This window comes from Helianthus annuus, chromosome 15 (assembly GCF_002127325.2).
Source record: "Helianthus annuus cultivar XRQ/B chromosome 15, HanXRQr2.0-SUNRISE, whole genome shotgun sequence".
In the NCBI taxonomy this organism is placed as follows: domain Eukaryota; kingdom Viridiplantae; phylum Streptophyta; class Magnoliopsida; order Asterales; family Asteraceae; genus Helianthus; species Helianthus annuus.
In genome coordinates this window covers 31,986,452-32,038,635 of record NC_035447.2, presented here as the reverse complement: position 1 = coordinate 32,038,635, position 52,184 = coordinate 31,986,452, and the positions used below count along the sequence as shown (strand labels likewise).

At 35.4% G+C, this 52,184-nt stretch overlaps 3 protein-coding genes and 2 long non-coding RNA genes across 5 annotated transcripts; 3 read left to right on the top strand and 2 right to left on the bottom strand.

Annotated features, from left to right (window-relative positions):
- Positions 1-14,302: 14,302 nt before the first annotated feature.
- Positions 14,303-16,886, top strand: LOC110911241. The gene is made up of 3 exons (XR_004881311.1): positions 14,303-15,084; positions 15,757-15,847; positions 16,552-16,886. It is a non-coding gene; the product is annotated as an uncharacterized LOC110911241 (long non-coding RNA).
- A 1,388-nt stretch (positions 16,887-18,274) lies between these two features.
- Positions 18,275-21,788, top strand: LOC110911243 (prohibitin-3, mitochondrial). Its single transcript, XM_022155843.2, has 2 exons — positions 18,275-19,197; positions 21,541-21,788. Exon 1 carries the CDS (start codon positions 18,353-18,355, stop codon positions 19,193-19,195), a length of 843 nt encoding a protein of 280 aa, XP_022011535.1. The 5' UTR covers positions 18,275-18,352; the 3' UTR covers positions 19,196-19,197; positions 21,541-21,788.
- A 286-nt stretch (positions 21,789-22,074) lies between these two features.
- Positions 22,075-24,846, bottom strand: LOC110911242 (glyceraldehyde-3-phosphate dehydrogenase, cytosolic). The gene is made up of 10 exons (XM_022155842.2): positions 24,790-24,846; positions 24,614-24,714; positions 24,400-24,515; positions 23,607-23,706; positions 23,384-23,530; positions 23,092-23,152; positions 22,914-23,011; positions 22,692-22,834; positions 22,426-22,599; positions 22,075-22,341 (listed from the first exon to the last, which is right to left on the bottom strand). Exons 1-10 carry the CDS (start codon positions 24,815-24,817, stop codon positions 22,299-22,301), a joined length of 1,011 nt encoding a protein of 336 aa, XP_022011534.1. The 5' UTR covers positions 24,818-24,846; the 3' UTR covers positions 22,075-22,298.
- Positions 24,847-26,022: 1,176 nt separating this feature from the next.
- LOC110911244 (glucose-6-phosphate 1-dehydrogenase, cytoplasmic isoform) lies at positions 26,023-31,274 on the bottom strand. The gene is made up of 15 exons (XM_022155844.2): positions 30,981-31,274; positions 30,301-30,602; positions 30,126-30,192; positions 29,859-30,045; positions 29,037-29,194; positions 28,878-28,946; positions 28,699-28,757; positions 28,568-28,604; positions 28,400-28,471; positions 28,125-28,272; positions 27,947-28,042; positions 27,790-27,860; positions 27,580-27,695; positions 27,452-27,497; positions 26,023-26,420 (listed from the first exon to the last, which is right to left on the bottom strand). The coding sequence occupies exons 2-15, from the start codon at positions 30,549-30,551 to the stop codon at positions 26,253-26,255; spliced, it is 1,545 nt and encodes a 514-aa protein (XP_022011536.1). The 5' UTR covers positions 30,552-30,602; positions 30,981-31,274; the 3' UTR covers positions 26,023-26,252.
- Positions 31,275-39,068: 7,794 nt separating this feature from the next.
- Positions 39,069-39,903, top strand: LOC110911245. Its single transcript, XR_002576908.2, has 2 exons — positions 39,069-39,196; positions 39,304-39,903. It is a non-coding gene; the product is annotated as an uncharacterized LOC110911245 (long non-coding RNA).
- The last annotated feature ends 12,281 nt before the right edge of the window (positions 39,904-52,184 follow it).

Below are 52,184 nucleotides of genomic sequence, written 5' to 3'. Positions count from 1 at the left end.
GTTGGCCGCCGTCTTCTTCTCACCTCGTTCACCGCGTCTCTCTCTCTCGTATGTGTAACCGCCGCCGTGCACCATCATCGCCGCCGCTGCAAACGATGGTGGTGGTGGCCGTTCATCGAGGATTAACAGGGGAAATAGATGGCTGAGTGATGGTTGATCTAAGGCTTTTGGTGTGTGTATGCTGTAGTATAGTTCGAGAGGGAGGGGAGAGTGAAGGAGGGTCTGATGAGGTTTGATTTGTGAAGAAGATGGAGGTGTTGTTAAGATGTAGAAGAAGAAGTGAAATAGGTGGGAACTCAAGTGTGGGTGTTGGTATGTGCGGCTGATTCAAGATAAGAAGGATGTTTAGGGTTTGCAACTTATAACAAAAGGTATTAATAGTTAGGTTTTTAAATCGGGCTTGGGCCCAGGCCCACAAACCCGCTTCGCGCGACCCGATACAGTTCTGAAGCCCGATTTCACAACTGAACGTCGTGAAATATCGTAGGATATTATTTTTAGGTTCAAAAATACGCCAATGATGTCGAAGATGAGTGCGTGACGCGTTCGTTGTCGTTTGCGTTAAAAGCGCGTAAAAATGCGTCGTTTGACGTTTTTATTCCGTTTTTCAGTCTGATTTTCTAAAAATAGAAAACGAACTTGAATTTTCTAAAAATATAAAAGTACGAAAATACGAGGCGTTACAGTCTCCCCTACTTTAGGAAATTTCGTCCCGAAATTTATTCAAGAAGAAGACCTTGTGGAAAGATGGCAGTTTCGAAGTGTGTTTTGGGTATAACCGAGAAATACGTGGTGTGTGATTAAAGTTTGTATTCAATGAGGCATGGGGAAACATCGCATTTCTCATGGCACGTTCTTACGAAAGTTTGGTAATATGGTTGGAACACTTATATATAGGAAGTACCAGCGGTGTATCCACCATGTTCATACAATATTACGTCGGTCGCGTATTCGGTGTCATGTTACGTTCTGTATCCTATCATACACAGTAGTACACTCCATGATTCTCATGCGCCTATCACTATAATCCCGTGTGCACCCGCGTTTATACTGATCGTCGTATGATCCACATAGCTTGTACTAGTTGCATATGAATTAGGGTATACATAAATTTTGAAAATAAGAACGAGTACGTATAGGAATGTCGTATGTAAGCATGGTTGGTATTTAAGTATGAGAGAGGTTATAAGTATGAGTATGATTAAATCATTGAATAGTCTACATGAGATATTTAGTTAACTAGATTAACGCATTACTGGCATGTGATCTCACTGGTCAAACCATTGTGTCCGCAAGTATGTATGAATGTCTTAACATGACCGCAAGTCCATGCGGCGGGCGTTACTCCTATAGCGCTACACAAGCGCTATATATGTTAAGGTGAGGCTTCATCCGAAGTTAATGACAAAATGTCAACCCAACGTTTAACGCAAGCGTCATCTAATCATAGCACATGTCATCATTTCGTTGCTATGAAAAGATCCGTAAATGTTTAACTTAACATGACCCCAAGTCCATGAGGCGGTGCGCTACTCCTATAGTGCTTCACAACACTATATATGTTAAGGTGAGGCTCGAACAAATCGAACCAACGTGTCCGCTAGTTTCATCTCTATAGCACATGTCATCATTTCGTTGCTATAAAGACCGTAAAAGTTTAACTTAACGTAACCACAAGTCTACGGGCGGTGCGCTACTCCTATAGTGCCTCACAAGCACTATATACGTTAAGGTGTGGCTTCTTACGAAGCTAATGACCAGTTCATCACATAAAGAATGTCCAGTAATCCTGAATCAAGTGTAACGTATCAGTATGTGTGTATTAATTTAATGTGTAAAACGATGATTAGGTAACAAGTATTAAATCGCATAAAAGTTAAGTTAATATAAAAGAGAGGCTTGATAAGTATTGGAGTGCTTCGGGTTTAGAAACTTCGACTAATCCAAAGTGAATCGCAAGTCCTTCCGAATTAGGGAGACATGCTTTGGCCTAATAGGTATAATACTCTCGTCGCCAGGCGATGAATGGTATTTTACCATTCCAGTTAGTACATGTCCCTAATTTGATCGAAAATACGAAACTTTGGCGAGATTGAAAATCGTAGAGCGGGACCAGTCACCAAGGTGTGGATATCAATCCTAGCTTGACAATTTCGTCCCCAAAATGTGGTTTATTGAACGAAACAAGATAAAATCTCGACTCGTCAATAAGGAACCACTAGAGTATGAAATGGAAATTCCCACCAAGATACGGATATCATTCCCGACTTGATGGTGAAATTTCGTGCAAAATAACATGTAAGGTGGATTGAAATTCGTCACCAAAGGCAGGAATCACCTCTATTTTAGTGAGTCGTTTCGATTGTGGAATATGAGTATCTTCAAGTATGTATTGTGTTAAATGTTTTAGAAAAAAAACATATTGTATATTTAGACAAAAGAAAAGGTAGAAGCAAAGAATCACATACTAAGAAAGAATAAAGAATGGTCAAGTTTTGGTACTTAGACTATAGACCAGGTCGAACACAGCAATTCTACCTAATTCTCTATAGTTATGGCTCTGATACCAATCTGTCACACCCCAACCGATGGCGGAAACATCGGAGTGAGACGAAATAGATTGCAAGAGTCTTCATAACACTAATTGTGATGAGTATTTAATAATTACTTTTTACGTCGTTTGAACTAGAAATACCATAAGTTTGAAATAAATAAAATACAACAAGTATTCAAGTAATTAAGTTTCATTTCATTGATTAATGGTCTCATACAAAGATTGGAAACAAAATACATTTTTGAAAATAAAATACATTACAACTGGTATTAGAATTTAAATGCGTTTCTAGGCAATCCTACTAGATTCCTTGTATCATCCAAATCCTGCAATACATGTTAAAGCATAGATCAATACAAATAGTATTGGCGAGCATACAAGTTTGATTATAAGTATAAAAATGTTTTAAACAGATTTTTCATGGCAATAACTAAGTATAAGCATATAAATTTAAACACGTATGATTGCAAGTATAACACGTAGGAGCATATATAGAGATTATTTGTATAATATTTTAGCATGTATGTGTATTTGATTCAAAGTACATGTATTGCATCCCAAAAGTAATAAAGTGTAAAAAGGGACCGAGTATGCTCACATTGGTTGCGTATATGAATTCCTTGTGATTAAGCACACGAGTAAGGATTGAGAATCCAAAGGAAACGAACAGATATCCTAGATAGGAAGATACCACACACATGAAAGATCTAAATAACATTTAAGTTAAATAATATTCCCATTATTTATGGTTTGCAATTAACTATTTAGATGTAATAATTTAATGATTTATTTATGTTAATATGAATTATTAATTAAAAGGTATTAAAACGAATTAACAATTTAAATGGTAAAAAAAAATTAAAAGAAAGAAGTGTTAAGAAAAATAATAAAGACTGTATATATATGTGACTTTTAAAGGTCTTTAAAAAAATGAATTGTAAAATACTAAGCAAAAGAAATCGGCCAAAACAACCCTCAATTAGTATTTTACTATAGTCTCTGGTTAAAAGTTATATTTATTTAATGATAAGTCATCTTCTCCATACTAGCTAATCCAATCGAACCCACTGTGTTCATTAATTTGTTCCCCCCCCCCTTTTTTTAGAAACAGACCCAAACCAAACACATCATATATGTGGCGTAGATGCATAGCAACATCCCACAAAATGAATTCCATTAAAATGGTAAGTTGTTCATGTTTTTTTTTTAATCAAATATTATGCCATATTGTTGTTTCATCTTCTTTGTTATAAATCAAACCAAAACTAAACTCACTGTTAACATGTTCTAAAATTTATGGTAATTATCAATTGCTCGACATTCTATTAGATTCGTGTGTAGCGATTTAAAACGGAAAGAAACAAGAAAAATTATATCGAAACGAAAAGGATTTACGAAAGAAGTATACCGAACGAGTTGAAAAGCAATCCCCGTCGCGGTGTCCGTAGGCCTTCGATTGGTTTCCGACGAGAGCTCCAAACTCAGACGAACCTGAACCGGAACCGGGATTCGAACTAAACCGACGTCGACCGGAACTTGAACCCGAGACCGGAAACTGAACCGATCCGAGACCAGACCCTTGCTGCTAAACCAACCCGGACCTGCCCCGAAACAAACCGAGTCTCCGCCACTGAAACGTGGCTATCGCCGCCGTCGGACCCACTGCCGTTGGCCGCCGTCTTCTTCTCACCTCGTTCACCGCGTCTCTCTCTCTCTCGTATGTGTAACCGCCGCCGTGCACCATCATCGCCGCCGCTGCAAACGATGGTGGTGGTGGCCGTTCATCGAGGATTAACAGGGGAAATAGATGGCTGAGTGATGGTTGATCTAAGGCTTTTGGTGTGTGTATGCTGTAGTATAGTTCGAGAGGGAGGGGAGAGTGAAGGAGGGTCTGATGAGGTTTGATTTGTGAAGAAGATGGAGGTGTTGTTAAGATGTAGAAGAAGAAGTGAAATAGGTGGGAACTCAAGTGTGGGTGTTGGTATGTGCGGCTGATTCAAGATAAGAAGGATGTTTAGGGTTTGCAACTTATAACAAAAGGTATTAATAGTTAGGTTTTTAAATCGGGCTTGGGCCCAGGCCCACAAACCCGCTTCGCGCGACCCGATACAGTTCTGAAGCCCGATTTCACAACTGAACGTCGTGAAATATCGTAGGATATTATTTTTAGGTTCAAAAATACGCCAATGATGTCGAAGATGAGTACGTGACGCGTTCGTTGTCGTTTGCGTTAAAAGCGCGTAAAAATGCGTCGTTTGACGTTTTTATTCCGTTTTTCAGTCTGATTTTCTAAAAATAGAAAACGAACTTGAATTTTCTAAAAATATAAAAGTACGAAAATACGAGGCGTTACAGTATCATTCTATTAAGAAAAATTTAAATAGTTTTACATTCTTTAGTTTTTGTGTAAGTAATCGATTTTCACTTAACACTTGGATAACTGAGTTCAGTCGGCCAGATAAACAGTCCGATAAATCTTTCCATTAATGGAAAAGAACAGAAAATTGACAAAGATAGTGGTATGTCAACCTATTGTCGATACACTTAACACTTCTTCTTCAAGTAATCTACTTTGACTATGTTCTAAGTCAAATTACATGACAATGATATTTGACCATGATATGATTGTGAAGTTTCAGTTCAGGCACAACACACTGTTCAGAACAATGTTGAAATTCATCTTGAAGAGCCTCTGACGGTCAACAAGGATGTCTTAACAGACGGTCAACGGGTTAATCTTCTCGGAGATGTGAACAACATTGAAAGGGTTATATTTGTTTAGTGTCTCTTATTTCGCTGCATGAACAGGACACCTTTTTGCTCTCTATGTGTTTGTTAGTTGTTCACTGTTTCTCATGTCATTGCTTTTGAATTTTCAGGGATGATAACGCAGGTCATCGCCGGTGTTCAAGTGAGTTTGTGTTGCTTTTCATTTCCTCTTTGTGACATCATGTATAAAGATGACAGGGACAAATTGCTTGCTGTTTAGTTAGTGTATTACTAAATATTGGATTCGCAGGTTTATCAGGTTTACACTACACACTGGTTTAGTGGTTATGCATATGCCTTCATTTTAGGAGATGGTGGTTTGACTCTTACTTACGGTTCTTTTATTCAAAAGTTTTTTCAGTTTTGCTTTTTATGTATGCCAATGTTGCTTCTTTTTATATGTGTTCTCTCAACATGTGTCTGGTTTTAAAGTATATGATTTACGTATGACCTCATAAAGCATCTTGAACGAACTTGAGTTAGCTTTTATTTTTAAAGTATTTGATTTATGTATGACCTCATATAGCATCCTGAATGTACTTAAATTTTGTTGAATAATAGTTGGGAATCAATCGTTTTTCTGTCTACTTCTACATAATACAGATTAGATAATTGGTGACGACACGTGTCTGACGTGTGTTGAGCCTATTCATGACCCGGACCAGCTACAATCTAGAACCCTAGGCCACGCGGGCCGCGTAAGCCATTGCTTACATTTACGCGGGCCGCGAGAGGATCAGAATCAGGCACTATATAAGGAGGCCTCGGGATTTCATTTCCGATCGTTCATTTCTTTCTAATCACAATTTCTGAATAGTGGGCATTATACCCGAGTCTAATACCCCCTAAATAGCGAGGTTCTGCTACGATGTAAGTATTATAACCCCTGGATACGTATTAGATACTCTGCCCGATTGATCTAGGGTTCCGTAACGGCTGTCGTGGTTCTGCCCAACGTAGTCGTTGGAATGCCGTCTCGGGGAGGGTATTACTAATGTTAAAATGGGTTATTATACTAACACACGTGCCTTTGTGTAATTTATAGATTATTCCCAGGAAATCCTTACTGAAAACCCTAAAACAGCAATGTGAGTGATCCTTCTTTTTATATACTCATTTTTGTGAGTAATCTCCTTTTTGCAAACTATTTTTACAAAACCTCACTTAATTAAATATATACAAAGCAGTTATTGAGTATTTGTAAGAATACAATTATAGTGGGTATGTTGGGGTTTTGTATACAAAATTTGTTACTGGCGTAGTAACATTCCACAAGTTGAGTATGACAGTACCACTAATGTTAATTGTTATTTCTTGGAAACAAATGTAATTGCGGATGTGCCCTCAATACTGTAAAATGATTGGTATTTCAACTTGATTAAATTGGGATTCACTCACCAGTATTTCCCACTGACAAAATGTTTTTAAAACGCGTTTCAGGTAACAAAATGTGAAAGCCAAATAGAAGCCAGCTGGACAGCACTGAAGGCTTGGAAAAGTGGCAATAAAGTTACCTAAAAAGAAATAGATTTTTTTCTTAAATAAAATAGGGTGTATCCCTATGAAATTACGTGTACTGAAAACTTGGGCTTTACCCATGTGTTTAATATTATAAAATGTGGTGGTTTACTCTGATAAAATATTTCCTAACTACGGTCCTGATGAAAATTTCCGCTGCCAAATTGAATAAATAACACGATACCACCGAAACTGGCTCGCGGCCGCCCGTTCCCAGGGATTTGGGATCGGGGGCTGTGACAGAAGGTGGTATCAGAGCTATGCCACTGATTCAGCCACAGAAGTGTTCTGCTGACATCAAAATTCGAAGTGTTAGGAAATAAATAATGAAAATACGTGCATAATTGTATTTTCTTGTTATGTGTTATCTGACTATCTGTTAGTTTACAGTATGAGCGACCAAGGACCATCTGACGCGTATCGTCAATTGTCTGGTTCGCCTAGGAGCGAAGGCACCTCCTCTTCTCAGCCTGCCCTCTCAGGGTACTCTGCTGATACGGAAGAAGGAATCTTTGTGTTTAAGGCTCAATCTGAAGAGCCATTTCCTCAGAAAAGAGGGGATGGTTCAGTAGGGGAGCACATGAGCGTAGAAAGCGCATGAAAGTTGCAGGAACAGCGAGTGTTAGCCGCAGCTAAAAGAGAAACTGATGCATATGCCCAGGATATGCTTAATAGGGGTATAGCCAACATCCACATTTTAGCAACCACTGCAGCTGACCCAAACCTGGAGCAAATGCTAGCACCCCAATCACAACCACCAATTCCTGATTATCCCATGGAAATAGAAAACCTTGGAAATCAAGTAGAAATGCATGATTTCAACCCGGAGGAGATACCTAGGGTACCTGCACCAAATCCCCTAGACCCAAACAATTACGACCCCTGGTGGGACGATGTTAGGGACTATGTGCAACGTTACCCGATTCAGGAAAATGTGCCAATACCCAACTAAGGAGCCTACCCAGGGTTAGATCCTCAAGATCCCTATAACATTAGTGATGCATACATTAGGGAGATCTTAGAAAATCCCTACCCATATCAGGCCCCTATACCTTCATATCAGGAACCCGCACCCCAGATTCCAAACCTAGTCCTAGAACCTGCACCCCCAATGAGTGCATAAAATGTACAAGAACTTAGGACTTTCGGTGAGGAAATTTTAGAAAGCAGTGAGAGAATGCGACAGGTGGGAGAGCGTCTCGTATGGAAATACGACGAACGCATTATAGATTTTTGGATGAATCCATATCCATGAATGTGATGGTGGAAACGGTAGTAATAATAATAATAATATAATATAATAATATATGTGTGTATGTGTTAAAAAAAACTATGGATGCATATTACTAGTATTGTAGCTTTACATTTCAGTCGGTATTGTAATTTTAATTTCAGTACTGGTGTGTAATAGATGCATAATATACCAATAGAGTAAAAGTCGCAATGCTCGACACTTTTGACCAAAAGTGCGTGTCATGTGATTGGCTATATTCAAATATTATTTGTGATATTAATATTTGGTAAATGTTTAAAATTCAGATGGACAACGAAGTGAATCAAGAAAACCAGAATGATAATATTCAGAACAACAACCACTTGAATAATGATAATCTGAATAACGAGAATCCGAATAACAATGGAAATCAAATGGATAATAGTGTCGTTCAACACATAGTGGCACAAGGAATTATAGATGCAATGCCATTTATTATTCAAACAGTTCAAGAAGCGAATAATAAAAGTAAGCATAGCAGTAAGCGACCAACTGAACCAGAACACAGCGTGAACAATGGACCCGTACTTCAGGTGCCCATTCCCAAAAGAAGAAGAACCATGCCATATGGTTGTTCTTACAAAGAATTCTGGTCCTGTAAACCAATAGAATTCTCGGGCAATGAAGGACCCATTGCAGCTCTACGCTGGATAGAAAAGACTGGGGCTGTTCTGAAAATAAGCAAATGTGCTGAAAAGGATAAAATAATGTTTGCTTCGAATCTGTTTAAAAACTCAGCTCTAGAATGGTGGAACACCATCCTCCAGTCAAGAGGAAGTGAGAGGGTTTATAGCATGGAATGGGAGGAGTTTAAAAATATGGTAGAAAGGAAGTTCTGCCCTCCCAATGAAAATGAACAGATAGCAAACAAATTTCTGAATCTTAGAATGACCGGGTTAGATAGTAAGGGTTATACTACCACATTCTTTGAATATGCTAGAATAGTACCAACCCTTGCATCACCTGAACCGGTATTAATCTCCGTTACATCTGGGGATTAATTGGAGAGATTAGACATGTAGTCAAGGCAGCTAGACCCCAAACCATAGAAGAAGCTGTAGAACTAGCCAATACCTTGACATGTGAGTTAATCCGTACTAGAAAAGAAGACCAGATGAGAAACATAACCCAAAGGCTTACCCAAGAATTCCGTTCTGGGAATTTCAACCGTAGGAATGTAGGTTCTACCTCTGCACCATACTGCAAAACCTGCAGAAAGAAGCATTCAGGAAAATGCTCCATTCACTACAATGTTTGCAAGGCCCTAGGACACAAGGAAGAGAATTGCAAGAAGAAATCCAGTAATGGAATGTGTTTCAATTGTGGAGAAAAAGGTCACATCAGGACAAATTATCCGAAATTGGCTCCAACTGCAAACAACAAGAATCATAAAAATGCTAGAGCATTCGTTCTAACTGCAGATGAAGCCAAGATGATTCCGGACGTCATAGCTGGTACGTTTTTAGTTAATGATATTTTTGCTAAAGTATTATTTGACTCTGGTGCAAACCAAAGTTTTATTAATACTTCGTTTTGCAAACTCCTAAATCAATCATTAACTAAACTACCACAAGAATGTCTAGTAGAGACAACAAATGGAGAAACCGTTAGGATTTCTGAAATCTTGCAGGGAGCAAGAATAGAAATTTTTAATAAAAAATTTACTGCAAACCTTTATCCAATGAATCTGGCAGGATTTGATGTTGTATTAGGAATGGATTGGTTAATAGCCAATAAAGCCAGTATTTTATGTGATCAAAAGTCAATTCAAGTAAAATCACCAAGGGGTGAAAAGATCACAATTAGAGGAGATAAGCCATCTAGATCCACTAAATTCATCTCTGTGATGAAAACCGCAAGTTATATAAGAAAAGGATCTATAGTGTATTTGATTTCTATAATCACTAACACTAAAGGAAATTTACCCAAAAAAAAAGGAAAAGAATTAAAAGACATTCCAGTAGTGTCCCAGTTTTCAGATGTCTTTCTAGAGAAATTGTCAGGACTGCCGCCAGATAGGGAAGTTGAATTCAGAATCTACCTGCTACCAGAGACAGCACCGATTGCCAAAGCACCTTACCGTTTGGCACCCGCCGAAATGCAGGAACTAAAGAACCAATTAGACGAATTGTTGGAAAAAGGATTCATACAGCCAAGCTCATCGCCATGGGGAGCACCGATTTTATTTGTCAAAAAGAAGGATGGATCAATGCGTATGTTCATTGACTACCGTGAATTGAACAAGGTCACGATTAAGAATCGGTATCCATTACCGAGGATCGATGATCTGTTCGATCAACTTCAAGGAGCTCGATTTTTCTCTAAAATTAATTTAAGATCAGGATATCATCAATTAAAGGTACAGGAAGAGGATATTCCTAAAACCGCATTTAGAACAAGGTATGGTCATTATGAATTTACTGTCATGCCATTTGGTTTAACCAATGCCCCAGCCGCATTTATGGACATGATGAACCGAATATGTAAGCCATATTTGGATAAATTCATAATTGTCTTCATAGATGATATTCTAATTTACTCTAAAAGTAAAGAGGAGCATGCAAAGCATTTGCACTTACTTTTAAGTCTGTTAAGAAAGGAAAAGCTTTACGCTAAGTTTTCAAAGTGGAGGTTTTGGTTAAAACAGGTACAATTTCTTGGACATTTAGTTAACCATGAAGGAATCCATGTGGATCCAACAAAGATCGAGGCAATTACCAAATGGAAAACCCCTGAGTCACCAACCGAGGTTAGAAGTTTCTTAGGATTGGCCGGTTATTATAGAAGATTTATTCGAGATTTTTCTAGAATAGCCATTCCCTTAACCAAGTTAACCTGTAAATCTGTTAAGTTTGAATGGGGACTAAAACAAGAAGAAGCCTTTAGAATCCTTAAGCAAAGACTAAACCACACACCCATATTAGCGTTACCAGAAGGAACTGAAGACTTTGTAGTCTATTGTGACGCTTCTAAGTTAGGTTACGGATGTGTGTTGATGCAACGTCAAAAGGTTATAGCTTACGCATCTAGACAACTTAAAAATCATGAAGAAAATTATTCAACCCATGATTTGGAATTAGGAGCCATAATTTTTGCCCTTAAGATTTGGAGACATTACCTTTATGGTAGAAAATTTACCATATTCACCGACCATAAGAGTTTAAGGTATGTTTTTGGGCAAAAAGAGTTAAATATGAGACAAAGACGCTGGATGGAAATGCTTAGTGATTATGATTGTGATATCCAGTATCATGCAGGGAAAGCTAATGTAGTGGCAGATGCTTTAAGTCGAAAGTATCACGAAAAGCCAAAAAGGGTACATTCTCTTAAGTTAAATCTACAAGTAGATTTAAATGATCAGATAAGAAAAGCACAAGAATCAGTAATCAAGGAGGATACTGAAAAATTAAAAGGAATGATTAAAGGATTAGAACAAGGAACAGATGGAATTTGGAGATTCCATAAAAAGAGAATGTGGATACCTAAATTAGGAAATCTACGCCACCGTATATTAGAAGAAGCCCATAAATCTAAATATACGATGCATCCAGGAAGTGATAAAATGTATCAAGATTTAAGGAAAAATTTCTGGTAGATAGGAATGAAAAGGGATATAGCAGCTTATGTTTCTAAGTGTTTAACTTGTTCACAAGTTAAAGCTGAACACCAGAAACCCTCAGGATTGTTGCAACAGTTAGAAATGCCAGTGTGGAAATGGGGATTGATAACAATGGATTTTGTTACCAAATTACCCAAAACAAGAAAAGGTAATGATACAATCTGGGTGATTGTAGATAGGCTAACTAAGTCAGCTTATTTCCTACCAATGAAGGAAACTTTTAGTATGGAACAATTAGCCAAATTGTATGTAAATGAAATTGTTTTATTACATGGAATACCTTTATCAATTGTTTCTGATAGAGATAGCCGTTTTACCTCTCATTTTTGGACAAGTTTCCAAAAATCAATGGGAACCAAGCTGAATCTAAGCACAACTTACCATCCTCAAACGGACGGGCAAAGTGAAAGGACAATTCAGACAACGAAGGACATGCTTAGAGCTTGTATAATTGATTTCGGAGGTAATTGGGATGATCACTTACCTTTAATAGAATTTTCTTATAATAACAGTTATCACACAAGTATTAATGCTGCACCATTCGAAGCACTTTATGGACGAAAGTGCAGAACCCCAGTCTGTTGGGCAGAAATTGGGGAAAAGCAATTATCTGGACCTGAGATAGTGCAAGAAACAACCGATAAAATCATTCAAGTCAAAGAACGACTGAAAGCAGCACGTGATCGGCAGAAACGCTACGCTGATAACGGGCGTAAGCCGTTAGAATTTCATGTAGGTGACAAGGTATTATTAAAAGTCTCTCCTTGGAAAGGAGTGGTAAGATTCATCAAAAGAGGAAAGCTAAGTTGCAGGTATATTGGACCTTTTAAGATTATTAGAAGAATAGGACATGTAGCCTATCAGCTACAACTGCCAGAGGAAATGGCAGGAATACATGATGTATTTCATGTATCTAATCTCAAGAAATGCTTATCCGACGAATCACTGATAGTACCTCTTAAGGATATAGAGGTAAATGAACAACTTAAGTTTGTAGAAAGGCCTCTGCAAATTGAAGACAGAAAAATTAAGAATCTCAAGCATAAGAGATTAGTTCTGGTCAAAGTGAAGTGGGACTCCAAAAGAGGATCTGAGTATACATGGGAGCTTGAATCAGAAATGCAAAAGAAATATCCACACTTGTTCCAGTAGATCTCGAGGACGAGCTCTAAAACAAGGTGGGGGGGATATAACAGCCCAAATGTAAACCGACACCCTTATACCTTTCCGACACTCTAATATATCTTAAAATATCCAAAATGTCTTTAAATATACCCCGTATGTGAAAACTGAGCTCGAAGTATAACATAACATTAAAAATAATTAAAAAACAAGTTTATTTAAGTTGAGGCGGGCCGCATAGACCCACCCCAACCCTTACGCGGGCGGTATTAGGATCAGAACCTGATCGTTTGTTTTCTTTAGCTCAGGCGGGCCGCGTAAGCCATTGCTTACATTTACGCGGGCCACGAGAGGATCAGAATCAGGCACTATATAAGGAGGCCTCGGGATTTCATTTCCGATCATTCATTTCTTTCTTTCTAATCACAATTTCTGAATAGTGGGCATTATACCCGAGTCTAATACCCCCTAAATAGCGAGGTTCTGCTACGATGTAAGTATTATAACCCCTGGAGACGTATTAGATACTCTGCCCGATTGATCTAGGGTTCCGTAACGGCTGTCGTGGTTCTGCCCAACGTAGTCATTGGAATGCCGTCTCGGGGAGGGTATTACTAATGTTAAAATGGGTTATTATACTAACACACGTGCCTTTGTGTAATTTATAGATTATTCCCAGGAAATCCTTACTGAAAACCCTAAAACAGCAATGTGAGTGATCCTTCTTTTTATATACTCATTTTTGTGAGTAATCTCCTTTTTGCAAACTATTTTTACAAAACCTCACTTAATTAAATATATACAAAGCAGTTATTGAGTATTTGTAAGAATACAATTATAGTGGGTATGTTGGGGTTTTGTATACAAAATTTGTTACTGGCGTAGTAACATTCCACAAGTTGAGTATGACAGTACCACTAATGTTAATTGTTATTTCTTGAAAACAAATGTAATTGCGGATGTGCCCTCAATACTGTAAAATGATTGGTATTTCAACTTGATTAAACTGGGATTCACTCACCAGTATTTCCCACTGACAAAATGTTTTTAAAACGCGTTTCAGGTAACAAAATGTGAAAGCCAAATAGAAGCCAGCTGGACAGCACTGAAGGCTTGGAAAAGTGGCAATAAAGTTACCTAAAAAGAAATAGATGTTTTTCTTAAATAAAATAGGGTGTATCTCTATGAAATTATGTGTACTGAAAACTTGGGTTTTACCCATGTGTTTAATATTATAAAATGTGGTGGTTTACTCTGATAAAATATTTCCTAACTACGGTCCTGATGAAAATTTCCGCTGCCAAATTGAATAAATAACACGATACCACCGAAACTGGCTCGCGGCCGCCCGTTCCCGGGGATTCGGGATCGGGGGCTGTGACAGTACGCTTGCCACTTGACTAATCATTAAGCAATTTAATCACCTATTCATATAGAATTGTTATAGAAAAATGGTTTGATTTTAGTTAAGGAATCAACAGTTCAACTAGATTCTCTTAATGGTAAAAGGAAAAAAAAAACGTATTTTTTTCAATCATCATCTTGATTGCTCATTTTTCCCATTCAATAACTGGAGTTGAACTAGAATCTCCAACGAGCTTTTGTTATTTTCTTGCTATTTACTTCGTTTTGGTTTTGGATTGGGGCTTGTGTGCAACAAATATGGATGGACATAGGTGAAAATAAAGCAGAGAAAGATAGAATGTCAATGGAATTAGAAAGAGAGTGTTTGGAAGTGTACAGAAGAAAGGTTGATGAGGCTGCAACCGCCAAAGCCCGCCTTCACCAGGTCGTTGGCGCCAACGAAGCCGAACCCTCGTAGCGACTCTTGGTGACCTAACCCTCATTTTTCTATAAGTAAATGGTTTCAATCAAAGAAGCCATCATTGTCAACTTTATTATGTGTTCTACCTAATCTTAATCATGTTTTCTTGGCTTAATTAATATTTCATCCACTTCTTAGCTCTATTATTCTTCTCTTTCAATATACAGATAAAAGAAGTACTTTGACTTAGAAACTAAAATGGGCTATATATAACCTCAGGCCATGAACGACGACAACGAACACGGTTTATCACACAGTGTTCCGCCTTTAATGTTTCACCGGAATCATTGTTTTCTGTTATGTTTATCACCACCTGTCACCGACCGATCGACGATTGCAACTTAACTGACGGAGCTGTCGGAGACTGTAGAAAGAGAGGATGATTCGAAGTTACACTCGCTAAGGTATATTTGGTACTGATTTTGCATACATAGTTGTGTTTTTTTTTTTGTGACAATCTTTTGGCTGGGGCTGGAAAAACAATTGATTAGTGGACTAAAATGATCTTCTAGGAGCCCATAGCTTTTCTTTGTGACAATCTGCCATTTCATGTCTCATTTCTTGACTGTGTATTTGTTGTATTTTGCTAAATGGATATACTGATTACATTGACATTAATGATTCCTAAATCCTAAAATGTTAACTTTTACTTTGAAGATTCAACCCAACCAATTTTCAAATTAAAATTCTCATAAGTTTTTTATATTGCTATTAATCCAATAGTCCCAAAAGTCAAGTTTATACAAGATGCTATAGATGGTCAAACTAAACTTATTATAAATTTAGGATTGAGATAATTTTGCAACTTATATTACCCTACCCTTGGTCTCAAAAGTAACACTTATGTATTCATTAATATAGGTGTCAAAATTCTCTACATAAAGAATTAGAAATTTGACATATAAAAGTTCAAGTGACACTAAAGAAGCCAAATTGTCATATTATCCAATAAATTCCTAAGACTTTGATGAGAAACCAATAAAAGTTTCGAGTTTAATCTTATATAAAGAAAAAAAAAACTATTTTATGTTTTTTTGGGACTACTTTTTAGGTGTTACTAACATGAACTCATTTAGCAATAGTCATGGAGTATGCTGCTGGAGTAGAGCTTTTCGAGTGGATATGCCATGCACGTAAATTCAGTGAAACGAGGCAAGTTTAATAAATGTGTGTGTTTTTTTTCTTTCATATTCTAAGTTGTTATTTGAATATGTTTTGTATGGTAATAAGCTGCTTTGATGGTGTTTGGTGTATGGTAATAAGTTATTTTAATCAGTTCAATAAGCAAATCCCAAATACCCCTCTAAAAGTAACTTATTTAGTTAACGCTCAAAAGTCAAATGTGGTCAAGATTTGTTCTTTTTTACTTCGGTTTTCTTTTCTTATATGCACCAGGCACGATTGCTCTATTCAGTTTGGTACTCTTTCAGTTGGATTAGAAATGGGTTGAAATGAGTTGTGATTTATCTCAAATGGGTCAAATAATATATCTAAAAATGGAACGATTTATATGCGTCAAACTGGTCAAACGGGTGAGAGTCATGAAAAGTTCTTTCGATGTACACAATATCATATATCGTCATATTTAAAGGTTTGTATTATTATTGTATTTGAAGCTTATTAGTCAGCTTTTGACTTTTAGAAGTCAAACTGAGACTTTTTTAAAAACATATTTGGTTCACATATATGTAATTTGGTTATTATGTTAATCTATGTAGGTATCTTACATTTGCTTTCTTGAGTTGGTATGTATATATATGGATTATTTGATTCTCATTAATTACTATAAAGTTAAATGTTCTTATACAACCTTGTAGCTGCAAATATTTTTTTAGTATTCTGATTTGTTGGTTTGCTTTATAAATGAATAGGGAAGCACAACTGATTGGGGATTATAATAGATGGGATAGATAGAACCACAAGATGGAAAAAAGACCAATATGGGGTACCAAGTATCAAGATTCTCGGTGTCAATGGCAATTTGGTAGTTTCTTATAATTCAAGGGTGGAGTTAAGATTCAAGCACAATAATGGAGTTTGGGTTGATTGGTGTACAGCTTGAATAAAGTATGCCACTGTTGACTCTGCTAGATTTGTTGAATCTGCTAGATTTGTTGGAGATTACCGATGTAGGGTAAAGTTCTTGTACAAATAATCTTAACATACTAAACATACAAATTGAAGGAAAACTCAAAAAGACAAGGTGGCATTTTTGTAATTATCAATAACTATCAAAGTTACTCTACAAATATACCTAAAAAAACCTAACCACTCCCCCCACCCCCAAAAAAAACCTAAACCCCCACCCCCCCACCCCCAAAAACCTAAAAAAACCTAACCCCTCCCCCCACCCCCCAAAAACCTAAAAAAAACCTAACCCCCCCACCCCCCACCCAAGCTAAAATGCTAAAAACTAAACCCCCAAAAAAACCTAAAAAAATATAAAAAAAACACACAAATTATTTTATTTTATTTTTTTAACATTTTTTATTAAAAAATCGCTACTTTTAGTAGCAGCTAAAAAAAATTTTTTTTTTTTTGCTAACGAAATGTAGCGATTTTTTAATAAAAAATGTTAAAAAAAAAATTGTGTTTTTTTAGGTATTTTTGGTTGTAACTTTGATAGTTGGTGGTAATTACAAAAATGCCACCTTGTCTTTTGGGTTTTCCTTCAATTTGTATGTTTAGTATGTTAAGATTATTTGTATTTGATCTTTTGCCCACCGATGTATAGTAACTAATTTATAGGCCAGTACTACCCACCATATTATACACATACTTGGAGGTTAAAGATATAGAGAAAACCATCAACCCAGTTTATTGTCCTTCAATCACTGAAGTCCTTCCTAATAAGGTTTTCCTAAAATAAGGTTTGTTTGTTTTTTTTTGTCTTGCAGTTTGCATTGGTTTCCGTGTTGATGTGGTAGTAATGAAGTATGCTCCAAGAATAGAGAGCCGCTTTCAAGTCATCTAACATTTTATGTGTGCCCCGTTTGATATAAAGCACAACCCATTTCATTCGTTAATATGACACTTTGTATTTTTTATACACTTTTGATTGATATAGATCAAATAGCCCCTTACATACCTCCATATGCACAACGTTTGTGAATAAAAATTGAATTAAAAACCTAATCCAAAATGACATGTCATAAAAAGTCGTGGGTGATAGTTTCGTTATCACCGTTCTTCGTTGCAAGTCATATTGGCCAAAAGGCATGAAAAGATCATGAAGGTTTAGTTGACAAAAAGTTAATATGTAAAAGAGATGAGCGGATGTACTATTGGGATGTGCTCAACGGTCTCAAAATATTAGGTTTACCAAATCATAGGTTAACGCTTCAACGTTTAGAATTTTTATGTATTTAGTTGGTGCTAAACCACCTGCGAAACTCGCGGGTTCTTAGACTAGTTTTTATACACATTTGTATTTTTTTTACTTGATAGCAATAGCAGGCCCATCCGAGCAACTTGGACAACAAGCTGAAGGTGGCTGAAGCTTTCCGGGCCAACATCAACATTATGCTTTAGTTGGGCTTTCCTTTATCCGGCCCATTAAAGCAACTTGCACAATAAGCCACAAAACAACCTCTAAAACCCTCACCAGATCTCTCTCTCTCTAAAACCCATCCTCTCTCTCTAAACCTTTCTCTGCAAATTCAACCTACAACAATGGGATCCAATCAAGCAGCAGTTTCCTTCCTCACAAACCTCGCACGCGCCGCCTTTGGCATCGGCACCGCCGCAACCGTCGCCAGTTCCGCCCTCTACACCGTCGATGGCGGCCAACGCGCCGTCCTCTTCGACCGTTTCCGCGGTGTTATTGACGACACCGTCGGCGAAGGTACTCACTTCCTCATTCCATGGCTCCAAACGCCTTACATCTTCGACATCCGCACCAGACCTCACACTTTCTCCTCAATCTCCGGCACAAAAGACCTCCAAATGGTTAACCTAACCCTTAGGGTTTTATCTCGACCTGAGGTTAATAACTTACCGTCGATTTTCAAAACCCTAGGGCTTGAGTATGACGAGAAAGTGCTTCCGTCGATCGGAAACGAGGTGTTGAAGGCGGTTGTGGCGCAGTTTAACGCGGATCAGCTGTTGACGGAGCGGCCGCAGGTGTCGGCGTTGGTGCGAGAGAGTTTGATACGGAGAGCTAAGGATTTTAACATTGTGCTTGATGACGTGGCGATTACGCATTTATCGTATGGTGCGGAGTTCTCTAAGGCGGTGGAGCAGAAGCAAGTGGCGCAGCAGGAGGCGGAGAGGTCTAAGTTTGTGGTGGCGAAGGCGGAGCAGGAACGTCGTGCGGCGATTATTAGGGCGGAAGGGGAGAGTGAGAGTGCGAAACTGATTTCGGATGCCACCGCGGCTGCTGGAATGGGATTGATTGAGTTGAGGAGGATTGAGGCGTCTAGGGAGATTTCGTCGACTTTGGCGAGGAGTGGGAATGTTACTTATTTGCCGGGGAGTGGTAGCCAGATGCTTCTTGGGCTTAATCCGGGTCGTTGATGGTATATTGTTGTTCTATCTTTATGTTGTTTTGGTTTTGTATTGTTTTGCATAATAGATTTGAATAATTGCGCGTATGTTTCCAATATTAGTTGTTTTGTTTGGTAGTTTATTATGGTTATGTTTTAATTGTGAGCCTGGTCACTTGTTTAAATGTTTGAATGCTAAATGACTGCGTCAGTCATGTTTTCATTTGAATGATCTTTGTCTAGGTTTCTTATTAGCTATATGACATGCTCATTTTAGAACCAATAATATGTTGAGTTGCGAGCGTAATGTATTGTGTCTATTGCTTTGAATGTGATACACTAGTTTGTTAGTTTGTTGTAGTTATATTCCAAATTTGGATTGTGAGCATGATCACTTGTTTAAATGTTGAGTGCTAAATAACCGCATCTCATTTAGTTATCATTTGAATGTGCTTTGTGTAGGTTTTTTAATAGCTGTAGGGAACAAATACGAGACACAAATTTGTTAGTTTGTGTTCAGAACGAATAATATGTTAGAGCCACGAGAACAACATAATGCATTGTACCTGTTGCTTTGAATGTGATATGCAAGTTTGTTAGTTTGTTATGGTTGTATTCTAAAATTGTATCATGAGCCTGATCACTTATTCACTTGTTCTAGTGCTAAATGACTGCAACAAACTAGGTTGCTTAATACTTGTAGGCAACAGATACAACTATGAGACATGTTCTTTTTTAGAACCAATAATATGTTGAGCAGCAAAAACAGCATAATGCATTGTATTTATTGCTTTGAAAGTGATATGCAAGACTGTTGTGTAATGTAACCGCTTGTGATACAAGTGTATTATGCAGTTTTCAACATATTATTGGTTCAAATTCTAACCATACCCTTTTTGGTTTTCTTCTGCACTAAATATTTAGATAATGCATAATAGATTTGAATCATTGCTTATATGTTTCCATTCTTAGTTGTTTGTTTTGTATTTTGTGATGGTTATATTTTAAAATTGTATTGTAATCCCGATTAATTATTTAAAATATTCGAGTGCTTTGTAACCCCGGTCAATTATTTAAAACTAGTTGAGTTCCCCGCGCTACGCGGCGGAAACCCAATCAATAGTGGTTCGGTTCGTTATAGTACGGACAGTCGCTATAGCAACCGAAAGAGAAATTTCGATAAATAAAGTCGTGACATGTCCAAAAGAATATCAACACGTGTTTTACATCGATTGAAAACTGTAAAAACATATATTGGTTCTGATAATACCGATTCTGGTATATATCGAAGTAGTTCGGTCGGAATCGGTTCCGGTTCGGTTCGTCATGGTACATGTTTATGATGCGCATAAAAACTCTAATCTGAATACATCTTCGTTTTTAATAAAGTATACATTGGTATTGGCGTTGTTCAGACGATATCGATTGGATATGATACGGTAGCGGTGATGTATTATTACGGTATGTGAGAAACTACAGATGTAATTTGTTAGAACAACATTAAATCTAATATAAAAAAATATGACAAATTTAAAAGATATATTTTTTAAAAAAAATCTTATCGCATATTTAAGTTCATTACCATTTCATTTTAATATCTAAAAAATAATATTATTAAAAAATTATTTAAAAAAATCTTATTGAACTTTGAACATTTACTGTTCATCATCACTTCATAATAATATGTATAATATGTATAATATTCAAGTGCTAAATGATTTCAACAGTCATGTTTTCATTGAATGTACTTAATCTAGGTTCTTAATAGTTGTAGGCAACACATACAGCAACAAGAGACGTTCATTTCAGAAATCAGAATCAATAATGCGTTAACCGCGAGAACAGCATAATGCATTGTGCTTATTGCTTTGCAAGTGATATGCAAGACTGTTATGTAACCGCCTTGTGTTTCTTGCTTCCATACTACTATTTATCTTTCATGCACTACATACAAGTTTATTATGCAGTTCTCAACGTATTATTGCCTTATTGGTTGTGATTCAGCATAACGTTGAACATCTTATATTGTGGTATTGCTTGTTATGGAGTCACTTTTGACTGTTTGATTCAATCGCAAGCCTGTAAATTATTCCAACTATATACCTCTTTTTGGTCGTCTTCTTCTGCACTATATATCTGGATAAAGTGTATATGTTACCGATATTAGTTGTTTGTGATATCTAACTATTCTGATACCCGCACAAAGTTCAATTTGCTTGATATCGAGGTACTTTGGACTGTTTTATAAAATTGCAGCATTGTTATGATGTTGATTCTTGGTGACTTTTGTTTCTATGTATTTGTGATTTGTGAATGGCTTCTGTATATCCTATGCATGAATTTATCTCATTTGTTGCTGAATTTTTATGCTCGCAGGACTGGTTGGCTTCAAAGGCAATAGCATTCTATCATTTTCTTACAACATTTAGCTACGTTGGAAATACGAAGACACATGCTGCTTATGAGAGAATAATTGTAACAACTTTTGTGACTTGGCAAAACTTCCTCTATGAGTTGGCATTCTTTACATACCAAATGATTGGTGAATTCTGAACTATTTTGTGTTGCATTCTGCTATATGCAATTTCAGTTTTATCATTTTAAATATTAGTGGTTTTTAGGAATTGGATTGCTTATCTAAACTGTTTACTTCCTTTCTCTCTGCTCGCATTTGTCATCATCGCTGATCACTCATATTTCTGATCTTGAAAAAAATGATGGTTACTAATGTCAAGATTCTTGTGCATCTTTAAAACTCAACAATCATGTTTTATAGAGGACATGGAAAAGCACTTAGATTAGTGATTCGCATGTTCTAGTCCTTGCCAGTTTAACGACAGCGGAGAATAGATTATAGTGAATTAGGAATGCAATTAGGAGGAATGCATAGATCGTATGTCGTTTGTCGAGCCATTATCATGCTAAAATAAGCTTAACCAGCACCTTCTATGCTGAATCAAACCATCTCATTTACACAAAATTGTGAACAATGCAGAGCGTAAACCAAAAACCGAAGTAATGATATTGATTCTAGTTATTCCTCGAAACAATTCCACAGCCAGGAAGCTGAGTAAATCCGCGTGCAATTGCAATTATAAAGTATTGTCCTCCAGCTGCACAGCCATGTCAGCAACTTAAGACTTGGCCATATGGCGGATCAGGTCAACAACACGATTACTGCAACACGATGACACATATCCAATAATCAACTTATGCCTGGATATATCCACAACAAAACTAATTTAAATTCATGAGCCGTACCTGTATCCCCATTCGTTGTCGTACCAAGAGACAAGTTTTACAAAATTGTTGTTGAGAGCAATGCCAGCCTTTGCATCAAATATGCTAGATCTGAGGTCACCCACAAAGTCTGTCGACACAACATCATCCTCGGTGTACCCTAGGATTCCCTTCAAACTTCCCTCTGCCTCAGCCCTACACAACATAATAATCCCAACAATATACGAAATAATCATAATCATAATCAAATACTTAAAACATCATTCATATAATCATCAAATTCTTACTTGATAGCAGCCTTGATGTCATCATACGATGCTGGTTTCTCAAGTCTAGCGGTAAGGTCAACCACCGATACATCAACAGTAGGAACACGGAATGCCATCCCTGTAAGTTTCCCGTTGAGGGCAGGAAGGACTTTTCCAACAGCCTTAGAAAGAGGGCAGTTGATTTAGGAAAAGAAGTTATGATATATCTGCAAATAGAATTTAAAAAACTATACACCATACCTTAGCAGCTCCAGTGCTGCTGGGAATAATATTAAAAGAAGCAGCTCTTCCACCCCTCCAATCCTTCATTGATGGACCATCAACAGTTTTTTGAGTCGCTGAATATCAAAAAAGGGTTAGCCCGCATCTAGTTTCGGTATAATCTTACATTAAAAGGGTAGGACGACAATATCCTGACCCGTGATCGAGTGAACTGTGGTCATAAGGCCTTCCACAATTCCAAATTTGTCATGAATAACCTGTATATTAAAAAGAAAGAACATTAAACTTTAAAACATTTGTCACGACACTCTGGTTTTAAAAAGCGCTAGACGTTGCTTTATTCACAACTAAATAAGCTTTTTGTATAATCTAAAGCTCTCTTTTACATGTTAGACTTCATCATGTAAACCATTTATAATTTCTTTATCGACACGCTTTTTTATACCAAGATGATCACAAACATGTTAGCAAGTAGTGAGTTGTTCAACCTTTGCGAGTGGAGCGAGACAGTTAGTTGTGCAACTAGCATTAGAAACAATGGTGATATCCGATTTGTATTCCTTTTCATTTACACCCATCACAAACATAGGAGCATTTGCACTTGGAGCTGAGATCACAACCTTCTTTGCACCTCCCTAATCAACAATAAAATTAGCAATTAAATACATATTTACTTCACCTGCAATAAAAGTACAATAACAATAATCTAACCTTCAAATGAGCTGCAGCTTTATCTTTATCTGTGAAAACACCTGTTGATTCCACAACAAATTCAGCTCCAGCTTCACCCCATGGAATCTCCTCCGGGTTTCTGCAATTAGTTATTAAATTATTGTTAATATGCTCGACTTTCATGTTAGGTGGTGTAGTCGAGACAAGCAGCTCGTGAGCCACTCAAGACCGGCTACCTAAGAGGTCGAGTCTAGCCATGCTTAAACATGCTCAAACTCAACGTTTATGAAATGTTTGCCTGATAAAAAAATACAAGAATACGAATATACATGTATGAGATACCCCCATCCTTGGGAAGGAACTATAAGTATAAATACTTGAGAAGTATTATTACAAAAATATTGTTTAACAATTATTCCAAAATTTACAAATATAATTTAAGTTGAAATATTAATTATTTTGACTATAATTATATAAATTGGAATGATATCAGAAACGTAACTCAAAAACGTTAATTCTAAGCCAAGGCACGGCCGTTCGTCTAATAGACCCTAGTACATTGTAGATAGTCGTGTTTGCTGAAGGGATTTGAGTTACGAGTACCGAAACTCAACGTTTATGAAATGTTTGCCTGATAAAAAGGTTCATATAAAACATATTAGGACACAACTTGTTTGTAATAAAGCTTATTTGGTTGTATATAGAGCAACAACGCTTAAGCTTTTGGGACCTAAACACTCAAGAGTGCCTTGCATTTTTATACGTAGCTCACGAGTCTAAACGAGTCTGTTGTTTATATAACTATGTTATATATATGCTCGAAGGGGCCTACCTCATCCCGTAAACCTTAACCGGCTTATCTCCAAACAGAAGAGTCTTGTCATCCTTAACTTTGATTTCACCCTTTTTATATTGACCATGCACACTGTCGTATTTAAACATGTAGATCTGAAACAAACCAACACAAGTGAAATCCACATACAAACAACAAATTTCCTACACAATGTCTTTACAACATGTAAAGATGGAGAAACCGAGTAACTAACCATGTAGTCAGTAGTAATGAAAGGATCATTAACCGCGACAAGCTCAATATCATCGCTCTGTAGCGCAACTCTAGCCACTAAACGACCGATTCTTCCAAACCCTGTATGGAACCAAACCAAAATGATAAAAAAGTTGCACAAAAGGAATCGAATAGGATCGAGTAATGAGGTTATACCGTTGATTCCGATCTTGATCTTGGCCATGCTTAGTGTTGTATGATGGTGTGACTGGATGTAGGTACATATGTGTGTATATATATTGGAAGCTTTAACGGTTGGTAGTTAAATGTGGACAAAGTAGACCGGTAGCTTCGCTCAATATGAAGATTGTTAAGGCATGTTTTTTGGAGATGGGAAGTTTTAGATTAAGTCCTTCAAGTTGTGTTTGTGTTTCACATAAAGCTTTAAAGTTATGTATTAAAGCATTTGAACCCCCTCAAAATAAATATGAAATATTGTAGATTGTAGAAATGCATACTTGTATATAACATACAAAACAATTAGAAAACACACTTTTGGGTTACAGTTAGGGCTTGTAGGTAACTTGTATGTAAAAGAAGATTTACTTGATAAAAAAAGGGTTGACATCTAAAACAAATGAGAGACGAATTCTGGCATTTTATATGGACGTGTTAGTAAGACTAATGTGTTGTACGATTTCGAAAAAAAAAGATAAGTAAAATTTACTATATATTACATCTCATATCATGATTTTCTTCAAGATGGCCAAAGAAAATGTGGGTAAGATCATTAGGAAAGCATAATTCTTTATTTCTTTATGTGGTCATTAAGACTTAAAAAGCCACCTATAGACGCTTAGGGATGTAAACGAGTCGGCCGAGCTAAGTCTTATGCTACTCGAGCTCGGCTCGGTTCGAGTCTACTTATTTGAGCTCGAGCTCGACTAGTGAGTAAAACCCAAAGCTTGAGCTATTTTGAGAACAATCTCAAACGACCTAAAAGCTCGGCTCAAGCTCGCTTCGATATCACTTAAATGAGCCAAAGCTTGGCTCGAGCTCGGCTCACCAATGTTATTAGTTTAAATCATACGGGCCTAAGTTGAAACCAACTTAGGCTTTTTAGGATTGGGTTATAGTCACCATAATATATATAAAAAAAACTAAGTTTTTGTTTGGGCTCGCTTAGGCTTGTGAGCCTAAACGAGCTTTGTATTTCAGACTCGAGCTTGGGCTCGTCCGAGCTTTTAAACCAACCGATCTCGAGTACTCTTGAGCCTCTGGGCTTGTTTACAACCCTATAGACATATTTACACCCAATCATTCAACAAGTCGCATATATGATGCAGGTGCGCCCAGAGCGTGTAGCGCCTTTTTAAACCAAGGTAGCTCAATAATGATGATATTTAATACTTTAGTTATCTAGTAGAAACATAAAAGGAGAAAGGAATATGTGAGCCAACCAAACATTCTTTCTTGCTCAAAATACAAAATTATTCTTTTACAAAATATTACATTATTGGCATCAAAATATGAGTTTATCACATCCTATAGCTCATAATACAAAACCATGGTGTATGAATGTTCCGAAAACCGGGCCACCAGAAATAACAACACATGACATGACACTTGCATAATATATCATGATATGTAGGCAGGCATCAGGTGGATTTACTGATACTCTACAAAGTTGGAGGTATCCATATGTACCCATGAGTTTGAACATAGCCCACGTCTTCAGCCAGCTTATCGGCTGCCTCCGGGCCTCTGCTTCCGGGCTTGTATGAAAGCGATTTCATTTCACCTCTATCGATTCTGTGCAGAAGAGGTGTAAATATCTCCCAAGCCGCCTGCTCATTCAGTTAAACATTACTTTTAGATTTATAATAGAGCATTCAGTAAGGTTGTTAACGGGTCAAAATGGTTTTTATTATGTAAAAGTAAACTGGGTCGACCCGAAACACTTTGTCCTAAAACGGGGTGGTTTCATGTATACACTTATAAAAGTATACGATTTTCATATATGTTTTGAATAATATCATATATACCCTTTTAAAACAATAAAAGTATCATATTTTCTCAATGTGTGATAAATAAAATGAAATTAGTTACTTATAACGGTGTTTCATTGAATAAACAAATGTTGAAATTACTACTCATATTCGGTAAGCAAAGATTTTATGTCATTTAGGGGCTGTTTGGCAACATCTGAATGGTTAAGTGCTGAACCAGTAAGAGGTCTGAACCATTAAGTGCTGAACCAGTAAGAGGTCTGAACCATTAAGAGTCTATATAATGTTTAACCGTTCAGAGGCAAATGTCTGACCAATTCAGATTAGAGGTCTTAACCATTCAGACTCTGTATAAATCTTCATTCAGAGGCAAATGTCTGAATCATTCAAACATCTGGTCGTGAAACAAACAGTCTGAACCATTAAGTGTTGAACTAGTAAGAGGTCTGAATCATTAAGAGCCTCATTAAGAGGTAAACAAACAGGTAAGTTTGATATTTTTAATGTTTTGCTATGGGGTGTGTGTGTGTATGAAATTTCCAACTTTTAATATATACAAAATTAATCCCTTAAAAATTTTTGTATAAGGAAATAATGGATAAAAATCTGATTACTAAAACTATAGTATTACAATATTAATGATCACCATTTTGAAAAATATGATCAATGAGACTGTATGTCGCGTAAAAAAAAAAAAAAAAAGCTTTGGTCAACCTTCAACCAGTTTGACTTATTTCCTTTTTAGCCTTAGTTTTTAATGTTATCCCTTTAAGGTTGTTATAAAACAAAACACGAATCGACCCATTCAGAAGTAAATGGGTCCAAATTAGATACTCAAAAAAATAGTTAACTGGTTTATGCATGCATACCTTCAACTCGTCTCTGCGAACGAAATGTTGTTGGTCACCTCTTATCCTGTGAATCCAAACACCAAATTTGTTAAACTTCTAGCAACAAGCAATCTATAACTTTCTTACATATGCAAAGATATACTTACGTGTCAAGAATCAAACGTTCATAAGCCTCAGGAATTATGGTTCCTTGATACCTCTGCCCATACGACAAATCTAATTCACTCTGAGCAGTCTTCATTTCAAGCCCCGGTTGCTTCACCTATCATGTTAAAGACACTCTGTCAAATGTCCAAAATGCCCTTCAAGTATCTTTGCAAATTAAAATCATCATCCGACTGCAAGTGTATACTTACAGTTAGCTTCATGTACATGGCCTCTGACGGTTGTAGTCTAATGACAAACTCGTTTCTGCCTTGTTTTTGACCTGAAGAGTTATACAAGTATTGTTTTAATAATATAAAAAGCTAAAGAAAGAAATGTTTTTAAAATTAAGAAAACCCGATAACATACATTTATATATGTCGCCAGGAACATCCTTAAACTGCACCCGAATTTCTGCCTTTCTTGAATTCAAAGCTTTCCCTGCCTTTATAATAAACGGAACGCCTGCAACATGCCGGATATAATCCATTAGTAACATTTAATTAAAAGCTTTCATATTATGGGTACGATTAATAAGCTGTCACACCTTCCCATCTTTCATTATGAATTCTGAGAACCATGGTTGCGAAGGTTGGAGTGTTTGAATCATCCGGAACCGTTGGATCATCTGTATAGCCTTCGTATTGTCCAAGCACAACTTCACTGTCTTCAATTGGAAGAACCGATTGGAGAACCTAGTAGATCATACAAGTATCGGTGAGTGAGTTGACTCTTTAACCGGTCAATTTGTTATGTGAAAACGAACCATAGCGTAAGGCTAAAGAAAGTCAAATTGTTAACAGGAAAAGTCAAAGTATATACCTTCACTTTCTCATCTCGAACATGCTCCGGCTTTAGAGAAACAGGCTTCTCCATAGCAACTAGGCAAAGGACCTGCAATGTGAAGGGCATTTTAGACATTTGACATAGGATAATTAGAGGATCATGGTATTAGATTAATGCTCACAACATCGATTAATTTTCTCTTACCTGTAATAGATGATTTTGAATGATGTCCCTGATGATTCTGTTTTAAGGAAGAACACACGGAAGTCGATACTTAGTGTCATGAGAAGAAAAACAAACAGTTTTAACGGCAACAAAGTGACAACGAAAATTACCCGTATTGATCGAAATATCCTCCACGTCCTTCAGTTCCAAAATCCTCTCTAAACACAATCTGGAAAATTCAAAATAAACGAAAATTAAAAGCATATCAATTAAAATTCAAATTAAATAGTAATAAATTTAAAACCAATATAAAACTAACAAAATAATAAATTTCACGAAGAGCTATCACCTGTATATTAGAGATGTTGTCACGGTTCCATAGTGGCAAGAAGAAACGATTTGCGAAACGAAGTACCATCTGCTCATTAATTAATAAAGAATTATTGGAGAAAATTTATTTGACGAGATTTTAAAAGAGAACTCGGGTATTTTCGGTGTTGTTTATTACCAAGTTCTGCACCAACTCTTTTCCCAAATAATGATCAATACGGTAAATTTGTGGTTCATCAAACAATTCTCCGATCTGAGCACTGAGTTCTTCAGCGGAAGCCAAGTCCTTACCGAACGGCTTCTCAACAACAATTCGAGTCCAACCACCAAGGTCCGCTGTAGAAATAACAGCTTACGTAAAATTTGGTAAATAACATATATTTTCTCATATAGGATCCAGAAAGAGGCCGATTAACTTATAACGGGTCTATATGATATAAGCTACCAATTTATACGGAGGGGCGGCAATTCTTGATACAGCCCGAAAAAACCAGGTTTAGGTTGACTAACACAACCCGTTTAAAAAAACGGGTTGGGTTCAGGTTGGCCCGTATTAAAAACAGGTCGGGTTCTGGTTGACTCGTTAACCCATTTAACTATTTAGAAAAAAAAATATATTTTTTCTTTTTGTTTTTTCTATTTCGATTTAACATGGTTAGTCATAATAATGTTAATTTGGAACACTATATTATTCACTTGTCACACTCATACTCACCATTAAACGTGTTACCAATAACCCGCATAAAACCCAACAATTCGCATATAAATCGTCATCATATGTCATGTGTGACTGATTTAAAAATACGGTTTAAACGGGCCGTGTTCGGGTTGACCCGAATTTATGTGTGTGCGGGTTAGGGTTGAAATCTTTGACACGAAAAATAATATGGGTCAGGTTTGGGTTGCACATTGCAACCTCCCAACCCGACACAATTGACACCCCTCATGATGCATAAAAAATATGAAGTTGAGATTAGGATTTGGAAATTGGAATGCATACATTTATTCATGCAATAACTTTTTATCATTTTGCAGACGGGTGGATATACAGATGGAGGGAGAGCGAGGTAGAAGAGTCTTCTCGATGATCCTTCCGTACTGTTTTTTGACAGCTCGTATTCAGATATTGCTTTGTCCAATAAGCGAAATCCCTCTTCGGTATCGTAAGCACCCGCTACGTATTTGATCTATACAAGAAATCACAAGTGAAGTGAGAATGTGGCATAAAATTATTAAAAGAACCCGAACCAAATTAACTGATACTTACCAATTGCAGAAATTGGGTTACGTCTTCCTCATGTGTGTGTTCACAACCTTTGCACGGTGTAAGATATCTGTAATAACAGATTAAAAAGACCAGTAAGTACATCTGATTGTAGTGAAGACCTGGTTTTCTAAATCCCGTAAAACAATGAACGAAAACGAATGAATGAGAATCTCACCCGCGAATGCGATCTCTTAAATCGTTATCCGAAATCTTGGTCCTGGCGTAGCCGAATATATGAACATCATGTGACTGAATAAACCCCTGACGATATAGATGAAACAGTGCAGGGAAAGTCTTCTTCTTCGCAAGATCACCGGAAGCCCCAAGCACGATAATCGAAAGGCATCCGGTTTCCGGCACAAACTCACTCACCGTCTCATTCTTGATCGGAGCTCTTTGTTCACAAGACCATTGACCCAATCCCATCTTCACAAATTCTAAATCGAATTTAATTACTTACTTAATTCCACCTCTTTCCTGCATATACAAATTTCACAAAATGAGAATCAATCAACACTTTATAAATTTGGCCAAAATGATCTTGAAAATACAGATCAAGTTTCATTTCAATTACTAATAACAATTAATAGATATGGCCCAAATGATCTTCACAAATTTCACAAAATAAAATATCAACACTTAATAAATTCAGACAAAATGATCTGAAAATACAGATCAAGATTCAATTGCTAGCAAAATTAACAGATTTAGCAAACCCTAAAGAGTTTCAATTGCTAACAACTAACAGATTTGGCTCAAATGATCTGAAAATACAGATCAAGATTCAAACGTTTAGCTACCAACACTTGCAAGATTTACCAAACTGCAAACCCTAATATGATTTCATGAAGTTACCTGATTACCGATCGAAGAAAAACGAGAAGTTGAAGATAAAAGGGGAAAAGTGAATTTGGAGAGAAAAAAGGCAAGATTGTTGATGGTTATATGATGATAATTGGAATCGAATAGCTACAAAAGTTTCACCAACCAGCATTCAAACTTTGGTCGTACTTTGTTGACCTTACCGCCAGCCGCCGCGGAGGATGACGTGGCGCGTATCTCTCGCAGTTATTTTGGGCGGAGAAGAATATAACCGCCTTCTTTTAATATTACAAGGATGAATGTAAACTTATTTCACTATTATTTGTAAGACCATTGGGTATAGGGGAGGATAGTCTCCAAATGACTATCCTCCACATAAACGCCATGTAGGCAAAAGAGAAAGACCCTCCCCTTAGAGATTATCTAAGGGTGTGGGGATGCTTCTCCTTCATTTTTTTATTATTATTTATTTAATTTAAATATTTAATGAAAACAAAGTAAATAAAAGTAAAAAAATTACATTTAAATAAAACCTCAAAAAACAACAACCTAAAGTTACATTTAAATAAAAAAACACACCTAAAAAAAAACCTAGAGTTACATTTAAATTAAAAAAAAACACACACACACAAAAAAAAACCTAAAGTTACATTTAAAAAAAAAACTACACTCCCCCACTCTATTTTTTCCTAATTTTGTCCTTCATCATTTGCAAAAGCGTTGTCCATTACGGGTGTGTAGCCGGATGATGAAAACGGGTGTGAACTTGAGTTGGGATTATTTGGGTTGTAGGGATCCATAATTTTTTTTAAGGTTGGGAGAGGTTTTTTTTATAAAAATGGGAGAAAAGTGGGAGTAGTTTGGTAAAAAAGTGGGGTGAAAAGGGGTTTAATTTATAGTGGTGGGTGAATTATTATTATTATTTTTTTATAATTGTTGCATGTTACCTTTAGGGGGCCCACCCCATTCAATTCTCTGGCCCGTCTTCAACGTCCAAATTGTGACGGATTTGCCAAGACGCCCCACAGGGGGGTGGTGTAGGACGACCCAAATGGGGGGGAACGGCCCTCTAACGAGGCCCATACCCAACCGTCTAAGGGGTCTGAAATGTTTCAGAATAAAAGTTAAGTTACGAGTTAAATGCTTGGTTGGTCCCTGTGGTTTGCAAAAATTGCAGACTTGGTCCCAGTGGTTTACTAATTACACGCGTGGTACCAAAACTTGTCAAAAATTAACTAGGTTGGTCCCTTGCCCTAACACCAGTTAGATTTCTCAGTTAACACAACCCATGTGCATGTCACATGAGGGTAATTTGGTGTGAATTTACTTATTTACCCTCGAAGATAAAAAAAATATAAATTAACCACTCATCCCCTTTCTTCTTCAAGCAGCCCACCACTACCATAACCAAGTTCAGATTGTAACCTGTAACGTAGTGGCGCCGGAGATGGTGATGAATTTTCTGGAAACAATTAACACCAAGTTCTTGTACATTCAAGATCCAAAAGGCTTTATCACAAGTTCAAAACCGGAGAAATCCGTGACCGATTTGAATCCGTCGGAGTTCAAAGGGCCTGGTCTTCGTGTCGGTTGGCCGGTTGCAACAGAGGAGTATATTAACCAGCAATTTTTTGGGGAGAAAGTTTAAAAGGCCATTTAAAGCATGTCGTTAGATTTGATTGATGAAGATTTTTGCTTAGATCTTTGAGTTCTACAATATAAGTTGGAATACCTTCTTTATGATGTGTTTTGTTGCCTCAGTTAAGTTCATGGATGGTAATTTTTTGCTTGTCGCCGGAGTTAGAATCGCTGTTGCCGGAGTTAAAATCGTCGGCGCCGACAATTGAAGCGCTGAATAACGAAGGGCGTGGTTCATCAATCTATAGCTTGTATGATCTGTTTGATGGTGAAGCTGTAGGTTTGTAGGTGACCTGAATTCGCTGGTCGGTTAGAAAAGAAAGGTTAGGGAGGATGATGGGTGGTAGGCTGCTTGAAGAAGAAGAGGGGATGAGGAGTTAATTTAATTTTTTTTATCTTCAAGGGTAAATAAGTAAATTCACACAAGAGTACCCTCATGTGACATGCATATGGGGTGTGTTAACTGAGAATTCTAACTGATGTTAGGACAGGGGACCAAGCGTGTTCATTTTTGACTAGTTTGGGTACCACGCGTGTAATTAGTAAACCACTGGGACCAAGTCTGTAATTTTTGCAAACCACAGGGACCAACCAAGCATTTAACTCTTAAGTTACGTTAAACGTAGATAAACTGAAAATGTATATAAAAATAAGCACAAAAATCTATTATATCTAGCTCGACTTATTTACGAAAGAAATTTACGTTGAACACAATTTATATCAACACATATATAAAAATTATGTTTTTTTAAGTAAAAAATGGTACCACGCGTTTGGGGGGGGGGGGGGCGGGGACATAAAGTAAGTCGAATTTATAAAGTTCAATGAAAACATATTATATTTGACCCGACTTGTTGTAAAATAAGATTTATGTCAAAACGTAGATCAACTAAAAACATACAAAAAAAATAAAAAAAAAACATATTATATTTGGCCTTACCGATTTTCAAAGAAACGCAATCAACTTGAATTTATACCGACACATACATAAATATAAGCATGTAAAAAATGATTATAAAATTTTTAGAAAGTTGAAGGGTCGTAAGTGTCAACACTTAATGTTGAAGGGTAAAGGCTAAAATAAACTAAAACTTACTAAAAGAAAAAAAACATAATTAACTTGAAGTTATACCAACAGTACATAAATATAAGCACATAAAAAATGATTATAAAGTTTTTAGAAAGGTTAGTAAGCACCGATACTAAATATTGAAAGATAAAGGTTGAAATAAACAAGAACTTACTAAAAGATAAAAAAACAAGTTAATCAATAGCCAGCTGTTATACAACAGCTTGTCATTGATTATCCCACTAGAATTGTAAGTATATAGAATAGAACTTTAATGAAATAGGAATATTATTAGATGGAATACAAAGGTATCATTTATTTAATAAAATGAAAAAGAATTTTAGTGAAACAGGAATGTCGATTTTATTTGATATTTTCTGAGATTCAATAAAACTTTAAATTTAAATTGAACAACAACACAAAGAAGCGATTTTACATTCTAATTTCATCCGGATTCATTCTATTATGTGAAATAAACACAACTAAATTTCAAATAAAATGTCAACTCGTGTTCAAATTCCAATTCTAATTTCATCACAATTCACAAAAATAATGAATGTTGCCTAAGATACCAACTAGATATCACATACGTGTCATAGGGACCATATGGTTGACATGATGATAATCGGATAATAGCTCATGGGTACAAAGAGAAAATCATGTGATGTGTTTGGCTGTCATAGATGAACTATGATCGTTTTTCTACCATAGCATGTGACTCGTATGATATCACAAAGCTGATGCACATTTTTGGGGTGATGTTTGTATAGCATCACCGTTTTGAAAACTTCTAAACTTAAATAACAGTATCTATGTTGGTAAAACCGTATAAAAGAGGTTGTTCACTTTTTAAGGTTCTGAAAAACATTGTGTTATAAGTTTGGGATGTTTATGATTTTGATTGGAAATCATACAAAATGAATACCTGTTTAGTTTTACGGTTTGGTTCGTAGTCTAATTACGTTCAGATTTCAGTTTTTGAGTCGAGTTAAAGAAATTGTGACTTTTAAATCGAAACGACCCGAAAATCCAAACAAAAGTTACATACTTTTACATTGTTATGATTTCTTTATAAATGAAACTTGTTTATTATCTATAATAGATTGAATAAATAACCTTCAATAAAACAATTGTTTCTATCACTATATTCATTTTTAATATTCATTTTTGGTTTAAGTTGAAATTTAAGGAATTTTTACTGGAAATAAGTTTTTTTTTTTTGAACGGCAAATTTGGATCACTGACGGATCACTGGAGTATCATCGTGTTACCAGAGTTCCACCCGATCATATCCATCTCCACTAGGCATAATGCCACACCAATTCAGGAGGAAACCCAATAAACATGGGAAAACCCCCCTTGTAAGAATCGAACCCAGGACCTATTGGTCCCAAAACCTTATCCCACCATCAAAATACCACTAGGCTATAAAGCCATAGGTCTGGAAATAAGTTATTGACTAATAATTAACTTTCGTAATTATCTGTTTAGATCGTGCAATTATAACAAATAACAAAACCAATTGTGAATGGTTGTTATTCATGATTGGTCCAGTTTTTTTTATTTTTCCCCCTTTTTGTTAATTTGTCTTTAACTTATAGCATTACGTTACAAGTGGAGGGTTTAAATGAGAAGAAAAATTTTGTAAGAATAAAAAGAATAACTTTTGAACCAATAGAAATGCTCCATTTTACTTCATTTAATATTATTAATAAGGGCATATAGGTAAATTTCTAGTTGTAATTAATTAGCTAACTAATTAAAGTTGTAACTAACTTTTAAATATACTCTTTCAAGATAAAATAATTTAGGGTAAATGACAATTTTCGACATGTGTAGGATAAATTTTAGTATATGTGTAGGATAAATTCTTAAATGTGTAAGATAAATTTAGATATGCGTAGGGTAAATTTCGGTAAGTGTAAGATATATGTAGGATAAATTTTGAAATGTATAGGATAAAATGTTTTTTGCTTTATTAATTAGAGATAACATAATTAATGAAAGAAGTTACAAACTATTTAATATTTTACCATTATGATCTTTCTTCTTTTTCTTCTCACATTAAATTTCTTCTCAAATGAACCTTCCCCTACAATATTATTAGTTGTGTACTTAATTTACGCTTTTAACTCTTAACTTTAATATAGTTATCATACGACCCCTAAACAGTTTTAATTCTTTTTTTATAAACTATTTATGTTTATACTCCTTAACTTTAATAAATTTGTATACGGGATTTTAATAATAAATCTTTTTCTAATAAGTGTTTTATATTTCGACCCCCAAATTTTAATAGAGTTATCATACGACTTTAAACTTTAATAAAGTTAATTTTATTATTTTTAACAAATATTTGTTCTCTTATCTTTTTCATAAGTCTATTTTTGTATACTAATTATTATTTATTTAACTTGTTATGATTAAAATTAACTTTTAACTCTTGACATGTTTACTTAATTGTCTTGATTGTTTATTTTTTACCGTCGTTTAGATACTAACCCTACATGATATATACTAACCCTTCAATGTACCAGGTAAAAATTTTAATTATTTTTTATTCACCTTATTAAAGTTAAAGCTATCTTTTAATTTTAGACAAGTTTATTTAACCGTGTTGATTGCTTATTTTTATTGTCATTTAGATTAAAGTTTGCCTGGTTTATAAGACTATAATATATCATCGATATATCATGTACTAAATACATTCTCACTAGTACTCTTTTATGACCACGCTGCGAAGCGCGAACTCCCATACTAATTTATAAAAAAATGGATAATTTCACAATGGTAAAACATGACTTTATAAAAACAATATATTCAAACTTAGTTATCATTTCATGAATTGATTTGATATAACTTAACAAAAAAGAGCAAACATACGTACATAGTAGAATTCCGCTTTTAGCAATAGGTGTTGATAGGGTTAAGGATAATGAGATGAAGACAAGCCTTTCATCTATCTTAAAAGTTAAAATGGCTACTTCGCCGACTCTAAAAACCCACTTTAAAATATAGTCCTTTGTTGATTTCTTTCTACGACATCTCAAACTCTCAAGTCCTCAATCGAATTAGAAATCCCCGAGTCTCTAACCCTTTCTAGTCTGAATCTTGTCACTTCAGTTCACATTTCGTCTCTTAATTTAGTTTGGCGATTTTCCAAGTTTAATTTGAATTCGAGTTAATGTAAGATTAAATATTTTTATATTATATTTAATCTAGTAGTCATTATAATCATTTACATTATATGGATCAAAATATATAACAATCCTATTAAATAATTAGTTGGTAATTGTTGATGGGCCTAATTACCCTTATTAACTAATTAGGGTTTCCTCCTTGGTGCATATATAAGGAGAATAATGTGGAGGTTAAAGGGTTAGACAATTACACAAACCCTAATAACACATAACATCAATCGACCTCCTCTCCTAACCGATTCCCTTGTCGGTTTACATCATCACCATCATTAGATTGCACCCTAAGGAGAAACCAGATCAAGCTGACAATCATGTCAAACACTGTTGTTGCGTCTCCATCTGGATTCTCTGCTGGCCTGTGCTGATGCAATCAGGTATGTTTACATGTTTTCCATTATGCCTAAAACAGAACTGACCAACATGTGGTATCAGAGCATATGTTGATTAATCAGTTCTGTTTTCGTATCCATCAATTCTGGGATTGAAATCTGGAAAACAGAAACTTTTGAAAACCTAATAAAACTCATGGCCAGTTTCGAGTTACATGTCCCGAGTCCTCTGTTTCGGGAAAAAGAAAGGAAAAGAATGTATTTTATATACCTCGAAATCATATGGTTAGTATTAATGTCCGAAATCTGCTTTAGAATCCTTAATTTTTCAGGTTTCGGGTTCCAGAATTATTCTTTTATTTTTAGGGTTCATCATGTCTTCTTAGGAAAATTCGAAATTCCTTTATGTTTTGGAATGTAGTTAGGATTATTGAGTGTTTTTCCTGTTTGATCCAATTTTATCTTTTAAGTTTATTCGAAAACTGTTAATTGATAATCAGATAAAATTTTCGAAATATTTTGACAAAATTAGATCATCATTAAAACAGGAAACCATATCTCAAAATCCCTTAGAATTCGAATTTTCAGTTATTATCACAATAAACAGCTATTAACAGTGGGCTCGAGACCATCAGATTACGACTCGAGACCATAAGATTACAACTCGAGACCATCAGTCTCGACTCGAGACCATAAGGTCTCGACTCGAAATCATCAGGTCCTTAAATCTTCACAACTCGAGACCATAAGGTCATAACTCGAGACCACAAGGTCTCGACTCGAAATCATAAGGGCTCAAAAGTTTACAACTTGAGACAAAGGTCTCGACTCGAGACCATAAGGTTGCGACTCGAGACCATAAGGCTAAAACTCGAGACCGTGGTTGCGACTTGAGACCTCATCATGAGTCGAGATCTCATAAAATACAGTAGTCGAGACCATGGTTCCGACTCGAGACCTCATAACTGTGACAACCGGTAATTAACGCCTCTTAATTACGTGATTAACGAACATTAGGACGACAATAAATAGTGTTTAAGACGCAAACTAACTTAATTAGGCCATTGGAGCGTCTAGAAGTGCCTACTCGACTCTACAGTACGCGTATGACGATCTACGTGAAATCTGCTAAACGATAAACAAAAACGAACAGAAACCGAACAAAATATTGACAACGCCGACTAATATTAAATTTTTATGATATATTTTAGCTTCGTAATCAAATGTTAATATCCGTAGTCGAAACAAGATCGAAAAACGGATACAAAAAAAAACGAACAACGATGAAAATTACGCGATTTTACGTAATCGACGAACGGGCGCACCAACAACGACTACCGATCATGTTTTACGTATTTTAATACTAAAATTATAATTTACGGCGTTACAAGTCATCGGGTTTAGATAACGGGTCTCGTAGGAAATTCGGGCCACTTAAACACGAGGATTGGGCTTGTGGCCTTCGGGCCCAAATCCAAAGCCCACTTGACAAACCCTACCTATTTAAAGAAGCCAAACCCTACATCCATCCATTTCATCAGCCGCTACCCCTTATCTTTGTCTCTCAATTGCTTGTCTGCATTTTATTTTCTAAACTTACACACATAAAGAACACTCAACATACGTACACACACAACTTTACCCACTAAAATCAAAATCCAGATTCACAAAATATAACTCAGCTTCTCTCTCGATCGATTTCCTTTCATAGACAACCCACTTCCTACACCTCTCCTCCTCTCTTTCTAATAAACCGACCAACCACCACCATGGGCGGCAGTGCCACGGTGGTAGCGTGGCGGCGACGGGAACCACATCAAGTCGGGCAGACACAAGAGAACGAGAGAGAGACGTCGGAAAGGGGGGGGGGTGGGGTAACGACGGACGACGGTGGAGTTCCGCCGCTGATGTTGATGTCGGAGATGATGGAGACGGCGGCGGCAGTGGGATTCCACGGCGGAAGCGCCGCCGATCACGGCGGTGGTTCTTTATTTGTTTCCGACGGATCTTACGGTAAAGCCTTCAAGTCCCTGTTCTTTTTATTCTCTGATGAATATTTTTTTTTACGATGATGATAATGATGAATCGTTGTGGAAGATGACGATGATTTACTGCTGTAGATGATGTTGTTTTGGATCGGGTTCAGACCACACTAGCCAACCGGTCAGATTTTATTCGGGTCAACAGCGGTTTGCTCGGTTCGGTTTCGCAGTCAACTCAGTCGGCCGGTTAATTCAGCCAAAACGGGAAGCTTTCGGTTGAAGTTCGGGTTTTGGTTCGGACATGTTTTGGTATGGTTCAACTCGGTTGACTCGGTCAAACCGAGTCAACTCAGTCAACGACAACAGGTCAACACCCGAGTTAACTCGGGTCAACAACGGGTCAAGATTGGTCAATGAAAGTCAGCGGTCAGACCAAGTCGACAAGTTAGCGGATACGGGTCCAAAGCAGTTACGGTTTGGGTCAATAGCTAGCCAACCTCAGTTTCGGTTCGAAACGACTCGGTCAAACTGAGTCGACTCGGTCAAACCGAGTCCACTCAGTCAAACCCGGTCAACAGCAGTAAACGCGGTCAACTCAGGACCCGGTAAAGTTTAAGCATAGCAAGTGTTATTGCGTTATTTTTTTAGAGTTATAGTTGCACGCGACCGAGCTTGAACCGATGCGATTAGATATTAGTCACGTTTGATTAAAATTATACATATAGTGTTAATATATTATTGAAATATTGTTGAATTTTGATGAATATAACGACACTTGATTGTCGGGATCGCACAAGAACAGAGGAAACTCTGTCCGCTTTTCCGTAAAAACCCGACATACAAGACGTATTTTGGTTATAAAAACTGACACTTATCGAAATCCAAGTTAGATAAATGATCTAATGAGTTTGCACTTTTAAGAACCTTGGTTCTCTACAAAGGTTATATATTCTTTTAAGGAGTTTTACAAGAACCGATATATCTTTTAAGGAGTATTTTTTTTTTTATTTCATGATACGATTCAAAGAACTTTTGGTAAGTTTTCATTATTTACGAAGTTTTACTTGGAAATTTTAAAACTTTCAGAGTCCTTATAAACTCTACTTACTACAAACACTATATTTGGTGGGAAAGAATATGTTAGTACATGTGCATATGGAAATCCATATTTATATTTGGACAAATCAATACTTATGTTCGCATAAAATATAATTTTAAGAACTATTATTATTTTGCACAGATTCATAACGCGAATTAGAGACTATATCTCCACAATAAAAATATATTATATATGTGTAGTTATTTTTCGAAGCGAGTTACGACTTCAGTTACATAAAAATTTATTTATTACCACCCTACGAAAACTACAACGGTATATTACCGTATCATATATGATATTTCGAATACATACCATTTCACCTACGTACTTCTATTCGCGACGACTAACACGACGCCGTAAGTATATTTATATTTAATTATATAAATAGATATATATCTTATAACACTCGAAAACTAATTCGATTTCGTGACTTAGTTTTATCCCGGTTATAAACGGGATCAAGTAACAATAGTTTGGCTATTTCGAATCAAAATACTAACACCTTCGTAGAGTCGTTTTATTTACGACTCGGTAGAGCTCGGACACGTAGTTTAGCTACGTTTTAATTAGAAACTCATAATTATTCCTTGATTAGGAATGCTTTAGTTGCACGCTAGCGAGTTCACATTTGTGGGATGACACTACGGAATCACGCTAGGCTAGCTTTGCACAGGAATGTCAAGGTGAGTTCATAACCCCCACTTTTTAATGTTTTACATTTTTATAAATGTTTTCGGGGTGGAAAGACATGCAAGTTTTTGCAAAAGAAAACACTATTTCGATGAACGAAAACACATATTTATAAACCATGTTGCAAATGATTTTCAACGAACTTGAATGGTTTACGAACGATTATACTAAACATACTGGTTTTACAAAACATGCATGATTTTCATGACTAGTGATGAGAATGTCCTAGTTACAACAACGGGACTGGGTTGGCCTGCGTACGAAAAACGAGACAACTCAGTGAGTTCATGTCCCCCTTTTCTTTTAACGTTTTCGGTTTACAACTCTCGGGGGGAAATACATGTTAACAAGGGTATGATTAAGCTATGGAATGAATTCTTGGATCACGTGCGAATAGGCGCTAACTTAGGCACCATTAATCCTTTTAAGGACCACGGAACAGGGGGTAGATCTATCGGGTACGGGCGAGCCCCACTCACGGTCCTTGTGCGGCCACTTAGAGTGCTTTTGTGTCCTTTCGAAGTGAATCGACACTTAAATCGTCTACCGGGTTGAGTGCTTCCTATGTCGGCACACATATTAATGTCTTAGCTACACATTAATGATCAACATGTTCATAGACGCATTACATACCTACCTATAAACTGAACTTTCAAATGTTTTTAAGATTCATTTGACGCAACTCGTATTACATGGATTTACAAACTCTGGTAACGTTTTTCAAATTATACCTAAGTAAGAGGACGCGCTGATCCTGCTTATAAAGGTTCGTTTGGGCTCGGCCCACTCTCTCTCGTGCAATGCACAAAGACTATTGTGGGCTAGACTCACAGTTTTTCATATATCATGCCAAGAAAATAATTTTACTATATTTTCTCAAAAACTTTAAAACCGGTTATCAAAAAGATTTATTTCAAATCTTTTCAAGACAAACCATGAACTCGCTCAACTTTATGTTGACTTTTTCGCATGTTCTTTCTCAGGTTACATTTTCAAAACTATGGAACGGTTGGAATAGGAGAACCCATGGGAATTCGAGTAATTAGCAGGCGTTATATTTCTAGTAGTCCTAGCTTATTTGCTTCCGCTGTGCAATGAAGATACCAGTCCAGTCACGCCAGCTCTGATAATTTCGGGGTGTGACAATAACTGACTCGAGATCTCAAAAAAAAAAAAAACCTCAGTCGAGACCTAACTCGAGACCTCACTCGAGACCTGACTCGAAACCTCATTATTTAAGCTGTTTAATGTAAACTAAGATTTAGCTCGGTGTTCCGCGCTAACAAGTGGTTTGCTACTAAATAATGTGTTTTTGTAATTAGTTAGTTAATTAATAAGGATCAAATAATGTTTTACAAAACCAAAATGGCTTTACTTGAATGAGCTTCTAATGTATCATTTCTGGCCAAAGCTGATTTGATGCATCTACTTATCATCCAAGTATTACGAAAGCTATGTTAAGTGTGCATCATAAACATGAATGTCTTAATATCTGGCCAAAGCTAATTTAATTCCTTCATAGATGGCATACTTAACAAGTGCATAACTAAAGTGATTGTCTCAATTTCTGGCCAAAGCTGATTTGTTACAACCACTTTGCACACATGCTTAAATGATTACACTTCTGGCCAAAGCTGATTTGTCTTCGTTTAAGTAGAATTTTAAATAGTCTATTATTTTGATGTTAGTAATAGACATATCACAACCTCTTCACATAATGATCCTTATATTAATGATCCTTAATTAATTTTTATGATCATTTCGTCTGCCTTATTCTTAGTACCCATAATTTTACTCACTATAATTTTCTTCTATATACATCTCATCCACTCTAATTCTTAAGCCTAAAATGTTTTTGCCTTATTTAAAGTTTCTATAAGAATTAGCTCTTAAATTAAATCCTTGATTATCTCTTAAGACACGATAATCCTATTGCTCTCTTCTGATAATGATTACTACAGAAGAAAAGTAGAGCATGATTAATAGGACAAATCGAACACGATGTCTCTTATGATAATCAAGAACTCTGTAACATAAGTGTTGTCACTCAAAGGTTATTCCAGATTAGGTCTTTCCTAAGACTAATCTATAATTGTGGAATAATCACTAGAACTCCTAAGATGCATGCCTTCATTTAAAATTATAAATTATAAAGCTAAGTGGTATATGTGAATACATAACAATGTACAATACCATGACCCATAAAGTTAAGGGCTTACACATGGAAATAAGTATATTTTTCCAATACATTACATACTAAGATTTTCACTTGTACAATTTGATGCCTTATAAATCAACTATAACACTCAAAAATACCAAAGTATAACGAGTGTGTTGATAAGCAAAATATGTACATAGAAATAAATGTTTGAAACTGGAAAATAAGATATTATTCACCTTACAACCACTAAAACCTTAAGAGAGGATTGTTCTAAGGTCCATAGACAAATTACAAGTGTTAATCCCAACGTTAAGGTTCTTCAAGGGAAAATCTCACTGTATAATTATGTCATTAGACTAGGCATAAGCAACGAGACTATCCATTATTCTAAAGAACAGTTGGATAAATTAATTAGATAGTCACTTACTAATGATATTTAAGTCTGATAATTCTTTAATATTCCTATTAACACATGATTAGTTGACTCTAGTTTTAAACGTTTCCTTACCAGAAGTCAACAAATAACTAACATGAGAGTTAGTGACAAAATTAAATGTTAAGGCTATAAGAACCATAATAAGCAGTCTTCTAACAACGCCTTTCGATACCTTATATATTCTGAAGATTAATCAGAATATAGTATCATGATTAGGCTATGTTATGAAGATTGTGAGGTTTGCATAGTCAACATAAAGTCACACTTACCTTAAACTCTCATCTTATTTGTTCTAAATATCTGGATAGAAATATTACTAAGATAAAACTAGATGATACCTTACATTTTCACAACTTTTGTCATCATGCAAATGAGAATTTTACAAAAGGAAAATGAGACTTATAAATTTCATCCATTATAACCAAAATTCATGAGAAATCATGACATGGTTAATGAGGATGATTATTCATCTAATCTCATTTTAAGTGATTTTAAATCATGACGTTACAGCCCTAAAATATGACTTGGCTTAAGGAATAAGCATGGGTCCATCATAAGTCATTCATTGACATTCGTGGAACTTATTCCAAATGGAATATTCAGACATAATTCATTTATCATTTAACAGACTATCAACTTGTATCTAAATTTTGTCACATATGGCCCACGGTCTTAGAAGAAATCTATTCATATATATACTTAATAAGATTTCTATTAACTATGTCCCTAAAGTTTCTTATGATTTCTGGACATTAAAGAAATCAAATAAAGTCTAACGTATATGTGATAGGTTCCCACGTCACGTAGCTCATCGAAACTTCTCTTGTAGCATTCTAGAGATATTAAAGATCAGTGGGAGCATTAAGTGTCTTAATAATAACTTGCAATAGTTGCAAGAGGTGGGGGAGTGAAAATTTTACATTACCTAAATTTGCACCTCTTGTACAAGACACCGCTCCATCATGACACTGTTCCATCAATACTTGTCTCCTTAAAATCTAATGCTACTCTTACAAAAGGTTCATTGTTGCTTAATTGTGGGCACACTTAGATTCTTATCTAAACTAACATAATCCTCAACAAGAGAAATCACAACGACTAACGTCATTAATTTGTTTTCGCTATTAGAATTTGTTGGTCGTTAAATATTGACCCTAAGCATGCTGAGTTCCTAAAGATTTCTAAGGTCAGTAGGAACAGTCAAAATCCTTATCATGACTTGCAAGGAATACAAGAGGCGGGGGGAAGAGTGTCATTAAATTTCACTCCGAATTTAACTCTGATTACACCTCTTGTACACCATACTGCACCTACTCTTACAAACTTAGAATGAAAATGATAGCAACCTAACCAAGAGCTAATCCATAAAACTGAAACTTCTAATGAACCCAATAATCAACTCAGGAGGTCATCTAGGTTTAAAAGCCTACTAACTTTGATGATTACATAACCTCCCTAATGGATTTTGGAAATGTTTAATGATCCTATCTCTTAAAATCAAGCCATTAGCATAAATCAATCATCTGAATGGAATAAAACAGTTTTCTAGTAAAACTGATTTTATGTGTTCGTGTAACGTTTGGGATTTGATTGAATTACCTAAGAGTGTTCATAACTAAACCAAATCCTGATATAAGCGTTAAGACACTAAGAAGCATGATTGATTGTCAAAGGTTATACTTAGGAAGAGATAAATTATCCAAGATTTCTTTGAGGATTATCACTGTTCTAGTAGCTTATAATGGTTTAAAGCTACATTAGATGAACATTAAAAACAATTTTCCCTAGCAAATGGCTGACACATTTACATGTTCATTAGATAACAACCTAAAGTTTCAAACTGAAGGTTAAAGAACACTTTATTTGTAAGCCAATAATATCCATGTATGGGTTAATGCAAACATCATAATGTGATGAAAAGCTAACGTAATTATTTTCATCAAGAATCAAGTGGATTAATGAACCTACCTCAAAATGAGTGGGAGCAACTAAGATAAACTTGCCTATATAGATGATATTCTTTTGACAAGTATATGTTACATAAGTCAAAGCATTGTTAACACAAACTTTGATATAATAGATCTCAGAGATGTCTCTTATGTAATAGATATCATAACGTACCGAGATAGACCCAATGGGACATTAGTTTCATTCCATAAGTTTAACATTAAATGGGTCCTTACATATGTAACAAACAATATTGCTCTTCCTTTAGAGGATAACAGGATAAATAAGATTATTTGTTTACGCTTCATTAATTGGAAGCCTTATGTAAGTTTAAGTCTATACTCGTTTAGATATTACTCACATTGCAACACATTAGATATGTCTAGATTAATATGAAGCATCTAATGGAGTATTACAATATCTTTAAAAGAAACGAGAGACTACAATTTAAAGAAGAAGTGAGAATTAAAACCGGTTTATTACTCTAACTTTGTGATATTCAAAGATTACAAAATGTAATTTCGGGTATATCTTTATGTCAGCAGACAAAACCTATCTTATGGAGGAGTCATAATGGACTGATATCAACAACCTAAGTTATAACGACATAATATAATCACTAAATGTTGTTGGAAATTTATCAGTGGACTCATAAGTTTATTAACTCCATATAATTAATGTTTTGAAGAATTAGTGTGATAAAGTCAGCTACCATGACTCCTTGAACAGTAACAGTTCAAGAGGTGCTGCATTAAATTTCGATACGCAATTAATTATTCGTTTATGAACGAATTGAGGAAACTAAGTTTTGTATCGAATACATTCATGATATGCTTAAGGATCCTATAACTGAAGGGCTATTACACATAAGTCTTATTAGGAGAGCTCATAGACGGGTATTAATTAATGGCCGTGCGCAATTGCATATCGTACTATGAATGACTAAGTATTAGTTAATTTTCCTCATCAGTTTGATTTTGTATGTCTCTAAGAATATGTCAAGCCGGCATAATGGCATATAGACAAATAAAGTTACAAATCAAACAAAGGGCTTATGCGTATTTTGATCATAACGATTAGGTTTTAAATTAAGGCTATAGTATGATTAATGGGGGTCCTGAGTCGCATAATGATTCAACGACTGTATTTCTCTGCTATAGTACTTGTTTAAGGCTAAAATGAGTGTTAACTCCTGATCAGGCTTATCTAACACTCATAGTAAATGATTACTCGGCTAAGTGGGAGAATGTAAGATTAAATTTTTATTATATTATATTTAATCTAGTAGCCATTATAATCATTTACATTATATGAATCAAAATATATAACAATCCTATTAAATAATTAGTTGGTAATTGTTGATGGGCCTAATTACCCTTATTAACTAATTAGGGTTTCCTCCTGGGTGCATATATAAGGAGAATAATGTGGAGGTTAAAGGGTTAGACAATTACACAAACCCTAATAACACATAACATCAGACCTCCTCTCCTAACCGATTCCCTTGTCGGTTTACATTATCACCATCATTAGATTGCACCCTAAGGAGGAACCAGATCAAGCTGACAATCATGTCAAACACTGTTGCTGCGTCTCCATCTGGATTCTCTGCTGGCCTGTGCTGATGCAATCAGGTATGTTTACATGTTTTCCATTATACCTAAAACAGAACTGACCAACAGTTAAATTCAATTTCACTTTTAGAAAATCACAATTTGAGAATATCAACTCGATTGACCCGTATCATAAGGTATGGGGATACCCAAACTCGTGGTGCATGCCAGATATTAGTTTAATTAATCATTATCATATCGTTCATGTTTTATTAATTTATTAAAATAAGATATTATTAGTTTAATTAATCATTATTATATCGTCCATGTGTTATTAATTTATTCGTTCATGCTTTATTAACTTATTAAAATAAAAAAAATTGTGTATGAAAAGTCTTGTGGAATCAATGTGGGGCATGGTGTTCGATTATAATGATTGATTTTCTCTTGTCGATGTCTAATACATATTTTTAAATGGAAACTTTGACAATTCAAAGTATTCCTGCATGTCGATGTCTAATACATTTTTTTAAATGGAAACTTTTGACAATTCAATGTAAAAGAGTGATCGAACATTCTCATCATCTTATTATATAAAAAAAAAAAAGAAAAAAAAATCCTAAAAATCACTTTCGTATATTTCAGATCGCGAATGCATGTAGAATAATCACATTAAACAATAAACTTGATACTCATATCTTTTTCTTTTATCTTTATAAAATTTTGACACAAAGATATATATATTTTAAAATAAACGAGTCAGCCCACGGATCCACTAGGCTACACAGCCACACCGTTTTAGCTAAACGTGTTGACGGGTTATCCCAAAAGCAACCCCTATACAAGCACACCGTTTTAGCTAAACGTGTTGACGAGTCAACCCAAAACCGACCCGATTTTTTTTCATGTAACATCTCACCCTTCATACCAAGTTATCAACCAATATTATCAGTTTTACCTACAAAAAACTTACAAATTTATTTTTAATTACTCGAGTTATTCAGAAGGTTAGATGTCATAAGTCATAACCATAGGTAAAAGTGGCTCAGAGCCGCTAATACCATTCGTAACATTTTGCTCTCATACAAAGTACCAACTAGTATTGTAATCTCCCCAGGAGGTCATGTGACTTGAATAGCTCCCACCCAAACTATAGCTTAAACGTAGACTTTATCTCTCATCCACAATGAATACGCTCAACGCTCAAACACATTAATAAATAATGATATTTGAGGTCAAACATTCATCATGTCCTAGCAACTTTCATGTGAAAGGACGATGTGGGACTAATTTTCTAAACTGAGTGGTTTTAGATAACGGGTTTCAAAAATACAAGTGCCACAATTTGAAGTTGATATGTAACTTTTATCTTTATGTAAAGATCCTAAGTGCTGGATAACATGATTGAACGTTTTTGTTTTGGGGAGGGGACAAAATCACTGCAAAATTATTAATGTAAAGAATGAAATATACAAAACTGAAAGATGCTAGTCCTTCCTGAGACAATCCCCTGAAACAAGACAAGACTAGATTTCTACACTAGGCCTAAGCTAGAGGTGTAAAAAATGGGTTTGAGCCCGATGACCCAAAAACTGACTCGGACCTGACCTACTGAAAAAACTGGTTTGGCCCAAACCGGTTTGGCCCGACCCAGCCTGCCAAATCAGTTTGTGACTTCATATTTAAGAGGTGGTGTTTGGGCCAAACTAGTTTGAGTCCTTAATGAAAAAAACCGGTTCAGTTTGTGAAAAAAAAGAAAAAAAAGAAAAAACCGGTTTTTTACACCTCTAGCCACATCAGGTCTATCATTTGAGCTATATAGCCCGACCAATTGAACTCTAAGTTGGGCTCTATATAAATAGGCCTCAAAACCCAGCCCAAACATCTACACCCTTCCTGTAGACACAAAAAAGCCCAAAGAACTATACAACCAAGGTGCACAAAAAGAGGGTTGGGATTCCACTTTTCGATCTGGTTTGACTTTCTGGTCAAAGTCATCTTTGGCTTTTTAAATTTTAAATGACACACAAGACACGGTCATCTTTGAGTCTTTGACTTTCCTGTTGTTCAGAAACATAAACTTTATCAAGCATGTAATTCTAATTCTAATCATATATAGTGAAGTTCAATTTTGAATATGTAACTAAGTCAAAAACTTGACAATATGTGTTCTTAATGGATTTTGGCCAAAACTTACCAAGAGTATAAAACTATGTTACAACCATAATTAATTTATGAAAATCAGTTATAAACATCATTGAAATTGACTCAAATCAAAATTAGAAAAAAGGTTGAATGATCAGTGATACTTCCACAAATGGGTTTAGTATTTCAAGATGCAAATGGGAAGTTAGAACAAACTCAAGTTTGCCAAATTTTAAACCAAACGGGTCGGGTCAAATGCAAATGGATTTTGCACTCATCCTAGATTCATATATGTATTCAAGATTGAGCATTTGAGCACAGATCTAACAGCTGGACTCTCTCATATGGTAAATCTCATAAAATATTATAATAATATTGAACACATTAGCACAATAAATCAAGTAACCTATAAAAATAGTATCCCCAAATTTTTAACACTTAGCTTCATCAGAGCCTTAAATTCATGCTTCCTAACCATTTCTCTATATTCATGTTGTTTTAAAATTTATAAGCATGTAAAACTTTTGGAATCCATGCATCTGTAGATGTGGGATCGGTACATATTTAAATAATGAGCCTTGTGGAACTAGAACAAGTTCAAAAACAATGAAAAACTTATGATAAAAATATTAAACTTGAAACCTCAGACGGACATATACTATAAGCTTACCAATTTATCTTGCAACGTTTTTGTAAGATTGTAGTTTAAATGATTAAATAATCTTTAGCCTAAACACCCCCCGTACATATGTACACATACATACTAATATAAATGAGATTTACTTAAGACTAAAGATAAATCTGAATAAACATTAATATGAGTTAGGAGGTGTAGAGTACAAGTTTATTGAAGAATATTCTGATCTCAAACGCCAAAGAACCTCAGGAGTTCCAAGGGAGGAGCACCCCCTTTGTGGGGTCTAAGGGGCGGATCTACAAGGTTGAGAGAAAGTTGCATGGGAATTGAGCATTAATAGGAAATGTACTAAGCAGTGGCGGACCCAGAAATTATTTGCTGGGGGTGCGGATGAGGTGTTCAACCATATTTTCAAGGGGTGCGGTCGGGTTTTTTGCCTAAAATATACACTAAATTTTTTTTTTCAAGGGGTGCGGCCGCCCACCCTGACCACTATGTAGGTCCGCCCCTGGTACTAAGTGGCAACTCGGACAATCATCGAAGACTTGGTTATTGTTGACTTATCCAATCATAAACAATAACTAAGTAATTGTTAGTTACTATCAATAATAATCTAATTAACTATCAATTGTTTTAAATCATTAACAGACACACTCATTTATTGAACATTGTTTTGTTTCAATTCAACTAAACACCGGGATGGTTCCCCAACTATAAAAGAGAAGTTTTGGTATATTATTGGTACACCTTTTTCACTATAGAAAACACATACTTTGTCTTATTTTCTTTCTAAATTATTCGACTAATATTTTGAGAGTACCATCAAAAGTCAATAATCATGCAAGATTCGATGAAACTTACATATACACATGACATGTGTGTGATATATGTAATTGTTTCATATCCTACATAAAACACATGTATATAATATTTATTACATATGAGTATAAATTATTCGATGATGGTTGGTTCAGTGGTGTGGTTTTTTTCTTTATTGAACGAAAGATATTTATCAATTTATGAAATCCTAGTTATAAACTTGTAATTATAGAATTGTAGATGGCTAGATGGGTCCTCAACCTATTCATTTACTTGCACCTTTTGAAATTCATTAGGTAGAATACCACGTAAATTAGTTTGGTCTCTACTTTTAGAAGATGTGATAGAGTCCCACCCTTGATTATATTTCTTTTCTAGTTACTTAAGTTGCTTCATAATGGATCAGATATGTGCCTGTTTTGATAATTTCACTTTTGATAAAATCATGTTTCATACATGCCGGGACTGGCCGTTTATGATTTTACCATTACACGTCAGGATTCCTATCGACTTTAGATATCAAATACTCAAGTGTACTTATAACATTTATATAGTCTAGTAATTTTAAATTTGTAACAACTTTAACATACTATTTATTATGGCTTTTAGATCATAAACTTATATAGGGTTTCAATCCGGGTAAATAGACTTGTACTGTTTATTATGTTTTTTAACCATAAAATATATTAATATATAGGGTTTCACTCCGGGTAAATAGACTTGGGTTTCTTTTCCAAACTTTGTAAACATTTTTAAATAATCTCATATTTGTTCTATACCCAGCTAACAAGTTTGGTTTCTTTTACCATCCTTATTTACTAATTCTTCTAGTTATTATTATTTTGTTGTTATAAATCACATGTATTCATAATTTCGTGTAGTAATTCTCTTTTAAAGTTATACACCTAACAAGTATTTATCAAGTTATTTTTGTTACATATTTTTGTAATTAAAAAGTACAGAAGCAAAACTTCGGAGAAGAGCCAAGTTCTAATCTTGGATAAGGTGTAATTTAGGGATGGAAAATTATATGTTAGTCTTTAAAAAGATATAGCATATCAAATATAACTAAACTAGGTTATAACCCGGTGTATTACACGGGTTGAGTAAATAAATTTATACACTAAATAATAAAACATTATATCTTTAAAAACTTCCTTTATTGCACGGGTTGAATAAATGTAATTTTATATATTAAATAATAAAAAGTTATATATATAAGAATCATATTGTACGTGTTGAATTAATGTAATTTTATATACCAAATAAAAAAATTATATCTTTAAAACCACATGTATTATACGGGTTGAATAAATGTAATATTGTTTACCAAATAATAAAATAATACATCTTTTAAAAAATCTCATTTATTACACGAGTTAAATAAATGTAATTTTATATACCAAATAATAAAAAAAGTTAGTAAATGTAATTTTGTATAGTGAAAATAAAAATATTTAATATATTAATACAAAGTTTGGTTTTTGTGACAAATAATTTGTTTTATTTAAAATGTTTTAAATTAACAATTT

Excerpts from the sequence above, each read along its gene's own strand:
- LOC110911243 (XM_022155843.2), top strand. The coding sequence starts at position 18,353 with ATGGGATCCAATCAAGCAGCAGTTTCCTTCCTCACAAACCTCGCACGC.
- LOC110911242 (XM_022155842.2), bottom strand. The coding sequence starts at position 24,817 with ATGGCCAAGATCAAGATCGGAATCAACG. Across the intron at positions 22,600-22,691 it reads GACATCAAGGCTGCTATCAA|GGCTGAGGCAGAGGGAAGTT; the intron begins GTAAGAATTTGA and ends TATGTTGTGTAG. Across the intron at positions 22,342-22,425 it reads GACAACGAATGGGGATACAG|TAATCGTGTTGTTGACCTGA; the intron begins GTACGGCTCATG and ends ATCGTGTTGCAG.
- LOC110911244 (XM_022155844.2), bottom strand. The coding sequence starts at position 30,551 with ATGGGATTGGGTCAATGGTCTTGTGAACAAAGAGCTCCGATCAAGAAT. Across the intron at positions 29,195-29,858 it reads AAGTTATTGCATGAATAAAT|CGGACCTTGGTGGTTGGACT; the intron begins GTATGCATTCCA and ends TTATTTCTACAG. Across the intron at positions 27,498-27,579 it reads GAACGTTTGATTCTTGACAC|GATAAGAGGTGACCAACAAC; the intron begins GTAAGTATATCT and ends TTGGATTCACAG.